We start from the raw sequence: 72,089 nt of genomic DNA on the forward strand, positions 1-72,089 counted from the left end.
ACACTCTGCCCATCTGCCTTTGCCTTGCCTCCCAGCACTCCCAACACACAATCTCATTTTCAATCTCACTCTCACTCCCGGCACAGACCACCTCCCAAAAGTGCAAACGTCCAAGCCATTTCTCCCATGCGATAGGCCTAAGGGCTTAGAGCTGTTGCTGGTCCTCACCTTCCCTTGACACCGCTTTCACAGACAAACACACTCTGCCCATCTGCCTTTGCCTCAACTCCCAGCACTCCCAACACACTCTCACTCTCGGCACAGACCACCTCCCAAAGTGCCAACATCCAAGCGATTTCTGACGCACGCTACATCTAAGGGCTTAGAGCTGCTGCTGGTCCTCACCTTCCCTTGACACCGCTTTCACAGCCAAACACACTCTGCCCATCTACCCGGCTTTGCCTCCCAGCACTCACAACACACATTCTCACTCTCGGCACAAACCACCTCCCAAACTGCAAACACCCAACCGATTTCTGCCGCATGATACATCTAAGGGCTTAGAGCTGTTGCTGGTCCTCACCTTCCCTTGACACCGCTTTCACTGCGAAACTCACTCTGCCCATCTGCCTTTGCCTTGCCTCCCAGCACTCCCAACACACATTCTCACTCTCGGCACAGACCACATCCCAAAGTGCCAACTCCCAAGCGATATCTGACGCACGCTACATGTAAGGGCTTAGAGATGTTGCTGGTCCTCACCTTCCCTTCACACCGCTTTCACAGCCAAATTCACTCTGGCCATCTGCGCTGCCCTTGCCTCCCAGCACTCCCAACACACATTCTCAGGCTCGCTCTCACTCTCACTCCCGGCAGAAACCACCTCCCAAAGTGCAAATGTCCAAGCCATTTCTCCCATACGATAAGCCTAAGGGCTTAGAACTGTTGCTGGTCCTCACCTTCCCTTGACACCGCTTTCACAGCCAAACTCACTCTGGCCATCTGCGCTGCCCTTGCCTCCCAGCACTCCCAACACACATTCTCAGGCTCAATCTCACTCTCACTCCCGACACAGACCAGCAACCAAAGTGCCAACACCCAAGCCATTTCTTCCATACGATAGGCCTAAGGGTTTAGAGCTGTTGCTGGTCCTCACCTTCCCTTGACACCGCTTTCACAGCCAAACACACTCTGGCCATCTGCCTTTGCCCTGCCTCCCAGCACTCTCAAAACACACTCTCAGGCGCAATCTCACTTTCACTCTCGTCACAGACCACCTCCCAAAGTGCAAACGTCCAAGCGATTTCTGCCGCATGCTACATCTCAGGGCTTAGAGCTCTTGCTGGTCCTCACCTTCCCTTGACACCGCTTTCACAGCCAAACACACTCTGACCATCTACCCTGGCTTTGCCTCCCAGCACTCCCAACAAACATACTCAGGTTCAGTCTCACTCTCACTCCCGGCAGAAACCACCTCCCAAAGTGCAAACGTCCAAGCCATTTCTCCCATACGATAGGCCTAAGGGCTTAGCGCTCTTGCTGGTCCTCACCTTCCCTTCATAGCGCTTTCACAGCCAAACACACTCGGGCCATCTGCCTTTGCCTTGCCTCCCAGCACTCCCAACACACATTCTCAGGCTCACTGTCACTCTCACTCCCGGCACAAACCACCTCCCAATGTGCAAACATTAAAGCCATTTCTCCCATACGATAGGCCTAAGGGCTTCGAGCTGTTGCTGGTCCTCACCTTCCCTTGACACCGCTTTCACAGCCAAACTCACTCTGCCCATCTGCCTTTGCCTTGCCTCCCAGCACTCCCAACACACACTCTCAGGCTCAATCTCACTCTCACTCCAGACACAGACCAGCAACCAAAGTGCCAACACCCAAGCCATTTCTTCCATACGATAGGCCTAAGGGCTTCGAGCTGTTGCTGGTCCTCACCTTCCCTTGACACCGCTTTCACAGCCAAACACACTCTGGCCATCTGCCTTTGCCCTGCCTCCCAGCACTCTCAAAACACACTCTCAGGCGCAATCTCACTTTCACTCTCGTCACAGACCACCTCCCAAAGTGCAAACGTCCAAGCGATTTCTGCCGCATGCTACATCTCAGGGCTTAGAGCTCTTGCTGGTCCTCACCTTCCCTTGACACCGCTTTCACAGCCAAACACACTCTGACCATCTACCCTGGCTTTGCCTCCCAGCACTCCCAACAAACATACTCAGGTTCAGTCTCACTCTCACTCCCGGCAGAAACCACCTCCCAAAGTGCAAACGTCCAAGCCATTTCTCCCATACGATAGGCCTAAGGGCTTAGCGCTCTTGCTGGTCCTCACCTTCCCTTCATAGCGCTTTCACAGCCAAACTCACTCTGCCCATCTGCCTTTGCCTTGCCTCCCAGCACTCCCAACACACATTCTCAGGCTCACTGTCACTCTCACTCCCGGCACAAACCACCTCCCAATGTGCAAACATTAAAGCCATTTCTCCCATACGATAGGCCTAAGGGCTTCGAGCTGTTGCTGGTCCTCACCTTCCCTTGACACCGCTTTCACAGCCAAACTCACTCTGCCCATCTGCCTTTGCCTTGCCTCCCAGCACTCCCAAAACACACTCTCAGGCTCAATCTCACTCTCACTCCCGGCACAGACCACCTCCCAAAGTGAAAACGTCCAAGCCATTTCTCCCATACGATAGGCCTAAGGGCTTAGAGATGTTGCTGGTCTTCACCTTCCCTTGACACCGCTTTCACAGACAAACACACTCTGGCCATCTGCCTTTGCCTTGCCTCCCCGCACTCCCAACACACTCTCACTCTCGGCACAGACCACCTCCCAAAGTGCCAAACTCCAAGCCATTTCTGACGCACGCTACATCTATGGGCTTAGAGCTGCTGCTGGTCCTCACCTTCCCTTGACACCGCTTTCACAGCCAAACACACTCTGCCCATCTACCCGGCTTTGCCTCCCAGCACTCACAACACACATTCTCACTCTCGGCACAAACCACCTCCCAAACTGCAAACACCCAACCGATTTCTGCCGCATGATACATCTAAGGGCTTAGAGCTGTTGCTGGTCCTCACCTTCCCTTGACACCGCTTTCACTGCGAAACTCACTCTGCCCATCTGCCTTTGCCTTGCCTCCCAGCACTCCCAACACACATTCTCAGGCTCACTCTCACTCTCACTCCCGGCAGAAACCACCTCCCAAAGTGCAAATATCCAAGCCATTTCTCCCATACAATAGGCCTAAGGGCTTAGAGATGTTGCTGGTCTTCACCTTCCCTTGACACCGCTTTCACAGACAAACACACTCTGGCCATCTGCTTTTGCCTTGCCTCCCAGCACTCCCAACACACATTCTCACTCTCGGCACAGACCACATCCCAAAGTGCCAACTCCCAAGCGATAGCTGACGCACGCTACATGTAAGGGCTTAGAGATGTTGCTGGTCCTCACCTTCCCTTCACACCGCTTTCACAGCCAAATTCACTCTGGCCATCTGCGCTGCCCTTGCCTCCCAGCACTCCCAACACACATTCTCAGGCTCGCTCTCACTCTCACTCCCGGCAGAAACCACCTCCCAAAGTGCAAATGTCCAAGCCATTTCTCCCATACGATAAGCCTAAGGGCTTAGAACTGTTGCTGGTCCTCACCTTCCCTTGACACCGCTTTCACAGCCAAACTCACTCTGGCCATCTGCGCTGCCCTTGCCTCCCAGCACTCCCAACACACATTATCAGGCTCAATCTCACTCTCACTCCCGACACAGACCAGCAACCAAAGTGCCAACACCCAAGCCATTTCTTCCATACGATAGGCCTAAGGGCTTCGAGCTGTTGCTGGTCCTCACCTTCCCTTGACACCGCTTTCACAGCCAAACACACTCTGGCCATCTGCCTTTGCCCTGCCTCCCAGCACTCTCAAAACACACTCTCAGGCGCAATCTCACTTTCACTCTCGTCACAGACCACCTCCCAAAGTGCAAACGTCCAAGCGATTTCTGCCGCATGCTACATCTCAGGGCTTAGAGCTCTTGCTGGTCCTCACCTTCCCTTGACACCGCTTTCACAGCCAAACACACTCTGACCATCTACCCTGGCTTTGCCTCCCAGCACTCCCAACAAACATACTCAGGTTCAGTCTCACTCTCACTCCCGGCAGAAACCACCTCCCAAAGTGCAAACGTCCAAGCCATTTCTCCCATACGATAGGTCTAAGGTCTTAGCGCTCTTGCTGGTCCTCACCTTCCCTTGACACCGCTTTCACAGCCAAACACACTCTGGCCATCTGCTTTTGCCTTGCCTCCCACCACTCTCAAAACACATTCTCAGGCGCACTTTCACTCCCGGCACAGACCACATCCCAAAGTGCCAACACCCAAGCGATTTCTGCCGCATGCTACCTCTAAGGGATTAGAGCTCTTGCTGGTCCTCACCTTCCCTTGACACCGCTTTCACACACAAACACACTCTGCCCATCTGCCTTTGCCTTGCCTCCCAGCACTCCCAACACACAATCTCATTTTCAATCTCACTCTCACTCCCGGCACAGACCACCTCCCAAAAGTGCAAACGTCCAAGCCATTTCTCCCATGCGATAGGCCTAAGGGCTTAGAGCTGTTGCTGGTCCTCACCTTCCCTTGACACCGCTTTCACAGACAAACACACTCTGCCCATCTGCCTTTGCCTCAACTCCCAGCACTCCCAACACACTCTCACTCTCGGCACAGACCACCTCCCAAAGTGCCAACATCCAAGCGATTTCTGACGCACGCTACATCTAAGGGCTTAGAGCTGCTGCTGGTCCTCACCTTCCCTTGACACCGCTTTCACAGCCAAACACACTCTGCCCATCTACCCGGCTTTGCCTCCCAGCACTCACAACACACATTCTCACTCTCGGCACAAACCACCTCCCAAACTGCAAACACCCAACCGATTTCTGCCGCATGATACATCTAAGGGCTTAGAGCTGTTGCTGGTCCTCACCTTCCCTTGACACCGCTTTCACTGCGAAACTCACTCTGCCCATCTGCCTTTGCCTTGCCTCCCAGCACTCCCAACACACATTCTCACTCTCGGCACAGACCACATCCCAAAGTGCCAACTCCCAAGCGATATCTGACGCACGCTACATGTAAGGGCTTAGAGATGTTGCTGGTCCTCACCTTCCCTTCACACCGCTTTCACAGCCAAATTCACTCTGGCCATCTGCGCTGCCCTTGCCTCCCAGCACTCCCAACACACATTCTCAGGCTCGCTCTCACTCTCACTCCCGGCAGAAACCACCTCCCAAAGTGCAAATGTCCAAGCCATTTCTCCCATACGATAAGCCTAAGGGCTTAGAACTGTTGCTGGTCCTCACCTTCCCTTGACACCGCTTTCACAGCCAAACTCACTCTGGCCATCTGCGCTGCCCTTGCCTCCCAGCACTCCCAACACACATTCTCAGGCTCAATCTCACTCTCACTCCCGACACAGACCAGCAACCAAAGTGCCAACACCCAAGCCATTTCTTCCATACGATAGGCCTAAGGGTTTAGAGCTGTTGCTGGTCCTCACCTTCCCTTGACACCGCTTTCACAGCCAAACACACTCTGGCCATCTGCCTTTGCCCTGCCTCCCAGCACTCTCAAAACACACTCTCAGGCGCAATCTCACTTTCACTCTCGTCACAGACCACCTCCCAAAGTGCAAACGTCCAAGCGATTTCTGCCGCATGCTACATCTCAGGGCTTAGAGCTCTTGCTGGTCCTCACCTTCCCTTGACACCGCTTTCACAGCCAAACACACTCTGACCATCTACCCTGGCTTTGCCTCCCAGCACTCCCAACAAACATACTCAGGTTCAGTCTCACTCTCACTCCCGGCAGAAACCACCTCCCAAAGTGCAAACGTCCAAGCCATTTCTCCCATACGATAGGCCTAAGGGCTTAGCGCTCTTGCTGGTCCTCACCTTCCCTTCATAGCGCTTTCACAGCCAAACACACTCGGGCCATCTGCCTTTGCCTTGCCTCCCAGCACTCCCAACACACATTCTCAGGCTCACTGTCACTCTCACTCCCGGCACAAACCACCTCCCAATGTGCAAACATTAAAGCCATTTCTCCCATACGATAGGCCTAAGGGCTTCGAGCTGTTGCTGGTCCTCACCTTCCCTTGACACCGCTTTCACAGCCAAACTCACTCTGCCCATCTGCCTTTGCCTTGCCTCCCAGCACTCCCAACACACACTCTCAGGCTCAATCTCACTCTCACTCCAGACACAGACCAGCAACCAAAGTGCCAACACCCAAGCCATTTCTTCCATACGATAGGCCTAAGGGCTTCGAGCTGTTGCTGGTCCTCACCTTCCCTTGACACCGCTTTCACAGCCAAACACACTCTGGCCATCTGCCTTTGCCCTGCCTCCCAGCACTCTCAAAACACACTCTCAGGCGCAATCTCACTTTCACTCTCGTCACAGACCACCTCCCAAAGTGCAAACGTCCAAGCGATTTCTGCCGCATGCTACATCTCAGGGCTTAGAGCTCTTGCTGGTCCTCACCTTCCCTTGACACCGCTTTCACAGCCAAACACACTCTGACCATCTACCCTGGCTTTGCCTCCCAGCACTCCCAACAAACATACTCAGGTTCAGTCTCACTCTCACTCCCGGCAGAAACCACCTCCCAAAGTGCAAACGTCCAAGCCATTTCTCCCATACGATAGGCCTAAGGGCTTAGCGCTCTTGCTGGTCCTCACCTTCCCTTCATAGCGCTTTCACAGCCAAACTCACTCTGCCCATCTGCCTTTGCCTTGCCTCCCAGCACTCCCAACACACATTCTCAGGCTCACTGTCACTCTCACTCCCGGCACAAACCACCTCCCAATGTGCAAACATTAAAGCCATTTCTCCCATACGATAGGCCTAAGGGCTTCGAGCTGTTGCTGGTCCTCACCTTCCCTTGACACCGCTTTCACAGCCAAACTCACTCTGCCCATCTGCCTTTGCCTTGCCTCCCAGCACTCCCAAAACACACTCTCAGGCTCAATCTCACTCTCACTCCCGGCACAGACCACCTCCCAAAGTGAAAACGTCCAAGCCATTTCTCCCATACGATAGGCCTAAGGGCTTAGAGATGTTGCTGGTCTTCACCTTCCCTTGACACCGCTTTCACAGACAAACACACTCTGGCCATCTGCCTTTGCCTTGCCTCCCCGCACTCCCAACACACTCTCACTCTCGGCACAGACCACCTCCCAAAGTGCCAAACTCCAAGCCATTTCTGACGCACGCTACATCTATGGGCTTAGAGCTGCTGCTGGTCCTCACCTTCCCTTGACACCGCTTTCACAGCCAAACACACTCTGCCCATCTACCCGGCTTTGCCTCCCAGCACTCACAACACACATTCTCACTCTCGGCACAAACCACCTCCCAAACTGCAAACACCCAACCGATTTCTGCCGCATGATACATCTAAGGGCTTAGAGCTGTTGCTGGTCCTCACCTTCCCTTGACACCGCTTTCACTGCGAAACTCACTCTGCCCATCTGCCTTTGCCTTGCCTCCCAGCACTCCCAACACACATTCTCACTCTCGGCACAGACCACATCCCAAAGTGCCAACTCCCAAGCGATATCTGACGCACGCTACATGTAAGGGCTTAGAGATGTTGCTGGTCCTCACCTTCCCTTCACACCGCTTTCACAGCCAAATTCACTCTGGCCATCTGCGCTGCCCTTGCCTCCCAGCACTCCCAACACACATTCTCAGGCTCGCTCTCACTCTCACTCCCGGCAGAAACCACCTCCCAAAGTGCAAATGTCCAAGCCATTTCTCCCATACGATAAGCCTAAGGGCTTAGAACTGTTGCTGGTCCTCACCTTCCCTTGACACCGCTTTCACAGCCAAACTCACTCTGGCCATCTGCGCTGCCCTTGCCTCCCAGCACTCCCAACACACATTATCAGGCTCAATCTCACTCTCACTCCCGACACAGACCAGCAACCAAAGTGCCAACACCCAAGCCATTTCTTCCATACGATAGGCCTAAGGGCTTCGAGCTGTTGCTGGTCCTCACCTTCCCTTGACACCGCTTTCACAGCCAAACACACTCTGGCCATCTGCCTTTGCCCTGCCTCCCAGCACTCTCAAAACACACTCTCAGGCGCAATCTCACTTTCACTCTCGTCACAGACCACCTCCCAAAGTGCAAACGTCCAAGCGATTTCTGCCGCATGCTACATCTCAGGGCTTAGAGCTCTTGCTGGTCCTCACCTTCCCTTGACACCGCTTTCACAGCCAAACACACTCTGACCATCTACCCTGGCTTTGCCTCCCAGCACTCCCAACAAACATACTCAGGTTCAGTCTCACTCTCACTCCCGGCAGAAACCACCTCCCAAAGTGCAAACGTCCAAGCCATTTCTCCCATACGATAGGTCTAAGGTCTTAGCGCTCTTGCTGGTCCTCACCTTCCCTTGACACCGCTTTCACAGCCAAACACACTCTGGCCATCTGCTTTTGCCTTGCCTCCCACCACTCTCAAAACACATTCTCAGGCGCACTTTCACTCCCGGCACAGACCACATCCCAAAGTGCCAACACCCAAGCGATTTCTGCCGCATGCTACCTCTAAGGGATTAGAGCTCTTGCTGGTCCTCACCTTCCCTTGACACCGCTTTCACACACAAACACACTCTGCCCATCTGCCTTTGCCTTGCCTCCCAGCACTCCCAACACACAATCTCATTTTCAATCTCACTCTCACTCCCGGCACAGACCACCTCCCAAAAGTGCAAACGTCCAAGCCATTTCTCCCATGCGATAGGCCTAAGGGCTTAGAGCTGTTGCTGGTCCTCACCTTCCCTTGACACCGCTTTCACAGACAAACACACTCTGCCCATCTGCCTTTGCCTCAACTCCCAGCACTCCCAACACACTCTCACTCTCGGCACAGACCACCTCCCAAAGTGCCAACATCCAAGCGATTTCTGACGCACGCTACATCTAAGGGCTTAGAGCTGCTGCTGGTCCTCACCTTCCCTTGACACCGCTTTCACAGCCAAACACACTCTGCCCATCTACCCGGCTTTGCCTCCCAGCACTCACAACACACATTCTCACTCTCGGCACAAACCACCTCCCAAACTGCAAACACCCAACCGATTTCTGCCGCATGATACATCTAAGGGCTTAGAGCTGTTGCTGGTCCTCACCTTCCCTTGACACCGCTTTCACTGCGAAACTCACTCTGCCCATCTGCCTTTGCCTTGCCTCCCAGCACTCCCAACACACATTCTCACTCTCGGCACAGACCACATCCCAAAGTGCCAACTCCCAAGCGATATCTGACGCACGCTACATGTAAGGGCTTAGAGATGTTGCTGGTCCTCACCTTCCCTTCACACCGCTTTCACAGCCAAATTCACTCTGGCCATCTGCGCTGCCCTTGCCTCCCAGCACTCCCAACACACATTCTCAGGCTCGCTCTCACTCTCACTCCCGGCAGAAACCACCTCCCAAAGTGCAAATGTCCAAGCCATTTCTCCCATACGATAAGCCTAAGGGCTTAGAACTGTTGCTGGTCCTCACCTTCCCTTGACACCGCTTTCACAGCCAAACTCACTCTGGCCATCTGCGCTGCCCTTGCCTCCCAGCACTCCCAACACACATTATCAGGCTCAATCTCACTCTCACTCCCGACACAGACCAGCAACCAAAGTGCCAACACCCAAGCCATTTCTTCCATACGATAGGCCTAAGGGCTTCGAGCTGTTGCTGGTCCTCACCTTCCCTTGACACCGCTTTCACAGCCAAACACACTCTGGCCATCTGCCTTTGCCCTGCCTCCCAGCACTCTCAAAACACACTCTCAGGCGCAATCTCACTTTCACTCTCGTCACAGACCACCTCCCAAAGTGCAAACGTCCAAGCGATTTCTGCCGCATGCTACATCTCAGGGCTTAGAGCTCTTGCTGGTCCTCACCTTCCCTTGACACCGCTTTCACAGCCAAACACACTCTGACCATCTACCCTGGCTTTGCCTCCCAGCACTCCCAACAAACATACTCAGGTTCAGTCTCACTCTCACTCCCGGCAGAAACCACCTCCCAAAGTGCAAACGTCCAAGCCATTTCTCCCATACGATAGGTCTAAGGTCTTAGCGCTCTTGCTGGTCCTCACCTTCCCTTGACACCGCTTTCACAGCCAAACACACTCTGGCCATCTGCTTTTGCCTTGCCTCCCACCACTCTCAAAACACATTCTCAGGCGCACTTTCACTCCCGGCACAGACCACATCCCAAAGTGCCAACACCCAAGCGATTTCTGCCGCATGCTACCTCTAAGGGATTAGAGCTCTTGCTGGTCCTCACCTTCCCTTGACACCGCTTTCACACACAAACACACTCTGCCCATCTGCCTTTGCCTTGCCTCCCAGCACTCCCAACACACAATCTCATTTTCAATCTCACTCTCACTCCCGGCACAGACCACCTCCCAAAAGTGCAAACGTCCAAGCCATTTCTCCCATGCGATAGGCCTAAGGGCTTAGAGCTGTTGCTGGTCCTCACCTTCCCTTGACACCGCTTTCACAGACAAACACACTCTGCCCATCTGCCTTTGCCTCAACTCCCAGCACTCCCAACACACTCTCACTCTCGGCACAGACCACCTCCCAAAGTGCCAACATCCAAGCGATTTCTGACGCACGCTACATCTAAGGGCTTAGAGCTGCTGCTGGTCCTCACCTTCCCTTGACACCGCTTTCACAGCCAAACACACTCTGCCCATCTACCCGGCTTTGCCTCCCAGCACTCACAACACACATTCTCACTCTCGGCACAAACCACCTCCCAAACTGCAAACACCCAACCGATTTCTGCCGCATGATACATCTAAGGGCTTAGAGCTGTTGCTGGTCCTCACCTTCCCTTGACACCGCTTTCACTGCGAAACTCACTCTGCCCATCTGCCTTTGCCTTGCCTCCCAGCACTCCCAACACACATTCTCACTCTCGGCACAGACCACATCCCAAAGTGCCAACTCCCAAGCGATATCTGACGCACGCTACATGTAAGGGCTTAGAGATGTTGCTGGTCCTCACCTTCCCTTCACACCGCTTTCACAGCCAAATTCACTCTGGCCATCTGCGCTGCCCTTGCCTCCCAGCACTCCCAACACACATTCTCAGGCTCGCTCTCACTCTCACTCCCGGCAGAAACCACCTCCCAAAGTGCAAATGTCCAAGCCATTTCTCCCATACGATAAGCCTAAGGGCTTAGAACTGTTGCTGGTCCTCACCTTCCCTTGACACCGCTTTCACAGCCAAACTCACTCTGGCCATCTGCGCTGCCCTTGCCTCCCAGCACTCCCAACACACATTCTCAGGCTCAATCTCACTCTCACTCCCGACACAGACCAGCAACCAAAGTGCCAACACCCAAGCCATTTCTTCCATACGATAGGCCTAAGGGTTTAGAGCTGTTGCTGGTCCTCACCTTCCCTTGACACCGCTTTCACAGCCAAACACACTCTGGCCATCTGCCTTTGCCCTGCCTCCCAGCACTCTCAAAACACACTCTCAGGCGCAATCTCACTTTCACTCTCGTCACAGACCACCTCCCAAAGTGCAAACGTCCAAGCGATTTCTGCCGCATGCTACATCTCAGGGCTTAGAGCTCTTGCTGGTCCTCACCTTCCCTTGACACCGCTTTCACAGCCAAACACACTCTGACCATCTACCCTGGCTTTGCCTCCCAGCACTCCCAACAAACATACTCAGGTTCAGTCTCACTCTCACTCCCGGCAGAAACCACCTCCCAAAGTGCAAACGTCCAAGCCATTTCTCCCATACGATAGGCCTAAGGGCTTAGCGCTCTTGCTGGTCCTCACCTTCCCTTCATAGCGCTTTCACAGCCAAACACACTCGGGCCATCTGCCTTTGCCTTGCCTCCCAGCACTCCCAACACACATTCTCAGGCTCACTGTCACTCTCACTCCCGGCACAAACCACCTCCCAATGTGCAAACATTAAAGCCATTTCTCCCATACGATAGGCCTAAGGGCTTCGAGCTGTTGCTGGTCCTCACCTTCCCTTGACACCGCTTTCACAGCCAAACTCACTCTGCCCATCTGCCTTTGCCTTGCCTCCCAGCACTCCCAACACACACTCTCAGGCTCAATCTCACTCTCACTCCAGACACAGACCAGCAACCAAAGTGCCAACACCCAAGCCATTTCTTCCATACGATAGGCCTAAGGGCTTCGAGCTGTTGCTGGTCCTCACCTTCCCTTGACACCGCTTTCACAGCCAAACACACTCTGGCCATCTGCCTTTGCCCTGCCTCCCAGCACTCTCAAAACACACTCTCAGGCGCAATCTCACTTTCACTCTCGTCACAGACCACCTCCCAAAGTGCAAACGTCCAAGCGATTTCTGCCGCATGCTACATCTCAGGGCTTAGAGCTCTTGCTGGTCCTCACCTTCCCTTGACACCGCTTTCACAGCCAAACACACTCTGACCATCTACCCTGGCTTTGCCTCCCAGCACTCCCAACAAACATACTCAGGTTCAGTCTCACTCTCACTCCCGGCAGAAACCACCTCCCAAAGTGCAAACGTCCAAGCCATTTCTCCCATACGATAGGCCTAAGGGCTTAGCGCTCTTGCTGGTCCTCACCTTCCCTTCATAGCGCTTTCACAGCCAAACTCACTCTGCCCATCTGCCTTTGCCTTGCCTCCCAGCACTCCCAACACACATTCTCAGGCTCACTGTCACTCTCACTCCCGGCACAAACCACCTCCCAATGTGCAAACATTAAAGCCATTTCTCCCATACGATAGGCCTAAGGGCTTCGAGCTGTTGCTGGTCCTCACCTTCCCTTGACACCGCTTTCACAGCCAAACTCACTCTGCCCATCTGCCTTTGCCTTGCCTCCCAGCACTCCCAAAACACACTCTCAGGCTCAATCTCACTCTCACTCCCGGCACAGACCACCTCCCAAAGTGAAAACGTCCAAGCCATTTCTCCCATACGATAGGCCTAAGGGCTTAGAGATGTTGCTGGTCTTCACCTTCCCTTGACACCGCTTTCACAGACAAACACACTCTGGCCATCTGCCTTTGCCTTGCCTCCCCGCACTCCCAACACACTCTCACTCTCGGCACAGACCACCTCCCAAAGTGCCAAACTCCAAGCCATTTCTGACGCACGCTACATCTATGGGCTTAGAGCTGCTGCTGGTCCTCACCTTCCCTTGACACCGCTTTCACAGCCAAACACACTCTGCCCATCTACCCGGCTTTGCCTCCCAGCACTCACAACACACATTCTCACTCTCGGCACAAACCACCTCCCAAACTGCAAACACCCAACCGATTTCTGCCGCATGATACATCTAAGGGCTTAGAGCTGTTGCTGGTCCTCACCTTCCCTTGACACCGCTTTCACTGCGAAACTCACTCTGCCCATCTGCCTTTGCCTTGCCTCCCAGCACTCCCAACACACATTCTCACTCTCGGCACAGACCACATCCCAAAGTGCCAACTCCCAAGCGATATCTGACGCACGCTACATGTAAGGGCTTAGAGATGTTGCTGGTCCTCACCTTCCCTTCACACCGCTTTCACAGCCAAATTCACTCTGGCCATCTGCGCTGCCCTTGCCTCCCAGCACTCCCAACACACATTCTCAGGCTCGCTCTCACTCTCACTCCCGGCAGAAACCACCTCCCAAAGTGCAAATGTCCAAGCCATTTCTCCCATACGATAAGCCTAAGGGCTTAGAACTGTTGCTGGTCCTCACCTTCCCTTGACACCGCTTTCACAGCCAAACTCACTCTGGCCATCTGCGCTGCCCTTGCCTCCCAGCACTCCCAACACACATTATCAGGCTCAATCTCACTCTCACTCCCGACACAGACCAGCAACCAAAGTGCCAACACCCAAGCCATTTCTTCCATACGATAGGCCTAAGGGCTTCGAGCTGTTGCTGGTCCTCACCTTCCCTTGACACCGCTTTCACAGCCAAACACACTCTGGCCATCTGCCTTTGCCCTGCCTCCCAGCACTCTCAAAACACACTCTCAGGCGCAATCTCACTTTCACTCTCGTCACAGACCACCTCCCAAAGTGCAAACGTCCAAGCGATTTCTGCCGCATGCTACATCTCAGGGCTTAGAGCTCTTGCTGGTCCTCACCTTCCCTTGACACCGCTTTCACAGCCAAACACACTCTGACCATCTACCCTGGCTTTGCCTCCCAGCACTCCCAACAAACATACTCAGGTTCAGTCTCACTCTCACTCCCGGCAGAAACCACCTCCCAAAGTGCAAACGTCCAAGCCATTTCTCCCATACGATAGGTCTAAGGTCTTAGCGCTCTTGCTGGTCCTCACCTTCCCTTGACACCGCTTTCACAGCCAAACACACTCTGGCCATCTGCTTTTGCCTTGCCTCCCACCACTCTCAAAACACATTCTCAGGCGCACTTTCACTCCCGGCACAGACCACATCCCAAAGTGCCAACACCCAAGCGATTTCTGCCGCATGCTACCTCTAAGGGATTAGAGCTCTTGCTGGTCCTCACCTTCCCTTGACACCGCTTTCACACACAAACACACTCTGCCCATCTGCCTTTGCCTTGCCTCCCAGCACTCCCAACACACAATCTCATTTTCAATCTCACTCTCACTCCCGGCACAGACCACCTCCCAAAAGTGCAAACGTCCAAGCCATTTCTCCCATGCGATAGGCCTAAGGGCTTAGAGCTGTTGCTGGTCCTCACCTTCCCTTGACACCGCTTTCACAGACAAACACACTCTGCCCATCTGCCTTTGCCTCAACTCCCAGCACTCCCAACACACTCTCACTCTCGGCACAGACCACCTCCCAAAGTGCCAACATCCAAGCGATTTCTGACGCACGCTACATCTAAGGGCTTAGAGCTGCTGCTGGTCCTCACCTTCCCTTGACACCGCTTTCACAGCCAAACACACTCTGCCCATCTACCCGGCTTTGCCTCCCAGCACTCACAACACACATTCTCACTCTCGGCACAAACCACCTCCCAAACTGCAAACACCCAACCGATTTCTGCCGCATGATACATCTAAGGGCTTAGAGCTGTTGCTGGTCCTCACCTTCCCTTGACACCGCTTTCACTGCGAAACTCACTCTGCCCATCTGCCTTTGCCTTGCCTCCCAGCACTCCCAACACACATTCTCACTCTCGGCACAGACCACATCCCAAAGTGCCAACTCCCAAGCGATATCTGACGCACGCTACATGTAAGGGCTTAGAGATGTTGCTGGTCCTCACCTTCCCTTCACACCGCTTTCACAGCCAAATTCACTCTGGCCATCTGCGCTGCCCTTGCCTCCCAGCACTCCCAACACACATTCTCAGGCTCGCTCTCACTCTCACTCCCGGCAGAAACCACCTCCCAAAGTGCAAATGTCCAAGCCATTTCTCCCATACGATAAGCCTAAGGGCTTAGAACTGTTGCTGGTCCTCACCTTCCCTTGACACCGCTTTCACAGCCAAACTCACTCTGGCCATCTGCGCTGCCCTTGCCTCCCAGCACTCCCAACACACATTCTCAGGCTCAATCTCACTCTCACTCCCGACACAGACCAGCAACCAAAGTGCCAACACCCAAGCCATTTCTTCCATACGATAGGCCTAAGGGTTTAGAGCTGTTGCTGGTCCTCACCTTCCCTTGACACCGCTTTCACAGCCAAACACACTCTGGCCATCTGCCTTTGCCCTGCCTCCCAGCACTCTCAAAACACACTCTCAGGCGCAATCTCACTTTCACTCTCGTCACAGACCACCTCCCAAAGTGCAAACGTCCAAGCGATTTCTGCCGCATGCTACATCTCAGGGCTTAGAGCTCTTGCTGGTCCTCACCTTCCCTTGACACCGCTTTCACAGCCAAACACACTCTGACCATCTACCCTGGCTTTGCCTCCCAGCACTCCCAACAAACATACTCAGGTTCAGTCTCACTCTCACTCCCGGCAGAAACCACCTCCCAAAGTGCAAACGTCCAAGCCATTTCTCCCATACGATAGGCCTAAGGGCTTAGCGCTCTTGCTGGTCCTCACCTTCCCTTCATAGCGCTTTCACAGCCAAACACACTCGGGCCATCTGCCTTTGCCTTGCCTCCCAGCACTCCCAACACACATTCTCAGGCTCACTGTCACTCTCACTCCCGGCACAAACCACCTCCCAATGTGCAAACATTAAAGCCATTTCTCCCATACGATAGGCCTAAGGGCTTCGAGCTGTTGCTGGTCCTCACCTTCCCTTGACACCGCTTTCACAGCCAAACTCACTCTGCCCATCTGCCTTTGCCTTGCCTCCCAGCACTCCCAACACACACTCTCAGGCTCAATCTCACTCTCACTCCAGACACAGACCAGCAACCAAAGTGCCAACACCCAAGCCATTTCTTCCATACGATAGGCCTAAGGGCTTCGAGCTGTTGCTGGTCCTCACCTTCCCTTGACACCGCTTTCACAGCCAAACACACTCTGGCCATCTGCCTTTGCCCTGCCTCCCAGCACTCTCAAAACACACTCTCAGGCGCAATCTCACTTTCACTCTCGTCACAGACCACCTCCCAAAGTGCAAACGTCCAAGCGATTTCTGCCGCATGCTACATCTCAGGGCTTAGAGCTCTTGCTGGTCCTCACCTTCCCTTGACACCGCTTTCACAGCCAAACACACTCTGACCATCTACCCTGGCTTTGCCTCCCAGCACTCCCAACAAACATACTCAGGTTCAGTCTCACTCTCACTCCCGGCAGAAACCACCTCCCAAAGTGCAAACGTCCAAGCCATTTCTCCCATACGATAGGCCTAAGGGCTTAGCGCTCTTGCTGGTCCTCACCTTCCCTTCATAGCGCTTTCACAGCCAAACTCACTCTGCCCATCTGCCTTTGCCTTGCCTCCCAGCACTCCCAACACACATTCTCAGGCTCACTGTCACTCTCACTCCCGGCACAAACCACCTCCCAATGTGCAAACATTAAAGCCATTTCTCCCATACGATAGGCCTAAGGGCTTCGAGCTGTTGCTGGTCCTCACCTTCCCTTGACACCGCTTTCACAGCCAAACTCACTCTGCCCATCTGCCTTTGCCTTGCCTCCCAGCACTCCCAAAACACACTCTCAGGCTCAATCTCACTCTCACTCCCGGCACAGACCACCTCCCAAAGTGAAAACGTCCAAGCCATTTCTCCCATACGATAGGCCTAAGGGCTTAGAGATGTTGCTGGTCTTCACCTTCCCTTGACACCGCTTTCACAGACAAACACACTCTGGCCATCTGCCTTTGCCTTGCCTCCCCGCACTCCCAACACACTCTCACTCTCGGCACAGACCACCTCCCAAAGTGCCAAACTCCAAGCCATTTCTGACGCACGCTACATCTATGGGCTTAGAGCTGCTGCTGGTCCTCACCTTCCCTTGACACCGCTTTCACAGCCAAACACACTCTGCCCATCTACCCGGCTTTGCCTCCCAGCACTCACAACACACATTCTCACTCTCGGCACAAACCACCTCCCAAACTGCAAACACCCAACCGATTTCTGCCGCATGATACATCTAAGGGCTTAGAGCTGTTGCTGGTCCTCACCTTCCCTTGACACCGCTTTCACTGCGAAACTCACTCTGCCCATCTGCCTTTGCCTTGCCTCCCAGCACTCCCAACACACATTCTCAGGCTCACTCTCACTCTCACTCCCGGCAGAAACCACCTCCCAAAGTGCAAATATCCAAGCCATTTCTCCCATACAATAGGCCTAAGGGCTTAGAGATGTTGCTGGTCTTCACCTTCCCTTGACACCGCTTTCACAGACAAACACACTCTGGCCATCTGCTTTTGCCTTGCCTCCCAGCACTCCCAACACACATTCTCACTCTCGGCACAGACCACATCCCAAAGTGCCAACTCCCAAGCGATAGCTGACGCACGCTACATGTAAGGGCTTAGAGATGTTGCTGGTCCTCACCTTCCCTTCACACCGCTTTCACAGCCAAATTCACTCTGGCCATCTGCGCTGCCCTTGCCTCCCAGCACTCCCAACACACATTCTCAGGCTCGCTCTCACCCTCACTCCCGGCAGAAACCACCTCCCAAAGTGCAAATGTCCAAGCCATTTCTCCCATACGATAAGCCTAAGGGCTTAGAACTGTTGCTGGTCCTCACCTTCCCTTGACACCGCTTTCACAGCCAAACTCACTCTGGCCATCTGCGCTGCCCTTGCCTCCCAGCACTCCCAACACACATTCTCAGGCTCAATCTCACTCTCACTCCCGACACAGACCAGCAACCAAAGTGCCAACACCCAAGCCATTTCTTCCATACGATAGGCCTAAGGGCTTCGAGCTGTTGCTGGTCCTCACCTTCCCTTGACACCGCTTTCACAGCCAAACACACTCTGGCCATCTGCCTTTGCCCTGCCTCCCAGCACTCTCAAAACACACTCTCAGGCGCAATCTCACTTTCACTCTCGTCACAGACCACCTCCCAAAGTGCAAACGTCCAAGCGATTTCTGCCGCATGCTACATCTCAGGGCTTAGAGCTCTTGCTGGTCCTCACCTTCCCTTGACACCGCTTTCACAGCCAAACACACTCTGACCATCTACCCTGGCTTTGCCTCCCAGCACTCCCAACAAACATACTCAGGTTCAGTCTCACTCTCACTCCCGGCAGAAACCACCTCCCAAAGTGAAAACGTCCAAGCCATTTCTCCCATACGATAGGTCTAAGGTCTTAGCGCTCTTCCTGGTCCTCACCTTCCCTTGACACCGCTTTCACAGCCAAACACACTCTGGCCATCTGCTTTTGCCTTGCCTCCCACCACTCTCAAAACACATTCTCAGGCGCACTTTCACTCCCGGCACAGACCACATCCCAAAGTGCCAACACCCAAGCGATTTCTGCCGCATGCTACCTCTAAGGGCTTAGAGCTCTTGCTGGTCCTCACCTTCCCTTGACACCGCTTTCACAGCCAAACTCACTCTGCCCATCTGCCTTTGCCTTGCCTCCCAGCACTCCCAACACACAATCTCATTTTCAATCTCACTCTCACTCCCGGCACAGACCACCTCCCAAAAGTGCAAACGTCCAAGCCATTTCTCCCATGCGATAGGCCTAAGGGCTTAGAGCTGTTGCTGGTCCTCACCTTCCCTTGACACCGCTTTCACAGACAAACACACTCTGCCCATCTGCCTTTGCCTCAACTCCCAGCACTCCCAACACACTCTCACTCTCGGCACAGACCACCTCCCAAAGTGAAAACGTCCAAGCGATTTCTGACGCACGCTACATCTAAGGGCTTAGAGCTGTTGCTGGTCCTCACCTTCCCTTGACACCGCTTTCACAGCCAAACACACTCTGCCCATCTGCCTTTGCCTTGCCTCCCAGCACTCCCAACACACATTCTCAGGCTCAATCTCACTCTCACTCCTGGCACAGACCACCTCCCAAAGTGAAAACGTCCAAGCAATTTCTCCCATGCGATAGGCCTAAGGGCTTAGAGCTGTTGCTGGTCCTCACCTTCCCTTGACACCGCTTTCACAGACAAACACACTCTGCCCATCTGCCTTTGCCTCAACTCCCAGCACTCCCAACACACTCTCACTCTCGGCACAGACCACCTCCCAAAGTGCCAACATCCAAGCGATTTCTGACGCACGCTACATCTAAGGGCTTAGAGCTGCTGCTGGTCCTCACCTTCCCTTGACACCGCTTTCACAGCCAAACACACTCTGCCCATCTACCCGGCTTTGCCTCCCAGCACTCACAACACACATTCTCACTCTCGGCACAAACCACCTCCCAAACTGCAAACACCCAACCGATTTCTGCCGCATGATACATCTAAGGGCTTAGAGCTGTTGCTGGTCCTCACCTTCCCTTGACACCGCTTTCACTGCGAAACTCACTCTGCCCATCTGCCTTTGCCTTGCCTCCCAGCACTCCAAACACACATTCTCAGGCTCACTCTCACTCTCAATCCCGGCAGAAACCACCTCCCAAAGTGCAAATATCCAAGCCATTTCTCCCATACAATAGGCCTAAGGGCTTAGAGATGTTGCTGGTCTTCACCTTCCCTTGACACCGCTTTCACAGACAAACACACTCTGGCCATCTGCTTTTGCCTTGCCTCCCAGCACTCCCAACACACATTCTCACTCTCGGCACAGACCACATCCCAAAGTGCCAACTCCCAAGCGATAGCTGACGCACGCTACATGTAAGGGCTTAGAGATGTTGCTGGTCCTCACCTTCCCTTCACACCGCTTTCACAGCCAAATTCACTCTGGCCATCTGCGCTGCCCTTGCCTCCCAGCACTCCCAACACACATTCTCAGGCTCGCTCTCACTCTCACTCCCGGCAGAAACCACCTCCCAAAGTGCAAATGTCCAAGCCATTTCTCCCATGCGATAGGCCTAAGGGCTTAGAGCTGTTGCTGGTCCTCACCTTCCCTTGACACCGCTTTCACAGACAAACACACTCTGCCCATCTGCCTTTGCCTCAACTCCCAGCACTCCCAACACACTCTCACTCTCGGCACAGACCACCTCCCAAAGTGGCAACATCCAAGCGATTTCTGACGCACGCTACATCTAAGGGCTTAGAGCTGCTGGTCCTCACCTTCCCTTGACACCGCTTTCACAGCCAAACACACTCTGCCCATCTGCCTTTGCCTTGCCTCCCAGCACTCCCAACACACATTCTCAGGCTCAATCTCACTCTCACTCCTGGCACAGACCACCTCCCAAAGTGAAAACGTCCAAGCCATTTCTCCCATGCGATAGGCCTAAGGGCTTAGAGCTGTTGCTGGTCCTCACCTTCCCTTGACACCGCTTTCACAGACAAACACACTCTGCCCATCTGCCTTTGCCTCAACTCCCAGCACTCCCAACACACTCTCACTCTCGGCACAGACCACCTCCCAAAGTGCCAACATCCAAGCGATTTCTGACGCACGCTACATCTAAGGGCTTAGAGCTGCTGCTGGTCCTCACCTTCCCTTGACACCGCTTTCACAGCCAAACACACTCTGCCCATCTACCCGGCTTTGCCTCCCAGCACTCACAACACACATTCTCACTCTCGGCACAAACCACCTCCCAAACTGCAAACACCCAACCGATTTCTGCCGCATGATACATCTAAGGGCTTAGAGCTGTTGCTGGTCCTCACCTTCCCTTGACACCGCTTTCACTGCGAAACTCACTCTGCCCATCTGCCTTTGCCTTGCCTCCCAGCACTCCCAACACACATTCTCACTCTCGGCACAGACCACATCCCAAAGTGCCAACTCCCAAGCGATATCTGACGCACGCTACATGTAAGGGCTTAGAGATGTTGCTGGTCCTCACCTTCCCTTCACACCGCTTTCACAGCCAAATTCACTCTGGCCATCTGCGCTGCCCTTGCCTCCCAGCACTCCCAACACACATTCTCAGGCTCGCTCTCACTCTCACTCCCGGCAGAAACCACCTCCCAAAGTGCAAATGTCCAAGCCATTTCTCCCATACGATAAGCCTAAGGGCTTAGAACTGTTGCTGGTCCTCACCTTCCCTTGACACCGCTTTCACAGCCAAACTCACTCTGGCCATCTGCGCTGCCCTTGCCTCCCAGCACTCCCAACACACATTATCAGGCTCAATCTCACTCTCACTCCCGACACAGACCAGCAACCAAAGTGCCAACACCCAAGCCATTTCTTCCATACGATAGGCCTAAGGGCTTCGAGCTGTTGCTGGTCCTCACCTTCCCTTGACACCGCTTTCACAGCCAAACACACTCTGGCCATCTGCCTTTGCCCTGCCTCCCAGCACTCTCAAAACACACTCTCAGGCGCAATCTCACTTTCACTCTCGTCACAGACCACCTCCCAAAGTGCAAACGTCCAAGCGATTTCTGCCGCATGCTACATCTCAGGGCTTAGAGCTCTTGCTGGTCCTCACCTTCCCTTGACACCGCTTTCACAGCCAAACACACTCTGACCATCTACCCTGGCTTTGCCTCCCAGCACTCCCAACAAACATACTCAGGTTCAGTCTCACTCTCACTCCCGGCAGAAACCACCTCCCAAAGTGCAAACATCCAAGCCATTTCTCCCATACGATAGGTCTAAGGTCTTAGCGCTCTTGCTGGTCCTCACCTTCCCTTGACACCGCTTTCACAGCCAAACACACTCTGGCCATCTGCTTTTGCCTTGCCTCCCACCACTCTCAAAACACATTCTCAGGCGCACTTTCACTCCCGGCACAGACCACATCCCAAAGTGCCAACACCCAAGCGATTTCTGCCGCATGCTACCTCTAAGGGATTAGAGCTCTTGCTGGTCCTCACCTTCCCTTGACACCGCTTTCACACACAAACACACTCTGCCCATCTGCCTTTGCCTTGCCTCCCAGCACTCCCAACACACAATCTCATTTTCAATCTCACTCTCACTCCCGGCACAGACCACCTCCCAAAAGTGCAAACGTCCAAGCCATTTCTCCCATGCGATAGGCCTAAGGGCTTAGAGCTGTTGCTGGTCCTCACCTTCCCTTGACACCGCTTTCACAGACAAACACACTCTGCCCATCTGCCTTTGCCTCAACTCCCAGCACTCCCAACACACTCTCACTCTCGGCACAGACCACCTCCCAAAGTGCCAACATCCAAGCGATTTCTGACGCACGCTACATCTAAGGGCTTAGAGCTGCTGCTGGTCCTCACCTTCCCTTGACACCGCTTTCACAGCCAAACACACTCTGCCCATCTACCCGGCTTTGCCTCCCAGCACTCACAACACACATTCTCACTCTCGGCACAAACCACCTCCCAAACTGCAAACACCCAACCGATTTCTGCCGCATGATACATCTAAGGGCTTAGAGCTGTTGCTGGTCCTCACCTTCCCTTGACACCGCTTTCACTGCGAAACTCACTCTGCCCATCTGCCTTTGCCTTGCCTCCCAGCACTCCCAACACACATTCTCACTCTCGGCACAGACCACATCCCAAAGTGCCAACTCCCAAGCGATATCTGACGCACGCTACATGTAAGGGCTTAGAGATGTTGCTGGTCCTCACCTTCCCTTCACACCGCTTTCACAGCCAAATTCACTCTGGCCATCTGCGCTGCCCTTGCCTCCCAGCACTCCCAACACACATTCTCAGGCTCGCTCTCACTCTCACTCCCGGCAGAAACCACCTCCCAAAGTGCAAATGTCCAAGCCATTTCTCCCATACGATAAGCCTAAGGGCTTAGAACTGTTGCTGGTCCTCACCTTCCCTTGACACCGCTTTCACAGCCAAACTCACTCTGGCCATCTGCGCTGCCCTTGCCTCCCAGCACTCCCAACACACATTCTCAGGCTCAATCTCACTCTCACTCCCGACACAGACCAGCAACCAAAGTGCCAACACCCAAGCCATTTCTTCCATACGATAGGCCTAAGGGTTTAGAGCTGTTGCTGGTCCTCACCTTCCCTTGACACCGCTTTCACAGCCAAACACACTCTGGCCATCTGCCTTTGCCCTGCCTCCCAGCACTCTCAAAACACACTCTCAGGCGCAATCTCACTTTCACTCTCGTCACAGACCACCTCCCAAAGTGCAAACGTCCAAGCGATTTCTGCCGCATGCTACATCTCAGGGCTTAGAGCTCTTGCTGGTCCTCACCTTCCCTTGACACCGCTTTCACAGCCAAACACACTCTGACCATCTACCCTGGCTTTGCCTCCCAGCACTCCCAACAAACATACTCAGGTTCAGTCTCACTCTCACTCCCGGCAGAAACCACCTCCCAAAGTGCAAACGTCCAAGCCATTTCTCCCATACGATAGGCCTAAGGGCTTAGCGCTCTTGCTGGTCCTCACCTTCCCTTCATAGCGCTTTCACAGCCAAACACACTCGGGCCATCTGCCTTTGCCTTGCCTCCCAGCACTCCCAACACACATTCTCAGGCTCACTGTCACTCTCACTCCCGGCACAAACCACCTCCCAATGTGCAAACATTAAAGCCATTTCTCCCATACGATAGGCCTAAGGGCTTCGAGCTGTTGCTGGTCCTCACCTTCCCTTGACACCGCTTTCACAGCCAAACTCACTCTGCCCATCTGCCTTTGCCTTGCCTCCCAGCACTCCCAACACACACTCTCAGGCTCAATCTCACTCTCACTCCAGACACAGACCAGCAACCAAAGTGCCAACACCCAAGCCATTTCTTCCATACGATAGGCCTAAGGGCTTCGAGCTGTTGCTGGTCCTCACCTTCCCTTGACACCGCTTTCACAGCCAAACACACTCTGGCCATCTGCCTTTGCCCTGCCTCCCAGCACTCTCAAAACACACTCTCAGGCGCAATCTCACTTTCACTCTCGTCACAGACCACCTCCCAAAGTGCAAACGTCCAAGCGATTTCTGCCGCATGCTACATCTCAGGGCTTAGAGCTCTTGCTGGTCCTCACCTTCCCTTGACACCGCTTTCACAGCCAAACACACTCTGACCATCTACCCTGGCTTTGCCTCCCAGCACTCCCAACAAACATACTCAGGTTCAGTCTCACTCTCACTCCCGGCAGAAACCACCTCCCAAAGTGCAAACGTCCAAGCCATTTCTCCCATACGATAGGCCTAAGGGCTTAGCGCTCTTGCTGGTCCTCACCTTCCCTTCATAGCGCTTTCACAGCCAAACTCACTCTGCCCATCTGCCTTTGCCTTGCCTCCCAGCACTCCCAACACACATTCTCAGGCTCACTGTCACTCTCACTCCCGGCACAAACCACCTCCCAATGTGCAAACATTAAAGCCATTTCTCCCATACGATAGGCCTAAGGGCTTCGAGCTGTTGCTGGTCCTCACCTTCCCTTGACACCGCTTTCACAGCCAAACTCACTCTGCCCATCTGCCTTTGCCTTGCCTCCCAGCACTCCCAAAACACACTCTCAGGCTCAATCTCACTCTCACTCCCGGCACAGACCACCTCCCAAAGTGAAAACGTCCAAGCCATTTCTCCCATACGATAGGCCTAAGGGCTTAGAGATGTTGCTGGTCTTCACCTTCCCTTGACACCGCTTTCACAGACAAACACACTCTGGCCATCTGCCTTTGCCTTGCCTCCCCGCACTCCCAACACACTCTCACTCTCGGCACAGACCACCTCCCAAAGTGCCAAACTCCAAGCCATTTCTGACGCACGCTACATCTATGGGCTTAGAGCTGCTGCTGGTCCTCACCTTCCCTTGACACCGCTTTCACAGCCAAACACACTCTGCCCATCTACCCGGCTTTGCCTCCCAGCACTCACAACACACATTCTCACTCTCGGCACAAACCACCTCCCAAACTGCAAACACCCAACCGATTTCTGCCGCATGATACATCTAAGGGCTTAGAGCTGTTGCTGGTCCTCACCTTCCCTTGACACCGCTTTCACTGCGAAACTCACTCTGCCCATCTGCCTTTGCCTTGCCTCCCAGCACTCCCAACACACATTCTCAGGCTCACTCTCACTCTCACTCCCGGCAGAAACCACCTCCCAAAGTGCAAATATCCAAGCCATTTCTCCCATACAATAGGCCTAAGGGCTTAGAGATGTTGCTGGTCTTCACCTTCCCTTGACACCGCTTTCACAGACAAACACACTCTGGCCATCTGCTTTTGCCTTGCCTCCCAGCACTCCCAACACACATTCTCACTCTCGGCACAGACCACATCCCAAAGTGCCAACTCCCAAGCGATAGCTGACGCACGCTACATGTAAGGGCTTAGAGATGTTGCTGGTCCTCACCTTCCCTTCACACCGCTTTCACAGCCAAATTCACTCTGGCCATCTGCGCTGCCCTTGCCTCCCAGCACTCCCAACACACATTCTCAGGCTCGCTCTCACCCTCACTCCCGGCAGAAACCACCTCCCAAAGTGCAAATGTCCAAGCCATTTCTCCCATACGATAAGCCTAAGGGCTTAGAACTGTTGCTGGTCCTCACCTTCCCTTGACACCGCTTTCACAGCCAAACTCACTCTGGCCATCTGCGCTGCCCTTGCCTCCCAGCACTCCCAACACACATTCTCAGGCTCAATCTCACTCTCACTCCCGACACAGACCAGCAACCAAAGTGCCAACACCCAAGCCATTTCTTCCATACGATAGGCCTAAGGGCTTCGAGCTGTTGCTGGTCCTCACCTTCCCTTGACACCGCTTTCACAGCCAAACACACTCTGGCCATCTGCCTTTGCCCTGCCTCCCAGCACTCTCAAAACACACTCTCAGGCGCAATCTCACTTTCACTCTCGTCACAGACCACCTCCCAAAGTGCAAACGTCCAAGCGATTTCTGCCGCATGCTACATCTCAGGGCTTAGAGCTCTTGCTGGTCCTCACCTTCCCTTGACACCGCTTTCACAGCCAAACACACTCTGACCATCTACCCTGGCTTTGCCTCCCAGCACTCCCAACAAACATACTCAGGTTCAGTCTCACTCTCACTCCCGGCAGAAACCACCTCCCAAAGTGAAAACGTCCAAGCCATTTCTCCCATACGATAGGTCTAAGGTCTTAGCGCTCTTCCTGGTCCTCACCTTCCCTTGACACCGCTTTCACAGCCAAACACACTCTGGCCATCTGCTTTTGCCTTGCCTCCCACCACTCTCAAAACACATTCTCAGGCGCACTTTCACTCCCGGCACAGACCACATCCCAAAGTGCCAACACCCAAGCGATTTCTGCCGCATGCTACCTCTAAGGGCTTAGAGCTCTTGCTGGTCCTCACCTTCCCTTGACACCGCTTTCACAGCCAAACTCACTCTGCCCATCTGCCTTTGCCTTGCCTCCCAGCACTCCCAACACACAATCTCATTTTCAATCTCACTCTCACTCCCGGCACAGACCACCTCCCAAAAGTGCAAACGTCCAAGCCATTTCTCCCATGCGATAGGCCTAAGGGCTTAGAGCTGTTGCTGGTCCTCACCTTCCCTTGACACCGCTTTCACAGACAAACACACTCTGCCCATCTGCCTTTGCCTCAACTCCCAGCACTCCCAACACACTCTCACTCTCGGCACAGACCACCTCCCAAAGTGAAAACGTCCAAGCGATTTCTGACGCACGCTACATCTAAGGGCTTAGAGCTGTTGCTGGTCCTCACCTTCCCTTGACACCGCTTTCACAGCCAAACACACTCTGCCCATCTGCCTTTGCCTTGCCTCCCAGCACTCCCAACACACATTCTCAGGCTCAATCTCACTCTCACTCCTGGCACAGACCACCTCCCAAAGTGAAAACGTCCAAGCAATTTCTCCCATGCGATAGGCCTAAGGGCTTAGAGCTGTTGCTGGTCCTCACCTTCCCTTGACACCGCTTTCACAGACAAACACACTCTGCCCATCTGCCTTTGCCTCAACTCCCAGCACTCCCAACACACTCTCACTCTCGGCACAGACCACCTCCCAAAGTGCCAACATCCAAGCGATTTCTGACGCACGCTACATCTAAGGGCTTAGAGCTGCTGCTGGTCCTCACCTTCCCTTGACACCGCTTTCACAGCCAAACACACTCTGCCCATCTACCCGGCTTTGCCTCCCAGCACTCACAACACACATTCTCACTCTCGGCACAAACCACCTCCCAAACTGCAAACACCCAACCGATTTCTGCCGCATGATACATCTAAGGGCTTAGAGCTGTTGCTGGTCCTCACCTTCCCTTGACACCGCTTTCACTGCGAAACTCACTCTGCCCATCTGCCTTTGCCTTGCCTCCCAGCACTCCAAACACACATTCTCAGGCTCACTCTCACTCTCAATCCCGGCAGAAACCACCTCCCAAAGTGCAAATATCCAAGCCATTTCTCCCATACAATAGGCCTAAGGGCTTAGAGATGTTGCTGGTCTTCACCTTCCCTTGACACCGCTTTCACAGACAAACACACTCTGGCCATCTGCTTTTGCCTTGCCTCCCAGCACTCCCAACACACATTCTCACTCTCGGCACAGACCACATCCCAAAGTGCCAACTCCCAAGCGATAGCTGACGCACGCTACATCTAAGGGCTTAGAGATGTTGCTGGTCCTCACCTTCCCTTCACACCGCTTTCACAGCCAAATTCACTCTGGCCATCTGCGCTGCCCTTGCCTCCCAGCACTCCCAACACACATTCTCAGGCTCGCTCTCACTCTCACTCCCGGCAGAAACCACCTCCCAAAGTGCAAATGTCCAAGCCATTTCTCCCATGCGATAGGCCTAAGGGCTTAGAGCTGTTGCTGGTCCTCACCTTCCCTTGACACCGCTTTCACAGACAAACACACTCTGCCCATCTGCCTTTGCCTCAACTCCCAGCACTCCCAACACACTCTCACTCTCGGCACAGACCACCTCCCAAAGTGGCAACATCCAAGCGATTTCTGACGCACGCTACATCTAAGGGCTTAGAGCTGCTGGTCCTCACCTTCCCTTGACACCGCTTTCACAGCCAAACACACTCTGCCCATCTGCCTTTGCCTTGCCTCCCAGCACTCCCAACACACATTCTCAGGCTCAATCTCACTCTCACTCCTGGCACAGACCACCTCCCAAAGTGAAAACGTCCAAGCCATTTCTCCCATGCGATAGGCCTAAGGGCTTAGAGCTGTTGCTGGTCCTCACCTTCCCTTGACACCGCTTTCACAGACAAACACACTCTGCCCATCTGCCTTTGCCTCAACTCCCAGCACTCCCAACACACTCTCACTCTCGGCACAGACCACCTCCCAAAGTGCCAACATCCAAGCGATTTCTGACGCACGCTACATCTAAGGGCTTAGAGCTGCTGCTGGTCCTCACCTTCCCTTGACACCGCTTTCACAGCCAAACACACTCTGCCCATCTACCCGGCTTTGCCTCCCAGCACTCACAACACACATTCTCACTCTCGGCACAAACCACCTCCCAAACTGCAAACACCCAACCGATTTCTGCCGCATGATACATCTAAGGGCTTAGAGCTGTTGCTGGTCCTCACCTTCCCTTGACACCGCTTTCACTGCGAAACTCACTCTGCCCATCTGCCTTTGCCTTGCCTCCCAGCACTCCAAACACACATTCTCAGGCTCACTCTCACTCTCAATCCCGGCAGAAACCACCTCCCAAAGTGCAAATATCCAAGCCATTTCTCCCATACAATAGGCCTAAGGGCTTAGAGATGTTGCTGGTCTTCACCTTCCCTTGACACCGCTTTCACAGACAAACACACTCTGCCCATCTGCTTTTGCCTTGCCTCCCAGCACTCCCAACACACATTCTCACTCTCGGCACAGACCACATCCCAAAGTGCCAACTCCCAAGCGATATCTGACGCACGCTACATGTAAGGGCTTAGAGATGTTGCTGGTCCTCACCTTCCCTTGACACCGCTTTCACAGCCAAATTCACTCTGGCCATCTGCGCTGCCCTTGCCTCCCAGCACTCCCAACACACATTCTCAGGCTCGCTCTCACTCTCACTCCCGGCAGAAACCACCTCCCAAAGTGCAAATGTCCAAGCCATTTCTCCCGTACGATAAGCCTAAGGGCTTAGAACTGTTGCTGGTCCTCACCTTCCCTTGACACCGCTTTCACAGCCAAACTCACTCTGGCCATCTGCGCTGCCCTTGCCTCCCAGCACTCCCAACACACATTATCAGGCTCAATCTCACTCTCACTCCCGACACAGACCAGCAACCAAAGTGCCAACACCCAAGCCATTTCTTCCATACGATAGGCCTAAGGGCTTCGAGCTGTTGCTGGTCCTCACCTTCCCTTGACACCGCTTTCACAGCCAAACACACTCTGGCCATCTGCCTTTGCCCTGCCTCCCAGCACTCTCAAAACACACTCTCAGGCGCAATCTCACTTTCACTCTCGTCACAGACCACCTCCCAAAGTGCAAACGTCCAAGCGATTTCTGCCGCATGCTACATCTCAGGGCTTAGAGCTCTTGCTGGTCCTCACCTTCCCTTGACACCGCTTTCACAGCCAAACACACTCTGACCATCTACCCTGGCTTTGCCTCCCAGCACTCCCAACAAACATACTCAGGTTCAGTCTCACTCTCACTCCCGGCAGAAACCACCTCCCAAAGTGCAAACGTCCAAGCCATTTCTCCCATACGATAGGTCTAAGGTCTTAGCGCTCTTCCTGGTCCTCACCTTCCCTTGACACCGCTTTCACAGCCAAACACACTCTGGCCATCTGCTTTTGCCTTGCCTCCCACCACTCTCAAAACACATTCTCAGGCGCACTTTCACTCCCGGCACAGACCACATCCCAAAGTGCCAACACCCAAGCGATTTCTGCCGCATGCTACCTCTAAGGGCTTAGAGCTCTTGCTGGTCCTCACCTTCCCTTGACACCGCTTTCACAGCCAAACACACTCTGACCATCTACCCTGGCTTTGCCTCCCAGCACTCCCAACAAACATACTCAGGTTCAGTCTCACTCTCACTCCCGGCAGAAACCACCTCCCAAAGTGCAAACGTCCAAGCCATTTCTCCCATACGATAGGTCTAAGGTCTTAGCGCTCTTCCTGGTCCTCACCTTCCCTTGACACCGCTTTCACAGCCAAACTCACTCTGCCCAACTGCCTTTGCCTTGCCTCCCAGCACTCCCAACACACAATCTCATTTTCAATCTCACTCTCACTCCCGGCACAGACCACCTCCCAAAAGTGCAAACGTCCAAGCCATTTCTCCCATGCGATAGGCCTAAGGGCTTCGAGCTGTTGCTGGTCCTCAGCTTCCCTTGACACCGCTTTCACAGACAAACACACTCTGCCCATCTGCCTTTGCCTCAACTCCCAGCACTCCCAACACACTCTCACTCTCGGCACAGACCACCTCCCAAAGTGCCAACATCCAAGCGATTTCTGACGCACGCTACATCTAAGGGCTTAGAGCTGTTGCTGGTCCTCACCTTCCCTTGACACCGCTTTCACAGCCAAACACACTCTGCCCATCTGCCTTTGCCCTGCCTCCCAGCACTCCCAACACACATTCTCAGGCTCAATCTCACTCTCACTCCCGGCACAGACCACCTCCCAAAGTGAAAACGTCCAAGCCATTTCTCCCATACGATAGGCCTAAGGGCTTCGAGCTGTTGCTGGTCCTCACCTTCCCTTGACACCGCTTTCAAATACAAACACACTCTGGCCATATACCCTGACATTGCCTCCCAGCACTCCCAACACACATTCTCAGGCTCAATCTCACTCTCACTCCCGGCACAGACCACCTCCCAAAAGTGCAAACGTCCAAGCCATTTCTCCCATGCGATAGGCCTAAGGGCTTCGAGCTGTTGCTGGTCCTCACCTTCCCTTGACACCGCTTTCACAGACAAACACACTCTGCCCATCTGCCTTTGCCTCAACTCCCAGCACTCCCAACACACTCTCACTCTCGGCACAGACCACCTCCCAAAGTGCCAACATCCAAGCGATTTCTGACGCACGCTACATCTAAGGGCTTAGAGCTGTGGCTGGTCCTCACCTTCCCTTGACACCGCTTTCACAGCCAAACACACTCTGCCCATCTGCCTTTGCCCTGCCTCCCAGCACTCCCAACACACATTCTCAGGCTCAATCTCACTCTCACTCCCGGCACAGACCACCTCCCAAAGTGAAAACGTCCAAGCCATTTCTCCCATACGATAGGCCTAAGGGCTTCGAGCTGTTGCTGGTCCTCACCTTCCCTTGACACCTCTTTCACATACAAACACACTCTGGCCATATACCCTGACATTGCCTCCCAGCACTCCCAACACACATTCTCAGGCTCAATCTCACTCTCACTCCCGGCACAGGCCACCTCCCAAAAGTGCAAACGTCCAAGCCATTTCTCCCATGCGATAGGCCTAAGGGCTTAGAGCTGTTGCTGGTCCTCACCTTCCCTTGACACCGCTTTCACAGACAAACACACTCTGCCCATCTGCCTTTGCCTCAACTCCCAGCACTCCCAACACACTCTCACTCTCGGCACAGACCACCTCCCAAAGTGCCAACATCCAAGCGATTTCTGACGCACGCTACATCTAAGGGCTTAGAGCTGCTGCTGGTCCTCACCTTCCCTTGACACCGCTTTCACAGCCAAACACACTCTGCCCATCTACCCGGCTTTGCCTCCCAGCACTCACAACACACATTCTCACTCTCGGCACAAACCACCTCCCAAACTGCAAACACCCAACCGATTTCTGCCGCATGATACATCTAAGGGCTTAGAGCTGTTGCTGGTCCTCACCTTCCCTTGACACCGCTTTCACTGCGAAACTCACTCTGCCCATCTGCCTTTGCCTTGCCTCCCAGCACTCCAAACACACATTCTCAGGCTCACTCTCACTCTCACTCCCGGCAGAAACCACCTCCCAAAGTGCAAATGTCCAAGCCATTTCTCCCATACAATAGGCCTAAGGGCTTAGAGATGTTGCTGGTCTTCACCTTCCCTTGACACCGCTTTCACAGACAAACACACTCTGGCCATCTGCTTTTGCCTTGCCTCCCAGCACTCCCAACACACATTCTCACTCTCGGCACAGACCACATCCCAAAGTGCCAACTCCCAAGCGATTTCTGCCGCATGCTACCTCTAAGGGCTTAGAGATGTTGCTGGTCCTCACCTTCCCTTCACACCGCTTTCACAGCCAAATTCACTCTGGCCATCTGCGCTGCCCTTGCCTCCCAGCACTCCCAACACACATTCTCAGGCTCAATCTCACTCTCACTCCCGACACAGACCAGCAACCAAAGTGCCAACACCCAAGCCATTTCTTCCATACGATAGGCCTAAGGGCTTAGAGCTGTTGCTGGTCCTCACCTTCCCTTGACACCGCTTTCACAGCCAAACACACTCTGGCCATCTGCCTTTGCCCTGCCTCCCAGCACTCTCAAAACACACTCTCAGGCGCAATCTCACTTTCACTCTCGTCACAGACCACCTCCCAAAGTGCAAACGTCCAAGCGATTTCTGCCGCATGCTACATCTCAGGGCTTAGAGCTCTTGCTGGTCCTCACCTTCCCTTGACACCGCTTTCACAGCCAAACACACTCTGACCATCTACCCTGGCTTTGCCTCCCAGCACTCCCAACAAACATACTCAGGTTCAGTCTCACTCTCACTCCCGGCAGAAACCACCTCCCAAAGTGAAAACGTCCAAGCCATTTCTCCCATACGATAGGTCTAAGGTCTTAGCGCTCTTCCTGGTCCTCACCTTCCCTTGACACCGCTTTCACAGCCAAACACACTCTGGCCATCTGCTTTTGCCTTGCCTCCCACCACTCTCAAAACACATTCTCAGGCGCACTTTCACTCCCGGCACAGACCACATCCCAAAGTGCCAACACCCAAGCGATTTCTGCCGCATGCTACCTCTAAGGGCTTAGAGCTCTTGCTGGTCCTCACCTTCCCTTGACACCGCTTTCACAGCCAAACTCACTCTGCCCATCTGCCTTTGCCTTGCCTCCCAGCACTCCCAACACACAATCTCATTTTCAATCTCACTCTCACTCCCGGCACAGACCACCTCCCAAAAGTGCAAACGTCCAAGCCATTTCTCCCATGCGATAGGCCTAAGGGCTTAGAGCTGTTGCTGGTCCTCACCTTCCCTTGACACCGCTTTCACAGACAAACACACTCTGCCCATCTGCCTTTGCCTCAACTCCCAGCACTCCCAACACACTCTCACTCTCGGCACAGACCACCTCCCAAAGTGAAAACGTCCAAGCGATTTCTGACGCACGCTACATCTAAGGGCTTAGAGCTGTTGCTGGTCCTCACCTTCCCTTGACACCGCTTTCACAGCCAAACACACTCTGCCCATCTGCCTTTGCCTTGCCTCCCAGCACTCCCAACACACATTCTCAGGCTCAATCTCACTCTCACTCCTGGCACAGACCACCTCCCAAAGTGAAAACGTCCAAGCCATTTCTCCATGCGATAGGCCTAAGGGCTTAGAGCTGTTGCTGGTCCTCACCTTCCCTTGACACCGCTTTCACAGACAAACACACTCTGCCCATCTGCCTTTGCCTCAACTCCCAGCACTCCCAACACACTCTCACTCTCGGCACAGACCACCTCCCAAAGTGCCAACATCCAAGCGATTTCTGACGCACGCTACATCTAAGGGCTTAGAGCTGCTGCTGGTCCTCACCTTCCCTTGACACCGCTTTCACAGCCAAACACACTCTGCCCATCTACCCGGCTTTGCCTCCCAGCACTCACAACACACATTCTCACTCTCGGCACAAACCACCTCCCAAACTGCAAACACCCAACCGATTTCTGCCGCATGATACATCTAAGGGCTTAGAGCTGTTGCTGGTCCTCACCTTCCCTTGACACCGCTTTCACTGCGAAACTCACTCTGCCCATCTGCCTTTGCCTTGCCTCCCAGCACTCCAAACACACATTCTCAGGCTCACTCTCACTCTCAATCCCGGCAGAAACCACCTCCCAAAGTGCAAATATCCAAGCCATTTCTCCCATACAATAGGCCTAAGGGCTTAGAGATGTTGCTGGTCTTCACCTTCCCTTGACACCGCTTTCACAGACAAACACACTCTGGCCATCTGCTTTTGCCTTGCCTCCCAGCACTCCCAACACACATTCTCACTCTCGGCACAGACCACATCCCAAAGTGCCAACTCCCAAGCGATATCTGACGCACGCTACATGTAAGGGCTTAGAGATGTTGCTGGTCCTCACCTTCCCTTCACACCGCTTTCACAGCCAAATTCACTCTGGCCATCTGCGCTGCCCTTGCCTCCCAGCACTCCCAACACACATTCTCAGGCTCGCTCTCACTCTCACTCCCGGCAGAAACCACCTCCCAAAGTGCAAATGTCCAAGCCATTTCTCCCATGCGATAGGCCTAAGGGCTTAGAGCTGTTGCTGGTCCTCACCTTCCCTTGACACCGCTTTCACAGACAAACACACTCTGCCCATCTGCCTTTGCCTCAACTCCCAGCACTCCCAACACACTCTCACTCTCGGCACAGACCACCTCCCAAAGTGGCAACATCCAAGCGATTTCTGACGCACGCTACATCTAAGGGCTTAGAGCTGCTGCTGGTCCTCACCTTCCCTTGACACCGCTTTCACAGCCAAACACACTCTGCCCATCTGCCTTTGCCTTGCCTCCCAGCACTCCCAACACACATTCTCAGGCTCAATCTCACTCTCACTCCTGGCACAGACCACCTCCCAAAGTGAAAACGTCCAAGCCATTTCTCCCATGCGATAGGCCTAAGGGCTTAGAGCTGTTGCTGGTCCTCACCTTCCCTTGACACCGCTTTCACAGACAAACACACTCTGCCCATCTGCCTTTGCCTCAACTCCCAGCACTCCCAACACACTCTCACTCTCGGCACAGACCACCTCCCAAAGTGCCAACATCCAAGCGATTTCTGACGCACGCTACATCTAAGGCCTTAGAGCTCCTGCTGGTCCTCACCTTCCCTTGACACCGCTTTCACAGCCAAACACACTCTGCCCATCTACCCGGCTTTGCCTCCCAGCACTCACAACACACATTCTCACTCTCGGCACAAACCACCTCCCAAACTGCAAACACCCAACCGATTTCTGCCGCATGATACATCTAAGGGCTTAGAGCTGTTGCTGGTCCTCACCTTCCCTTGACACCGCTTTCACTGCGAAACTCACTCTGCCCATCTGCCTTTGCCTTGCCTCCCAGCACTCCCAACACACATTCTCAGGCTCACTCTCACTCTCACTCCCGGCAGAAACCACCTCCCAAAGTGCAAATATCCAAGCCATTTCTCCCATACAATAGGCCTAAGGGCTTAGAGATGTTGCTGGTCTTCACCTTCCCTTGACACCGCTTTCACAGACAAACACACTCTGGCCATCTGCTTTTGCCTTGCCTCCCAGCACTCCCAACACACATTCTCACTCTCGGCACAGACCACATCCCAAAGTGCCAACTCCCAAGCGATAGCTGACGCACGCTACATGTAAGGGCTTAGAGATGTTGCTGGTCCTCACCTTCCCTTCACACCGCTTTCACAGCCAAATTCACTCTGGCCATCTGCGCTGCCCTTGCCTCCCAGCACTCCCAACACACATTCTCAGGCTCGCTCTCACCCTCACTCCCGGCAGAAACCACCTCCCAAAGTGCAAATGTCCAAGCCATTTCTCCCATACGATAAGCCTAAGGGCTTAGAACTGTTGCTGGTCCTCACCTTCCCTTGACACCGCTTTCACAGCCAAACTCACTCTGGCCATCTGCGCTGCCCTTGCCTCCCAGCACTCCCAACACACATTCTCAGGCTCAATCTCACTCTCACTCCCGACACAGACCAGCAACCAAAGTGCCAACACCCAAGCCATTTCTTCCATACGATAGGCCTAAGGGCTTCGAGCTGTTGCTGGTCCTCACCTTCCCTTGACACCGCTTTCACAGCCAAACACACTCTGGCCATCTGCCTTTGCCCTGCCTCCCAGCACTCTCAAAACACACTCTCAGGCGCAATCTCACTTTCACTCTCGTCACAGACCACCTCCCAAAGTGCAAACGTCCAAGCGATTTCTGCCGCATGCTACATCTCAGGGCTTAGAGCTCTTGCTGGTCCTCACCTTCCCTTGACACCGCTTTCACAGCCAAACACACTCTGACCATCTACCCTGGCTTTGCCTCCCAGCACTCCCAACAAACATACTCAGGTTCAGTCTCACTCTCACTCCCGCAGAAACCACCTCCCAAAGTGAAAACGTCCAAGCCATTTCTCCCATACGATAGGTCTAAGGTCTTAGCGCTCTTCCTGGTCCTCACCTTCCCTTGACACCGCTTTCACAGCCAAACACACTCTGGCCATCTGCTTTTGCCTTGCCTCCCACCACTCTCAAAACACATTCTCAGGCGCACTTTCACTCCCGGCACAGACCACATCCCAAAGTGCCAACACCCAAGCGATTTCTGCCGCATGCTACCTCTAAGGGCTTAGAGCTCTTGCTGGTCCTCACCTTCCCTTGACACCGCTTTCACAGCCAAACTCACTCTGCCCATCTGCCTTTGCCTTGCCTCCCAGCACTCCCAACACACAATCTCATTTTCAATCTCACTCTCACTCCCGGCACAGACCACCTCCCAAAAGTGCAAACGTCCAAGCCATTTCTCCCATGCGATAGGCCTAAGGGCTTAGAGCTGTTGCTGGTCCTCACCTTCCCTTGACACCGCTTTCACAGACAAACACACTCTGCCCATCTGCCTTTGCCTCAACTCCCAGCACTCCCAACACACTCTCACTCTCGGCACAGACCACCTCCCAAAGTGAAAACGTCCAAGCGATTTCTGACGCACGCTACATCTAAGGGCTTAGAGCTGTTGCTGGTCCTCACCTTCCCTTGACACCGCTTTCACAGCCAAACACACTCTGCCCATCTGCCTTTGCCTTGCCTCCCAGCACTCCCAACACACATTCTCAGGCTCAATCTCACTCTCACTCCTGGCACAGACCACCTCCCAAAGTGAAAACGTCCAAGCAATTTCTCCCATGCGATAGGCCTAAGGGCTTAGAGCTGTTGCTGGTCCTCACCTTCCCTTGACACCGCTTTCACAGACAAACACACTCTGCCCATCTGCCTTTGCCTCAACTCCCAGCACTCCCAACACACTCTCACTCTCGGCACAGACCACCTCCCAAAGTGCCAACATCCAAGCGATTTCTGACGCACGCTACATCTAAGGCCTTAGAGCTCCTGCTGGTCCTCACCTTCCCTTGACACCGCTTTCACAGCCAAACACACTCTGCCCATCTACCCGGCTTTGCCTCCCAGCACTCACAACACACATTCTCACTCTCGGCACAAACCACCTCCCAAACTGCAAACACCCAACCGATTTCTGCCGCATGATACATCTAAGGGCTTAGAGCTGTTGCTGGTCCTCACCTTCCCTTGACACCGCTTTCACTGCGAAACTCACTCTGCCCATCTGCCTTTGCCTTGCCTCCCAGCACTCCAAACACACATTCTCAGGCTCACTCTCACTCTCAATCCCGGCAGAAACCACCTCCCAAAGTGCAAATATCCAAGCCATTTCTCCCATACAATAGGCCTAAGGGCTTAGAGATGTTGCTGGTCTTCACCTTCCCTTGACACCGCTTTCACAGACAAACACACTCTGGCCATCTGCTTTTGCCTTGCCTCCCAGCACTCCCAACACACATTCTCACTCTCGGCACAGACCACATCCCAAAGTGCCAACTCCCAAGCGATAGCTGACGCACGCTACATGTAAGGGCTTAGAGATGTTGCTGGTCCTCACCTTCCCTTCACACCGCTTTCACAGCCAAATTCACTCTGGCCATCTGCGCTGCCCTTGCCTCCCAGCACTCCCAACACACATTCTCAGGCTCGCTCTCACTCTCACTCCCGGCAGAAACCACCTCCCAAAGTGCAAATGTCCAAGCCATTTCTCCCATGCGATAGGCCTAAGGGCTTAGAGCTGTTGCTGGTCCTCACCTTCCCTTGACACCGCTTTCACAGACAAACACACTCTGCCCATCTGCCTTTGCCTCAACTCCCAGCACTCCCAACACACTCTCACTCTCGGCACAGACCACCTCCCAAAGTGGCAACATCCAAGCGATTTCTGACGCACGCTACATCTAAGGGCTTAGAGCTGCTGGTCCTCACCTTCCCTTGACACCGCTTTCACAGCCAAACACACTCTGCCCATCTGCCTTTGCCTTGCCTCCCAGCACTCCCAACACACATTCTCAGGCTCAATCTCACTCTCACTCCTGGCACAGACCACCTCCCAAAGTGAAAACGTCCAAGCCATTTCTCCCATGCGATAGGCCTAAGGGCTTAGAGCTGTTGCTGGTCCTCACCTTCCCTTGACACCGCTTTCACAGACAAACACACTCTGCCCATCTGCCTTTGCCTCAACTCCCAGCACTCCCAACACACTCTCACTCTCGGCACAGACCACCTCCCAAAGTGCCAACATCCAAGCGATTTCTGACGCACGCTACATCTAAGGGCTTAGAGCTGCTGCTGGTCCTCACCTTCCCTTGACACCGCTTTCACAGCCAAACACACTCTGCCCATCTACCCGGCTTTGCCTCCCAGCACTCACAACACACATTCTCACTCTCGGCACAAACCACCTCCCAAACTGCAAACACCCAACCGATTTCTGCCGCATGATACATCTAAGGGCTTAGAGCTGTTGCTGGTCCTCACCTTCCCTTGACACCGCTTTCACTGCGAAACTCACTCTGCCCATCTGCCTTTGCCTTGCCTCCCAGCACTCCAAACACACATTCTCAGGCTCACTCTCACTCTCAATCCCGGCAGAAACCACCTCCCAAAGTGCAAATATCCAAGCCATTTCTCCCATACAATAGGCCTAAGGGCTTAGAGATGTTGCTGGTCTTCACCTTCCCTTGACACCGCTTTCACAGACAAACACACTCTGCCCATCTGCTTTTGCCTTGCCTCCCAGCACTCCCAACACACATTCTCACTCTCGGCACAGACCACATCCCAAAGTGCCAACTCCCAAGCGATATCTGACGCACGCTACATGTAAGGGCTTAGAGATGTTGCTGGTCCTCACCTTCCCTTCACACCGCTTTCACAGCCAAATTCACTCTGGCCATCTGCGCTGCCCTTGCCTCCCAGCACTCCCAACACACATTCTCAGGCTCGCTCTCACTCTCACTCCCGGCAGAAACCACCTCCCAAAGTGCAAATGTCCAAGCCATTTCTCCCGTACGATAAGCCTAAGGGCTTAGAACTGTTGCTGGTCCTCACCTTCCCTTGACACCGCTTTCACAGCCAAACTCACTCTGGCCATCTGCGCTGCCCTTGCCTCCCAGCACTCCCAACACACATTATCAGGCTCAATCTCACTCTCACTCCCGACACAGACCAGCAACCAAAGTGCCAACACCCAAGCCATTTCTTCCATACGATAGGCCTAAGGGCTTCGAGCTGTTGCTGGTCCTCACCTTCCCTTGACACCGCTTTCACAGCCAAACACACTCTGGCCATCTGCCTTTGCCCTGCCTCCCAGCACTCTCAAAACACACTCTCAGGCGCAATCTCACTTTCACTCTCGTCACAGACCACCTCCCAAAGTGCAAACGTCCAAGCGATTTCTGCCGCATGCTACATCTCAGGGCTTAGAGCTCTTGCTGGTCCTCACCTTCCCTTGACACCGCTTTCACAGCCAAACACACTCTGACCATCTACCCTGGCTTTGCCTCCCAGCACTCCCAACAAACATACTCAGGTTCAGTCTCACTCTCACTCCCGGCAGAAACCACCTCCCAAAGTGCAAACGTCCAAGCCATTTCTCCCATACGATAGGTCTAAGGTCTTAGCGCTCTTCCTGGTCCTCACCTTCCCTTGACACCGCTTTCACAGCCAAACACACTCTGGCCATCTGCTTTTGCCTTGCCTCCCACCACTCTCAAAACACATTCTCAGGCGCACTTTCACTCCCGGCACAGACCACATCCCAAAGTGCCAACACCCAAGCGATTTCTGCCGCATGCTACCTCTAAGGGCTTAGAGCTCTTGCTGGTCCTCACCTTCCCTTGACACCGCTTTCACAGCCAAACACACTCTGACCATCTACCCTGGCTTTGCCTCCCAGCACTCCCAACAAACATACTCAGGTTCAGTCTCACTCTCACTCCCGGCAGAAACCACCTCCCAAAGTGCAAACGTCCAAGCCATTTCTCCCATACGATAGGTCTAAGGTCTTAGCGCTCTTCCTGGTCCTCACCTTCCCTTGACACCGCTTTCACAGCCAAACTCACTCTGCCCAACTGCCTTTGCCTTGCCTCCCAGCACTCCCAACACACAATCTCATTTTCAATCTCACTCTCACTCCCGGCACAGACCACCTCCCAAAAGTGCAAACGTCCAAGCCATTTCTCCCATGCGATAGGCCTAAGGGCTTCGAGCTGTTGCTGGTCCTCAGCTTCCCTTGACACCGCTTTCACAGACAAACACACTCTGCCCATCTGCCTTTGCCTCAACTCCCAGCACTCCCAACACACTCTCACTCTCGGCACAGACCACCTCCCAAAGTGCCAACATCCAAGCGATTTCTGACGCACGCTACATCTAAGGGCTTAGAGCTGTTGCTGGTCCTCACCTTCCCTTGACACCGCTTTCACAGCCAAACACACTCTGCCCATCTGCCTTTGCCCTGCCTCCCAGCACTCCCAACACACATTCTCAGGCTCAATCTCACTCTCACTCCCGGCACAGACCACCTCCCAAAGTGAAAACGTCCAAGCCATTTCTCCCATACGATAGGCCTAAGGGCTTCGAGCTGTTGCTGGTCCTCACCTTCCCTTGACACCGCTTTCAAATACAAACACACTCTGGCCATATACCCTGACATTGCCTCCCAGCACTCCCAACACACATTCTCAGGCTCAATCTCACTCTCACTCCCGGCACAGACCACCTCCCAAAAGTGCAAACGTCCAAGCCATTTCTCCCATGCGATAGGCCTAAGGGCTTCGAGCTGTTGCTGGTCCTCACCTTCCCTTGACACCGCTTTCACAGACAAACACACTCTGCCCATCTGCCTTTGCCTCAACTCCCAGCACTCCCAACACACTCTCACTCTCGGCACAGACCACCTCCCAAAGTGCCAACATCCAAGCGATTTCTGACGCACGCTACATCTAAGGGCTTAGAGCTGTGGCTGGTCCTCACCTTCCCTTGACACCGCTTTCACAGCCAAACACACTCTGCCCATCTGCCTTTGCCCTGCCTCCCAGCACTCCCAACACACATTCTCAGGCTCAATCTCACTCTCACTCCCGGCACAGACCACCTCCCAAAGTGAAAACGTCCAAGCCATTTCTCCCATACGATAGGCCTAAGGGCTTCGAGCTGTTGCTGGTCCTCACCTTCCCTTGACACCTCTTTCACATACAAACACACTCTGGCCATATACCCTGACATTGCCTCCCAGCACTCCCAACACACATTCTCAGGCTCAATCTCACTCTCACTCCCGGCACAGGCCACCTCCCAAAAGTGCAAACGTCCAAGCCATTTCTCCCATGCGATAGGCCTAAGGGCTTAGAGCTGTTGCTGGTCCTCACCTTCCCTTGACACCGCTTTCACAGACAAACACACTCTGCCCATCTGCCTTTGCCTCAACTCCCAGCACTCCCAACACACTCTCACTCTCGGCACAGACCACCTCCCAAAGTGCCAACATCCAAGCGATTTCTGACGCACGCTACATCTAAGGGCTTAGAGCTGCTGCTGGTCCTCACCTTCCCTTGACACCGCTTTCACAGCCAAACACACTCTGCCCATCTACCCGGCTTTGCCTCCCAGCACTCACAACACACATTCTCACTCTCGGCACAAACCACCTCCCAAACTGCAAACACCCAACCGATTTCTGCCGCATGATACATCTAAGGGCTTAGAGCTGTTGCTGGTCCTCACCTTCCCTTGACACCGCTTTCACTGCGAAACTCACTCTGCCCATCTGCCTTTGCCTTGCCTCCCAGCACTCCAAACACACATTCTCAGGCTCACTCTCACTCTCACTCCCGGCAGAAACCACCTCCCAAAGTGCAAATGTCCAAGCCATTTCTCCCATACAATAGGCCTAAGGGCTTAGAGATGTTGCTGGTCTTCACCTTCCCTTGACACCGCTTTCACAGACAAACACACTCTGGCCATCTGCTTTTGCCTTGCCTCCCAGCACTCCCAACACACATTCTCACTCTCGGCACAGACCACATCCCAAAGTGCCAACTCCCAAGCGATTTCTGCCGCATGCTACCTCTAAGGGCTTAGAGATGTTGCTGGTCCTCACCTTCCCTTCACACCGCTTTCACAGCCAAATTCACTCTGGCCATCTGCGCTGCCCTTGCCTCCCAGCACTCCCAACACACATTCTCAGGCTCAATCTCACTCTCACTCCCGACACAGACCAGCAACCAAAGTGCCAACACCCAAGCCATTTCTTCCATACGATAGGCCTAAGGGCTTAGAGCTGTTGCTGGTCCTCACCTTCCCTTGACACCGCTTTCACAGCCAAACACACTCTGGCCATCTGCCTTTGCCCTGCCTCCCAGCACTCTCAAAACACACTCTCAGGCGCAATCTCACTTTCACTCTCGTCACAGACCACCTCCCAAAGTGCAAACGTCCAAGCGATTTCTGCCGCATGCTACATCTCAGGGCTTAGAGCTCTTGCTGGTCCTCACCTTCCCTTGACACCGCTTTCACAGCCAAACACACTCTGACCATCTACCCTGGCTTTGCCTCCCAGCACTCCCAACAAACATACTCAGGTTCAGTCTCACTCTCACTCCCGGCAGAAACCACCTCCCAAAGTGAAAACGTCCAAGCCATTTCTCCCATACGATAGGTCTAAGGTCTTAGCGCTCTTCCTGGTCCTCACCTTCCCTTGACACCGCTTTCACAGCCAAACACACTCTGGCCATCTGCTTTTGCCTTGCCTCCCACCACTCTCAAAACACATTCTCAGGCGCACTTTCACTCCCGGCACAGACCACATCCCAAAGTGCCAACACCCAAGCGATTTCTGCCGCATGCTACCTCTAAGGGCTTAGAGCTCTTGCTGGTCCTCACCTTCCCTTGACACCGCTTTCACAGCCAAACTCACTCTGCCCATCTGCCTTTGCCTTGCCTCCCAGCACTCCCAACACACAATCTCATTTTCAATCTCACTCTCACTCCCGGCACAGACCACCTCCCAAAAGTGCAAACGTCCAAGCCATTTCTCCCATGCGATAGGCCTAAGGGCTTAGAGCTGTTGCTGGTCCTCACCTTCCCTTGACACCGCTTTCACAGACAAACACACTCTGCCCATCTGCCTTTGCCTCAACTCCCAGCACTCCCAACACACTCTCACTCTCGGCACAGACCACCTCCCAAAGTGAAAACGTCCAAGCGATTTCTGACGCACGCTACATCTAAGGGCTTAGAGCTGTTGCTGGTCCTCACCTTCCCTTGACACCGCTTTCACAGCCAAACACACTCTGCCCATCTGCCTTTGCCTTGCCTCCCAGCACTCCCAACACACATTCTCAGGCTCAATCTCACTCTCACTCCTGGCACAGACCACCTCCCAAAGTGAAAACGTCCAAGCCATTTCTCCATGCGATAGGCCTAAGGGCTTAGAGCTGTTGCTGGTCCTCACCTTCCCTTGACACCGCTTTCACAGACAAACACACTCTGCCCATCTGCCTTTGCCTCAACTCCCAGCACTCCCAACACACTCTCACTCTCGGCACAGACCACCTCCCAAAGTGCCAACATCCAAGCGATTTCTGACGCACGCTACATCTAAGGGCTTAGAGCTGCTGCTGGTCCTCACCTTCCCTTGACACCGCTTTCACAGCCAAACACACTCTGCCCATCTACCCGGCTTTGCCTCCCAGCACTCACAACACACATTCTCACTCTCGGCACAAACCACCTCCCAAACTGCAAACACCCAACCGATTTCTGCCGCATGATACATCTAAGGGCTTAGAGCTGTTGCTGGTCCTCACCTTCCCTTGACACCGCTTTCACTGCGAAACTCACTCTGCCCATCTGCCTTTGCCTTGCCTCCCAGCACTCCAAACACACATTCTCAGGCTCACTCTCACTCTCAATCCCGGCAGAAACCACCTCCCAAAGTGCAAATATCCAAGCCATTTCTCCCATACAATAGGCCTAAGGGCTTAGAGATGTTGCTGGTCTTCACCTTCCCTTGACACCGCTTTCACAGACAAACACACTCTGGCCATCTGCTTTTGCCTTGCCTCCCAGCACTCCCAACACACATTCTCACTCTCGGCACAGACCACATCCCAAAGTGCCAACTCCCAAGCGATATCTGACGCACGCTACATGTAAGGGCTTAGAGATGTTGCTGGTCCTCACCTTCCCTTCACACCGCTTTCACAGCCAAATTCACTCTGGCCATCTGCGCTGCCCTTGCCTCCCAGCACTCCCAACACACATTCTCAGGCTCGCTCTCACTCTCACTCCCGGCAGAAACCACCTCCCAAAGTGCAAATGTCCAAGCCATTTCTCCCATGCGATAGGCCTAAGGGCTTAGAGCTGTTGCTGGTCCTCACCTTCCCTTGACACCGCTTTCACAGACAAACACACTCTGCCCATCTGCCTTTGCCTCAACTCCCAGCACTCCCAACACACTCTCACTCTCGGCACAGACCACCTCCCAAAGTGGCAACATCCAAGCGATTTCTGACGCACGCTACATCTAAGGGCTTAGAGCTGCTGCTGGTCCTCACCTTCCCTTGACACCGCTTTCACAGCCAAACACACTCTGCCCATCTGCCTTTGCCTTGCCTCCCAGCACTCCCAACACACATTCTCAGGCTCAATCTCACTCTCACTCCTGGCACAGACCACCTCCCAAAGTGAAAACGTCCAAGCCATTTCTCCCATGCGATAGGCCTAAGGGCTTAGAGCTGTTGCTGGTCCTCACCTTCCCTTGACACCGCTTTCACAGACAAACACACTCTGCCCATCTGCCTTTGCCTCAACTCCCAGCACTCCCAACACACTCTCACTCTCGGCACAGACCACCTCCCAAAGTGCCAACATCCAAGCGATTTCTGACGCACGCTACATCTAAGGCCTTAGAGCTCCTGCTGGTCCTCACCTTCCCTTGACACCGCTTTCACAGCCAAACACACTCTGCCCATCTACCCGGCTTTGCCTCCCAGCACTCACAACACACATTCTCACTCTCGGCACAAACCACCTCCCAAACTGCAAACACCCAACCGATTTCTGCCGCATGATACATCTAAGGGCTTAGAGCTGTTGCTGGTCCTCACCTTCCCTTGACACCGCTTTCACTGCGAAACTCACTCTGCCCATCTGCCTTTGCCTTGCCTCCCAGCACTCCAAACACACATTCTCAGGCTCACTCTCACTCTCAATCCCGGCAGAAACCACCTCCCAAAGTGCAAATATCCAAGCCATTTCTCCCATACAATAGGCCTAAGGGCTTAGAGATGTTGCTGGTCTTCACCTTCCCTTGACACCGCTTTCACAGACAAACACACTCTGCCCATCTGCTTTTGCCTTGCCTCCCAGCACTCCCAACACACATTCTCACTCTCGGCACAGACCACATCCCAAAGTGCCAACTCCCAAGCGATAGCTGACGCACGCTACATGTAAGGGCTTAGAGATGTTGCTGGTCCTCACCTTCCCTTCACACCGCTTTCACAGCCAAATTCACTCTGGCCATCTGCGCTGCCCTTGCCTCCCAGCACTCCCAACACACATTCTCAGGCTCGCTCTCACTCTCACTCCCGGCAGAAACCACATCCCAAAGTGCAAATGTCCAAGCCATTTCTCCCGTACGATAAGCCTAAGGGCTTAGAACTGTTGCTGGTCCTCACCTTCCCTTGACACCGCTTTCACAGCCAAACTCACTCTGGCCATCTGCGCTGCCCTTGCCTCCCAGCACTCCCAACACACATTATCAGGCTCAATCTCACTCTCACTCCCGACACAGACCAGCAACCAAAGTGCCAACACCCAAGCCATTTCTTCCATACGATAGGCCTAAGGGCTTCGAGCTGTTGCTGGTCCTCACCTTCCCTTGACACCGCTTTCACAGCCAAACACACTCTGGCCATCTGCCTTTGCCCTGCCTCCCAGCACTCTCAAAACACACTCTCAGGCGCAATCTCACTTTCACTCTCGTCACAGACCACCTCCCAAAGTGCAAACGTCCAAGCGATTTCTGCCGCATGCTACATCTCAGGGCTTAGAGCTCTTGCTGGTCCTCACCTTCCCTTGACACCGCTTTCACAGCCAAACACACTCTGACCATCTACCCTGGCTTTGCCTCCCAGCACTCCCAACAAACATACTCAGGTTCAGTCTCACTCTCACTCCCGGCAGAAACCACCTCCCAAAGTGCAAACGTCCAAGCCATTTCTCCCATACGATAGGTCTAAGGTCTTAGCGCTCTTCCTGGTCCTCACCTTCCCTTGACACCGCTTTCACAGCCAAACACACTCTGGCCATCTGCTTTTGCCTTGCCTCCCACCACTCTCAAAACACATTCTCAGGCGCACTTTCACTCCCGGCACAGACCACATCCCAAAGTGCCAACACCCAAGCGATTTCTGCCGCATGCTACCTCTAAGGGCTTAGAGCTCTTGCTGGTCCTCACCTTCCCTTGACACCGCTTTCACAGCCAAACACACTCTGACCATCTACCCTGGCTTTGCCTCCCAGCACTCCCAACAAACATACTCAGGTTCAGTCTCACTCTCACTCCCGGCAGAAACCACCTCCCAAAGTGCAAACGTCCAAGCCATTTCTCCCATACGATAGGTCTAAGGTCTTAGCGCTCTTCCTGGTCCTCACCTTCCCTTGACACCGCTTTCACAGCCAAACTCACTCTGCCCAACTGCCTTTGCCTTGCCTCCCAGCACTCCCAACACACAATCTCATTTTCAATCTCACTCTCACTCCCGGCACAGACCACCTCCCAAAAGTGCAAACGTCCAAGCCATTTCTCCCATGCGATAGGCCTAAGGGCTTCGAGCTGTTGCTGGTCCTCACCTTCCCTTGACACCGCTTTCACAGACAAACACACTCTGCCCATCTGCCTTTGCCTCAACTCCCAGCACTCCCAACACACTCTCACTCTCGGCACAGACCACCTCCCAAAGTGCCAACATCCAAGCGATTTCTGACGCACGCTACATCTAAGGGCTTAGAGCTGTTGCTGGTCCTCACCTTCCCTTGACACCGCTTTCACAGCCAAACACACTCTGCCCATCTGCCTTTGCCCTGCCTCCCAGCACTCCCAACACACATTCTCAGGCTCAATCTCACTCTCACTCCCGGCACAGACCACCTCCCAAAGTGAAAACGTCCAAGCCATTTCTCCCATACGATAGGCCTAAGGGCTTCGAGCTGTTGCTGGTCCTCACCTTCCCTTGACACCGCTTTCAAATACAAACACACTCTGGCCATATACCCTGACATTGCCTCCCAGCACTCCCAACACACATTCTCAGGCTCAATCTCACTCTCACTCCCGGCACAGACCACCTCCCAAAAGTGCAAACGTCCAAGCCATTTCTCCCATGCGATAGGCCTAAGGGCTTCGAGCTGTTGCTGGTCCTCACCTTCCCTTGACACCGCTTTCACAGACAAACACACTCTGCCCATCTGCCTTTGCCTCAACTCCCAGCACTCCCAACACACTCTCACTCTCGGCACAGACCACCTCCCAAAGTGCCAACATCCAAGCGATTTCTGACGCACGCTACATCTAAGGGCTTAGAGCTGTGGCTGGTCCTCACCTTCCCTTGACACCGCTTTCACAGCCAAACACACTCTGCCCAACTGCCTTTGCCCTGCCTCCCAGCACTCCCAACACACATTCTCAGGCTCAATCTCACTCTCACTCCCGGCACAGACCACCTCCCAAAGTGAAAACGTCCAAGCCATTTCTCCCATACGATAGGCCTAAGGGCTTCGAGCTGTTGCTGGTCCTCACCTTCCCTTGACACCTCTTTCACATACAAACACACTCTGGCCATATACCCTGACATTGCCTCCCAGCACTCCCAACACACATTCTCAGGCTCAATCTCACTCTCACTCCCGGCACAGGCCACCTCCCAAAAGTGCAAACGTCCAAGCCATTTCTCCCATGCGATAGGCCTAAGGGCTTAGAGCTGTTGCTGGTCCTCACCTTCCCTTGACACCGCTTTCACAGACAAACACACTCTGCCCATCTGCCTTTGCCTCAACTCCCAGCACTCCCAACACACTCTCACTCTCGGCACAGACCACCTCCCAAAGTGCCAACATCCAAGCGATTTCTGACGCACGCTACATCTAAGGGCTTAGAGCTGCTGCTGGTCCTCACCTTCCCTTGACACCGCTTTCACAGCCAAACACACTCTGCCCATCTACCCGGCTTTGCCTCCCAGCACTCACAACACACATTCTCACTCTCGGCACAAACCACCTCCCAAACTGCAAACACCCAACCGATTTCTGCCGCATGATACATCTAAGGGCTTAGAGCTGTTGCTGGTCCTCACCTTCCCTTGACACCGCTTTCACTGCGAAACTCACTCTGCCCATCTGCCTTTGCCTTGCCTCCCAGCACTCCAAACACACATTCTCAGGCTCACTCTCACTCTCACTCCCGGCAGAAACCACCTCCCAAAGTGCAAATGTCCAAGCCATTTCTCCCATACAATAGGCCTAAGGGCTTAGAGATGTTGCTGGTCTTCACCTTCCCTTGACACCGCTTTCACAGACAAACACACTCTGGCCATCTGCTTTTGCCTTGCCTCCCAGCACTCCCAACACACATTCTCACTCTCGGCACAGACCACATCCCAAAGTGCCAACTCCCAAGCGATTTCTGCCGCATGCTACCTCTAAGGGCTTAGAGATGTTGCTGGTCCTCACCTTCCCTTCACACCGCTTTCACAGCCAAATTCACTCTGGCCATCTGCGCTGCCCTTGCCTCCCAGCACTCCCAACACACATTCTCAGGCTCAATCTCACTCTCACTCCCGACACAGACCAGCAACCAAAGTGCCAACACCCAAGCCATTTCTTCCATACGATAGGCCTAAGGGCTTCGAGCTGTTGCTGGTCCTCACCTTCCCTTGACACCGCTTTCACATCCAAACACACTCTGGCCATCTGCCTTTGCCCTGCCTCCCAGCACTCTCAAAACACACTCTCAGGCGCAATCTCACTTTCACTCTCGTCACAGACCACCTCCCAAAGTGCAAACGTCCAAGCGATTTCTGCCGCATGCTACATCTCAGGGCTTAGAGCTCTTGCTGGTCCTCACCTTCCCTTGACACCGCTTTCACAGGCAAACACACTCTGACCATCTACCCTGGCTTTGCCTCCCAGCACTCCCAACAAACATACTCAGGTTCAGTCTCACTCTCACTCCCGGCAGAAACCACCTCCCAAAGTGAAAACGTCCAAGCCATTTCTCCCATACGATAGGTCTAAGGTCTTAGCGTTCTTCCTGGTCCTCACCTTCCCTTGACACCGCTTTCACAGCCAAACACACTCTGGCCATCTGCTTTTGCCTTGCCTCCCACCACTCCCAAAACACATTCTCAGGCGCACTTTCACTCCCGGCACAGACCACATCCCAAAGTGCCAACACCCAAGCGATTTCTGCCGCATGCTACCACTAAGGGCTTAGAGCTCTTGCTGGTCCTCACCTTCCCTTGACACCGCTTTAACAGCCAAACTCACTCTGCCCATCTGCCTTTGCCTTGCCTCCCAGCACTCCCAACACACAATCTCATTTTCAATCTCACTCTCACTCCCGGCACAGACCACCTCCCAAAAGTGCAAACGTCCAAGCCATTTCTCCCATGCGATAGGCCTAAGGGCTTAGAGCTGTTGCTGGTCCTCACCTTCCCTTGACACCGCTTTCACAGACAAACACACTCTGCCCATCTGCCTTTGCCTCAACTCCCAGCACTCCCAACACACTCTCACTCTCGGCACAGACCACCTCCCAAAGTGAAAACGTCCAAGCGATTTCTGACGCACGCTACATCTAAGGGCTTAGAGCTGTTGCTGGTCCTCACCTTCCCTTGACACCGCTTTCACAGCCAAACACACTCTGCCCATCTGCCTTTGCCTTGCCTCCCAGCACTCCCAACACACATTCTCAGGCTCAATCTCACTCTCACTCCTGGCACAGACCACCTCCCAAAGTGAAAACGTCCAAGCCATTTCCTCCCATGCGATAGGCCTAAGGGCTTAGAGCTGTTGCTGGTCCTCACCTTCCCTTGACACCGCTTTCACAGCCAAACACACTCTGCCCATCTGCCTTTGCCTCAACTCCCAGCACTCCCAACACACTCTCACTCTCGGCACAGACCACCTCCCAAAGTGCCAACATCCAAGCGATTTCTGACGCACGCTACATCTAAGGGCTTAGAGCTGCTGCTGGTCCTCACCTTCCCTTGACACCGCTTTCACAGCCAAACACACTCTGCCCATCTACCCGGCTTTGCCTCCCAGCACTCACAACACACATTCTCACTCTCGGCACAAACCACCTCCCAAACTGCAAACACCCAACCGATTTCTGCCGCATGATACATCTAAGGGCTTAGAGCTGTTGCTGGTCCTCACCTTCCCTTGACACCGCTTTCACTGCGAAACTCACTCTGCCCATCTGCCTTTGCCTTGCCTCCCAGCACTCCAAACACACATTCTCAGGCTCACTCTCACTCTCACTCCCGGCAGAAACCACCTCCCAAAGTGCAAATGTCCAAGCCATTTCTCCCATACAATAGGCCTAAGGGCTTAGAGATGTTGCTGGTCTTCACCTTCCCTTGACACCGCTTTCACAGACAAACACACTCTGGCCATCTGCTTTTGCCTTGCCTCCCAGCACTCCCAACACACATTCTCACTCTCGGCACAGACCACATCCCAAAGTGCCAACTCCCAAGCGATAGCTGACGCACGCTACATGTAAGGGCTTAGAGATGTTGCTGGTCCTCACCTTCCCTTCACACCGCTTTCACAGCCAAATTCACTCTGGCCATCTGCGCTGCCCTTGCCTCCCAGCACTCCCAACACACATTCTCAGGCTCGCTCTCACCCTCACTCCCGGCAGAAACCACCTCCCAAAGTGCAAATGTCCAAGCCATTTCTCCCATACGATAAGCCTAAGGGCTTAGAACTGTTGCTGGTCCTCACCTTCCCTTGACACCGCTTTCACAGCCAAACTCACTCTGGCCATCTGCGCTGCCCTTGCCTCCCAGCACTCCCAACACACATTCTCAGGCTCAATCTCACTCTCACTCCCGACACAGACCAGCAACCAAAGTGCCAACACCCAAGCCATTTCTTCCATACGATAGGCCTAAGGGCTTAGAGCTGTTGCTGGTCCTCACCTTCCCTTGACACCGCTTTCACAGCCAAACACACTCTGGCCATCTGCCTTTGCCCTGCCTCCCAGCACTCTCAAAACACACTCTCAGGCGCAATCTCACTTTCACTCTCGTCACAGACCACCTCCCAAAGTGCAAACGTCCAAGCGATTTCTGCCGCATGCTACATCTCAGGGCTTAGAGCTCTTGCTGGTCCTCACCTTCCCTTGACACCGCTTTCACAGCCAAACACACTCTGACCATCTACCCTGGCTTTGCCTCCCAGCACTCCCAACAAACATACTCAGGTTCAGTCTCACTCTCACTCCCGGCAGAAACCACCTCCCAAAGTGAAAACGTCCAAGCCATTTCTCCCATACGATAGGTCTAAGGTCTTAGCGCTCTTCCTGGTCCTCACCTTCCCTTGACACCGCTTTCACAGCCAAACACACTCTGGCCATCTGCTTTTGCCTTGCCTCCCACCACTCTCAAAACACATTCTCAGGCGCACTTTCACTCCCGGCACAGACCACATCCCAAAGTGCCAACACCCAAGCGATTTCTGCCGCATGCTACCTCTAAGGGCTTAGAGCTCTTGCTGGTCCTCACCTTCCCTTGACACCGCTTTCACAGCCAAACTCACTCTGCCCATCTGCCTTTGCCTTGCCTCCCAGCACTCCCAACACACAATCTCATTTTCAATCTCACTCTCACTCCCGGCACAGACCACCTCCCAAAAGTGCAAACGTCCAAGCCATTTCTCCCATGCGATAGGCCTAAGGGCTTAGAGCTGTTGCTGGTCCTCACCTTCCCTTGACACCGCTTTCACAGACAAACACACTCTGCCCATCTGCCTTTGCCTCAACTCCCAGCACTCCCAACACACTCTCACTCTCGGCACAGACCACCTCCCAAAGTGAAAACGTCCAAGCGATTTCTGACGCACGCTACATCTAAGGGCTTAGAGCTGTTGCTGGTCCTCACCTTCCCTTGACACCGCTTTCACAGCCAAACACACTCTGCCCATCTGCCTTTGCCTTGCCTCCCAGCACTCCCAACACACATTCTCAGGCTCAATCTCACTCTCACTCCTGGCACAGACCACCTCCCAAAGTGAAAACGTCCAAGCCATTTCTCCCATGCGATAGGCCTAAGGGCTTAGAGCTGTTGCTGGTCCTCACCTTCCCTTGACACCGCTTTCACAGACAAACACACTCTGCCCATCTGCCTTTGCCTCAACTCCCAGCACTCCCAACACACTCTCACTCTCGGCACAGACCACCTCCCAAAGTGCCAACATCCAAGCGATTTCTGACGCACGCTACATCTAAGGGCTTAGAGCTGCTGCTGGTCCTCACCTTCCCTTGACACCGCTTTCACAGCCAAACACACTCTGCCCATCTACCCGGCTTTGCCTCCCAGCACTCACAACACACATTCTCACTCTCGGCACAAACCACCTCCCAAACTGCAAACACCCAACCGATTTCTGCCGCATGATACATCTAAGGGCTTAGAGCTGTTGCTGGTCCTCACCTTCCCTTGACACCGCTTTCACTGCGAAACTCACTCTGCCCATCTGCCTTTGCCTTGCCTCCCAGCACTCCAAACACACATTCTCAGGCTCACTCTCACTCTCACTCCCGGCAGAAACCACCTCCCAAAGTGCAAATATCCAAGCCATTTCTCCCATACAATAGGCCTAAGGGCTTAGAGATGTTGCTGGTCTTCACCTTCCCTTGACACCGCTTTCACAGACAAACACACTCTGGCCATCTGCTTTTGCCTTGCCTCCCAGCACTCCCAACACACATTCTCACTCTCGGCACAGACCACATCCCAAAGTGCCAACTCCCAAGCGATAGCTGACGCACGCTACATGTAAGGGCTTAGAGATGTTGCTGGTCCTCACCTTCCCTTCACACCGCTTTCACAGCCAAATTCACTCTGGCCATCTGCGCTGCCCTTGCCTCCCAGCACTCCCAACACACATTCTCAGGCTCGCTCTCACTCTCACTCCCGGCAGAAACCACCTCCCAAAGTGCAAATGTCCAAGCCATTTCTCCCATGCGATAGGCCTAAGGGCTTAGAGCTGTTGCTGGTCCTCACCTTCCCTTGACACCGCTTTCACAGACAAACACACTCTGCCCATCTGCCTTTGCCTCAACTCCCAGCACTCCCAACACACTCTCACTCTCGGCACAGACCACCTCCCAAAGTGGCAACATCCAAGCGATTTCTGACGCACGCTACATCTAAGGGCTTAGAGCTGCTGCTGGTCCTCACCTTCCCTTGACACCGCTTTCACAGCCAAACACACTCTGCCCATCTGCCTTTGCCTTGCCTCCCAGCACTCCCAACACACATTCTCAGGCTCAATCTCACTCTCACTCCTGGCACAGACCACCTCCCAAAGTGAAAACGTCCAAGCCATTTCTCCCATGCGATAGGCCTAAGGGCTTAGAGCTGTTGCTGGTCCTCACCTTCCCTTGACACCGCTTTCACAGCCAAACACACTCTGCCCATCTGCCTTTGCCTCAACTCCCAGCACTCCCAACACACTCTCACTCTCGGCACAGACCACCTCCCAAAGTGCCAACATCCAAGCGATTTCTGACGCACGCTACATCTAAGGGCTTAGAGCTGCTGCTGGTCCTCACCTTCCCTTGACACCGCTTTCACAGCCAAACACACTCTGCCCATCTACCCGGCTTTGCCTCCCAGCACTCACAACACACATTCTCACTCTCGGCACAAACCACCTCCCAAACTGCAAACACCCAACCGATTTCTGCCGCATGATACATCTAAGGGCTTAGAGCTGTTGCTGGTCCTCACCTTCCCTTGACACCGCTTTCACTGCGAAACTCACTCTGCCCATCTGCCTTTGCCTTGCCTCCCAGCACTCCAAACACACATTCTCAGGCTCACTCTCACTCTCAATCCCGGCAGAAACCACCTCCCAAAGTGCAAATATCCAAGCCATTTCTCCCATACAATAGGCCTAAGGGCTTAGAGATGTTGCTGGTCTTCACCTTCCCTTGACACCGCTTTCACAGACAAACACACTCTGCCCATCTGCTTTTGCCTTGCCTCCCAGCACTCCCAACACACATTCTCACTCTCGGCACAGACCACATCCCAAAGTGCCAACTCCCAAGCGATAGCTGACGCACGCTACATGTAAGGGCTTAGAGATGTTGCTGGTCCTCACCTTCCCTTCACACCGCTTTCACAGCCAAATTCACTCTGGCCATCTGCGCTGCCCTTGCCTCCCAGCACTCCCAACACACATTCTCAGGCTCGCTCTCACTCTCACTCCCGGCAGAAACCACCTCCCAAAGTGCAAATGTCCAAGCCATTTCTCCCATACGATAAGCCTAAGGGCTTAGAACTGTTGCTGGTCCTCACCTTCCCTTGACACCGCTTTCACAGCCAAACTCACTCTGGCCATCTGCGCTGCCCTTGCCTCCCAGCACTCCCAACACACATTCTCAGGCTCAATCTCACTCTCACTCCCGACACAGACCAGCAACCAAAGTGCCAACACCCAAGCCATTTCTTCCATACGATAGGCCTAAGGGCTTCGAGCTGTTGCTGGTCCTCACCTTCCCTTGACACCCGCTTTCACAGCCAAACACACTCTGGCCATCTGCCTTTGCCCTGCCTCCCAGCACTCTCAAAACACACTCTCAGGCGCAATCTCACTTTCACTCTCGTCACAGACCACCTCCCAAAGTGCAAACGTCCAAGCGATTTCTGCCGCATGCTACATCTCAGGGCTTAGAGCTCTTGCTGGTCCTCACCTTCCCTTGACACCGCTTTCACAGCCAAACACACTCTGACCATCTACCCTGGCTTTGCCTCCCAGCACTCCCAACAAACATACTCAGGTTCAGTCTCACTCTCACTCCCGGCAGAAACCACCTCCCAAAGTGCAAACGTCCAAGCCATTTCTCCCATACGATAGGTCTAAGGTCTTAGCGCTCTTCCTGGTCCTCACCTTCCCTTGACACCGCTTTCACAGCCAAACACACTCTGGCCATCTGCTTTTGCCTTGCCTCCCACCACTCTCAAAACACATTCTCAGGCGCACTTTCACTCCCGGCACAGACCACATCCCAAAGTGCCAACACCCAAGCGATTTCTGCCGCATGCTACCTCTAAGGGCTTAGAGCTCTTGCTGGTCCTCACCTTCCCTTGACACCGCTTTCACAGCCAAACACACTCTGACCATCTACCCTGGCTTTGCCTCCCAGCACTCCCAACAAACATACTCAGGTTCAGTCTCACTCTCACTCCCGGCAGAAACCACCTCCCAAAGTGCAAACGTCCAAGCCATTTCTCCCATACGATAGGTCTAAGGTCTTAGCGCTCTTCCTGGTCCTCACCTTCCCTTGACACCGCTTTCACAGCCAAACTCACTCTGCCCAACTGCCTTTGCCTTGCCTCCCAGCACTCCCAACACACAATCTCATTTTCAATCTCACTCTCACTCCCGGCACAGACCACCTCCCAAAAGTGCAAACGTCCAAGCCATTTCTCCCATACGATAGGTCTAAGGTCTTAGCGCTCTTCCTGGTCCTCACCTTCCCTTGACACCGCTTTCACAGCCAAACTCACTCTGCCCAACTGCCTTTGCCTTGCCTCCCAGCACTCCCAACACACAATCTCATTTTCAATCTCACTCTCACTCCCGGCACAGACCACCTCCCAAAGTGAAAACGTCCAAGCCATTTCTCCCATACGATAGGCCTAAGGGCTTCGAGCTGTTGCTGGTCCTCACCTTCCCTTGACACCTCTTTCACATACAAACACACTCTGGCCATAAACCCTGACATTGCCTCCCAGCACTCCCAACACACATTCTCAGGCTCAATCTCACTCTCACTCCCGGCACAGGCCACCTCCCAAAAGTGCAAACGTCCAAGCCATTTCTCCCATGCGATAGGCCTAAGGGCTTAGAGCTGTTGCTGGTCCTCACCTTCCCTTGACACCGCTTTCACAGACAAACACACTCTGCCCATCTGCCTTTGCCTCAACTCCCAGCACTCCCAACACACTCTCACTCTCGGCACAGACCACCTCCCAAAGTGCCAACATCCAAGCGATTTCTGACGCACGCTACATCTAAGGGCTTAGAGCTGCTGCTGGTCCTCACCTTCCCTTGACACCGCTTTCACAGCCAAACACACTCTGCCCATCTACCCGGCTTTGCCTCCCAGCACTCACAACACACATTCTCACTCTCGGCACAAACCACCTCCCAAACTGCAAACACCCAACCGATTTCTGCCGCATGATACATCTAAGGGCTTAGAGCTGTTGCTGGTCCTCACCTTCCCTTGACACCGCTTTCACTGCGAAACTCACTCTGCCCATCTGCCTTTGCCTTGCCTCCCAGCACTCCAAACACACATTCTCAGGCTCACTCTCACTCTCACTCCCGGCAGAAACCACCTCCCAAAGTGCAAATGTCCAAGCCATTTCTCCCATACAATAGGCCTAAGGGCTTAGAGATGTTGCTGGTCTTCACCTTCCCTTGACACCGCTTTCACAGACAAACACACTCTGGCCATCTGCTTTTGCCTTGCCTCCCAGCACTCCCAACACACATTCTCACTCTCGGCACAGACCACATCCCAAAGTGCCAACTCCCAAGCGATTTCTGCCGCATGCTACCTCTAAGGGCTTAGAGATGTTGCTGGTCCTCACCTTCCCTTCACACCGCTTTCACAGCCAAATTCACTCTGGCCATCTGCGCTGCCCTTGCCTCCCAGCACTCCCAACACACATTCTCAGGCTCAATCTCACTCTCACTCCCGACACAGACCAGCAACCAAAGTGCCAACACCCAAGCCATTTCTTCCATACGATAGGCCTAAGGGCTTCGAGCTGTTGCTGGTCCTCACCTTCCCTTGACACCGCTTTCACATCCAAACACACTCTGGCCATCTGCCTTTGCCCTGCCTCCCAGCACTCTCAAAACACACTCTCAGGCGCAATCTCACTTTCACTCTCGTCACAGACCACCTCCCAAAGTGCAAACGTCCAAGCGATTTCTGCCGCATGCTACATCTCAGGGCTTAGAGCTCTTGCTGGTCCTCACCTTCCCTTGACACCGCTTTCACAGCCAAACACACTCTGACCATCTACCCTGGCTTTGCCTCCCAGCACTCCCAACAAACATACTCAGGTTCAGTCTCACTCTCACTCCCGGCAGAAACCACCTCCCAAAGTGAAAACGTCCAAGCCATTTCTCCCATACGATAGGTCTAAGGTCTTAGCGTTCTTCCTGGTCCTCACCTTCCCTTGACACCGCTTTCACAGCCAAACACACTCTGGCCATCTGCTTTTGCCTTGCCTCCCACCACTCCCAAAACACATTCTCAGGCGCACTTTCACTCCCGGCACAGACCACATCCCAAAGTGCCAACACCCAAGCGATTTCTGCCGCATGCTACCTCTAAGGGCTTAGAGCTCTTGCTGGTCCTCACCTTCCCTTGACACCGCTTTCACAGACAAACTCACTCTGCCCATCTGCCTTTGCCTTGCCTCCCAGCACTCCCAACACACAATCTCATTTTCAATCTCACTCTCACTCCCGGCACAGACCACCTCCCAAAAGTGCAAACGTCCAAGCCATTTCTCCCATGCGATAGGCCTAAGGGCTTAGAGCTGTTGCTGGTCCTCACCTTCCCTTGACACCGCTTTCACAGACAAACACACTCTGCCCATCTGCCTTTGCCTCAACTCCCAGCACTCCCAACACACTCTCACTCTCGGCACAGACCACCTCCCAAAGTGCCAACATCCAAGCGATTTCTGATGCACGCTACATCTAAGGGCTTAGAGCTGTTGCTGGTCCTCACCTTCCCTTGACACCTCTTTCACATACAAACACACTCTGGCCATATACCCTGACATTGCCTCCCAGCACTCCCAACACACATTCTCAGGCTCAATCTCACTCTCACTCCCGGCACAGGCCACCTCCCAAAAGTGCAAACGTCCAAGCCATTTCTCCCATGCGATAGGCCTAAGGGCTTAGAGCTGTTGCTGGTCCTCACCTTCCCTTCACACCGCTTTCACAGCCAAACACACTCTGCCCATCTGCCTTTGCCTCAACTCCCAGCACTCCCAACACACTCTCACTCTCGGCACAGACCACCTCCCAAAGTGCCAACATCCAAGCGATTTCTGACGCACGCTACATCTAAGGGCTTAGAGCTGCTGCTGGTCCTCACCTTCCCTTGACACCGCTTTCACAGCCAAACACACTCTGCCCATCTACCCGGCTTTGCCTCCCAGCACTCACAACACACATTCTCACTCTCGGCACAAACCACCTCCCAAACTGCAAACACCCAACCGATTTCTGCCGCATGATACATCTAAGGGCTTAGAGCTGTTGCTGGTCCTCACCTTCCCTTGACACCGCTTTCACTGCGAAACTCACTCTGCCCATCTGCCTTTGCCTTGCCTCCCAGCACTCCAAACACACATTCTCAGGCTCACTCTCACTCTCACTCCCGGCAGAAACCACCTCCCAAAGTGCAAATGTCCAAGCCATTTCTCCCATACAATAGGCCTAAGGGCTTAGAGATGTTGCTGGTCTTCACCTTCCCTTGACACCGCTTTCACAGACAAACACACTCTGGCCATCTGCTTTTGCCTTGCCTCCCAGCACTCCCAACACACATTCTCACTCTCGGCACAGACCACATCCCAAAGTGCCAACTCCCAAGCGATTTCTGCCGCACGCTACATGTAAGGGCTTAGAGATGTTGCTGGTCCTCACCTTCCCTTCACACCGCTTTCACAGCCAAATTCACTCTGGCCATCTGCGCTGCCCTTGCCTCCCAGCACTCCCAACACACATTCTCAGGCTCGCTCTCACTCTCACTCCCGGCAGAAACCACCTCCCAAAGTGCAAATGTCCATGCCATTTCTCCCATACGATAAGCCTAAGGGCTTAGAACTGTTGCTGGTCCTCACCTTCCCTTGACACCGCTTTCACAGCCAAACTCACTCTGGCCATCTGCGCTGCCCTTGCCTCCCAGCACTCCCAACACACATTATCAGGCTCAATCTCACTCTCACTCCCGACACAGACCAGCAACCAAAGTGCCAACACCCAAGCCATTTCTTCCATACGATAGGCCTAAGGGCTTCGAGCTGTTGCTGGTCCTCACCTTCCCTTGACACCGCTTTCACAGCCAAACACACTCTGGCCATCTGCCTTTGCCCTGCCTCCCAGCACTCTCAAAACACACTCTCAGGCGCAATCTCACTTTCACTCTCGTCACAGACCACCTCCCAAAGTGCAAACGTCCAAGCGATTTCTGCCGCATGCTACATCTCAGGGCTTAGAGCTCTTGCTGGTCCTCACCTTCCCTTGACACCGCTTTCACAGCCAAACACACTCTGACCATCTACCCTGGCTTTGCCTCCCAGCACTCCCAACAAACATACTCAGGTTCAGTCTCACTCTCACTCCCGGCAGAAACCACCTCCCAAAGTGCAAACGTCCAAGCCATTTCTCCCATACGATAGGTCTAAGGTCTTAGCGCTCTTGCTGGTCCTCACCTTCCCTTGACACCGCTTTCACAGCCAAACACACTCTGGCCATCTGCTTTTGCCTTGCCTCCCACCACTCTCAAAACACATTCTCAGGCGCACTTTCACTCCCGGCACAGACCACATCCCAAAGTGCCAACACCCAAGCGATTTCTGCCGCATGCTACCTCTAAGGGCTTAGAGCTCTTGCTGGTCCTCACCTTCCCTTGACACCGCTTTCACAGCCAAACTCACTCTGCCCATCTGCCTTTGCCTTGCCTCCCAGCACTCCCAACACACAATCTCATTTTCAATCTCACTCTCACTCCCGGCACAGACCACCTCCCAAAAGTGCAAACGTCCAAGCCATTTCTCCCATGCGATAGGCCTAAGGGCTTAGAGCTGTTGCTGGTCCGCACCTTCCCTTGACACCGCTTTCACAGACAAACACACTCTGCCCATCTGCCTTTGCCTCAACTCCCAGCACTCCCAACACACTCTCACTCTCGGCACAGACCACCTCCCAAAGTGCCAACATCCAAGCGATTTCTGACGCACGCTACATCTAAGGCCTTAGAGCTGCTGCTGGTCCTCACCTTCCCTTGACACCGCTTTCACAGCCAAACACACTCTGCCCATCTACCCGGCTTTGCCTCCCAGCACTCACAACACACATTCTCACTCTCGGCACAAACCACCTCCCAAACTGCAAACACCCAAACGATTTCTGCCGCATGATACATCTAAGGGCTTAGAGCTGTTGCTGGTCCTCACCTTCCCTTGACACCGCTTTCACTGCGAAACTCACTCTGCCCATCTGCCTTTGCCTTGCCTCCCAGCACTCCAAACACACATTCTCAGGCTCACTCTCACTCTCACTCCCGGCAGAAACCACCTCCCAAAGTGCAAATGTCCAAGCCATTTCTCCCATACAATAGGCCTAAGGGCTTAGAGATGTTGCTGGTCTTCACCTTCCCTTGACACCGCTTTCACAGACAAACACACTCTGCCCATCTGCCTTTGCCTTGCCTCCCAGCACTCCCAACACACAATCTCATTTTCAATCTCACTCTCACTCCCGGCACAGACCACCTCCCAAAAGTGCAAACGTCCAAGCCATTTCTCCCATGCGATAGGCCTAAGGGCTTAGAGCTGTTGCTGGTCCTCACCTTCCCTTGACACCGCTTTCACAGACAAACACACTCTGCCCATCTGCCTTTGCCTCAACTCCCAGCACTCCCAACACACTCTCACTCTCGGCACAGACCACCTCCCAAAGTGCCAACATCCAAGCGATTTCTGACGCACGCTACATCTAAGGGCTTAGAGCTGTTGCTGGTCCTCACCTTCCCTTGACACCTCTTTCACATACAAACACACTCTGGCCATATACCCTGACATTGCCTCCCAGCACTCCCAACACACATTCTCAGGCTCAATCTCACTCTCACTCCCGGCACAGGCCACCTCCCAAAAGTGCAAACGTCCAAGCCATTTCTCCCATGCGATAGGCCTAAGGGCTTAGAGCTGTTGCTGGTCCTCACCTTCCCTTGACACCGCTTTCACAGACAAACACACTCTGCCCATCTGCCTTTGCCTCAACTCCCAGCACTCCCAACACACTCTCACTCTCGGCACAGACCACCTCCCAAAGTGCCAACATCCAAGCGATTTCTGACGCACGCTACATCTAAGGGCTTAGAGCTGTTGCTGGTCCTCACCTTCCCTTGACACCGCTTTCACAGCCAAACACACTCTGCCCATCTGCCTTTGACTTGCCTCCCAGCACTCCCAACACACATTCGCAGGCTCACTCTCACTCTCACTCCTGGCACAGACCACCTCCCAAAGTGAAAACGTCCAAGCCATTTCTCCCATGCGATAGGCCTAAGGGCTTAGAGCTGTTGCTGGTCCTCACCTTCCCTTGACACCGCTTTCACAGACAAACACACTCTGCCCATCTGCCTTTGCCTCAACTCCCAGCACTCCCAACACACTCTCACTCTCGGCACAGACCACCTCCCAAAGTGCCAACATCCAAGCGATTTCTGACGCACGCTACATCTAAGGGCTTAGAGCTGCTGCTGGTCCTCACCTTCCCTTGACACCGCTTTCACAGCCAAACACACTCTGCCCATCTACCCGGCTTTGCCTCCCAGCACTCACAACACACATTCTCACTCTCGGCACAAACCACCTCCCAAACTGCAAACACCCAACCGATTTCTGCCGCATGATAGATCTAAGGGCTTAGAGCTGTTGCTGGTCCTCACCTTCCCTTGACACCGCTTTCACTGCGAAACTCACTCTGCCCATCTGCCTTTGCCTTGCCTCCCAGCACTCCAAACACACATTCTCAGGCTCACTCTCACTCTCAATCCCGGCAGAAACCACCTCCCAAAGTGCAAATATCCAAGCCATTTCTCCCATACAATAGGCCTAAGGGCTTAGAGCTGTTGCTGGTCTTCACTTTCCCTTGACACCGCTTTCACAGACAAACACACTCTGGCCATCTGCTTTTGCCTTGCCTCCCAGCACTCCCAACACACATTCTCACTCTCGGCACAGACCACATCCCAAAGTGCCAACTCCCAAGCGATATCTGACGCACGCTACATGTAAGGGCTTAGAGATGTTGCTGGTCCTCACCTTCCCTTCACACCGCTTTCACAGCCAAATTCACTCTGGCCATCTGCGCTGCCCTTGCCTCCCAGCACTCCCAACACACATTCTCAGGCTCGCTCTCACTCTCACTCCCGGCAGAAACCACCTCCCAAAGTGCAAATGTCCAAGCCATTTCTCCCGTACGATAAGCCTAAGGGCTTAGAACTGTTGCTGGTCCTCACCTTCCCTTGACACCGCTTTCACAGCCAAACTCACTCTGGCCATCTGCACTGCCCTTGCCTCCCAGCACTCCCAACACACATTATCAGGCTCAATCTCACTCTCACTCCCGACACAGACCAGCAACCAAAGTGCCAACACCCAAGCCATTTCTTCCATACGATAGGCCTAAGGGCTTCGAGCTGTTGCTGGTCCTCACCTTCCCTTGACACCGCTTTCACAGCCAAACACACTCTGGCCATCTGCCTTTGCCCTGCCTCCCAGCACTCTCAAAACACACTCTCAGGCGCAATCTCACTTTCACTCTCGTCACAGACCACCTCCCAAAGTGCAAACGTCCAAGCGATTTCTGCCGCATGCTACATCTCAGGGCTTAGAGCTCTTGCTGGTCCTCACCTTCCCTTGACACCGCTTTCACAGCCAAACACACTCTGACCATCTACCCTGGCTTTGCCTCCCAGCACTCCCAACAAACATACTCAGGTTCAGTCTCACTCTCACTCCCGGCAGAAACCACCTCCCAAAGTGCAAACGTCCAAGCCATTTCTCCCATACGATAGGTCTAAGGTCTTAGCGCTCTTCCTGGTCCTCACCTTCCCTTGACACCGCTTTCACACACAAACACACTCTGCCCAACTGCCTTTGCCTTGCCTCCCAGCACTCCCAACACACAATCTCATTTTCAATCTCACTCTCACTCCCGGCACAGGCCACCTCCCAAAAGTGCAAACGTCCAAGCCATTTCTCCCATGCGATAGGCCTAAGGGCTTAGAGCTGTTGCTGGTCCTCACCTTCCCTTGACACCGCTTTCACAGACAAACACACTCTGCCCATCTGCCTTTGCCTCAACTCCCAGCACTCCCAACACACTCTCACTCTCGGCACAGACCACCTCCCAAAGTGCCAACATCCAAGCGATTTCTGACGCACGCTACATCTAAGGGCTTAGAGCTGTGGCTGGTCCTCACCTTCCCTTGACACCGCTTTCACAGCCAAACACACTCTGCCCATCTGCCTTTGCCCTGCCTCCCAGCACTCCCAACACACATTCTCAGGCTCAATCTCACTCTCACTCCCGGCACAGACCACCTCCCAAAGTGAAAACGTCCAAGCCATTTCTCCCATACGATAGGCCTAAGGGCTTCGAGCTGTTGCTGGTCCTCACCTTCCCTTGACACCTCTTTCACATACAAACACACTCTGGCCATATACCCTGACATTGCCTCCCAGCACTCCCAACACACATTCTCAGGCTCAATCTCACTCTCACTCCTGGCACAGACCACCTCCCAAAGTGAAAACGTCCAAGCCATTTCTCCCATGCGATAGGCCTAAGGGCTTAGAGCTGTTGCTGGTCCTCACCTTCCCTTGACACCGCTTTCACAGACAAACACACTCTGCCCATCTGCCTTTGCCTCAACTCCCAGCACTCCCAACACACTCTCACTCTCGGCACAGACCACCTCCCAAAGTGCCAACATCCAAGCGATTTCTGACGCACGCTACATCTAAGGGCTTAGAGCTGCTGCTGGTCCTCACCTTCCCTTGACACCGCTTTCACAGCCAAACACACTCTGCCCATCTACCCGGCTTTGCCTCCCAGCACTCACAACACACATTCTCACTCTCGGCACAAACCACCTCCCAAACTGCAAACACCCAACCGATTTCTGCCGCATGATACATCTAAGGGCTTAGAGCTGTTGCTGGTCCTCACCTTCCCTTGACACCGCTTTCACTGCGAAACTCACTCTGCCCATCTGCCTTTGCCTTGCCTCCCAGCACTCCAAACACACATTCTCAGGCTCACTCTCACTCTCAATCCCGGCAGAAACCACCTCCCAAAGTGCAAATATCCAAGCCATTTCTCCCATACAATAGGCCTAAGGGCTTAGAGATGTTGCTGGTCTTCACCTTCCCTTGACACCGCTTTCACAGACAAACACACTCTGCCCATCTGCTTTTGCCTTGCCTCCCAGCACTCCCAACACACATTCTCACTCTCGGCACAGACCACATCCCAAAGTGCCAACTCCCAAGCGATAGCTGACGCACGCTACATGTAAGGGCTTAGAGATGTTGCTGGTCCTCACCTTCCCTTCACACCGCTTTCACAGCCAAATTCACTCTGGCCATCTGCGCTGCCCTTGCCTCCCAGCACTCCCAACACACATTCTCAGGCTCGCTCTCACTCTCACTCCCGGCAGAAACCACCTCCCAAAGTGCAAATGTCCAAGCCATTTCTCCCATACGATAAGCCTAAGGGCTTAGAACTGTTGCTGGTCCTCACCTTCCCTTGACACCGCTTTCACAGCCAAACTCACTCTGGCCATCTGCGCTGCCCTTGCCTCCCAGCACTCCCAACACACATTATCAGGCTCAATCTCACTCTCACTCCCGACACAGACCAGCAACCAAAGTGCCAACACCCAAGCCATTTCTTCCATACGATAGGCCTAAGGGCTTCGAGCTGTTGCTGGTCCTCACCTTCCCTTGACACCGCTTTCACAGCCAAACACACTCTGGCCATCTGCCTTTGCCCTGCCTCCCAGCACTCTCAAAACACACTCTCAGGCGCAATCTCACTTTCACTCTCGTCACAGACCACCTCCCAAAGTGCAAACGTCCAAGCGATTTCTGCCGCATGCTACATCTCAGGGCTTAGAGCTCTTGCTGGTCCTCACCTTCCCTTGACACCGCTTTCACAGCCAAACACACTCTGACCATCTACCCTGGCTTTGCCTCCCAGCACTCCCAACAAACATACTCAGGTTCAGTCTCACTCTCACTCCCGGCAGAAACCACCTCCCAAAGTGCAAACGTCCAAGCCATTTCTCCCATACGATAGGTCTAAGGTCTTAGCGCTCTTCCTGGTCCTCACCTTCCCTTGACACCGCTTTCACAGCCAAACACACTCTGGCCATCTGCTTTTGCCTTGCCTCCCACCACTCTCAAAACACATTCTCAGGCGCACTTTCACTCCCGGCACAGACCACATCCCAAAGTGCCAACACCCAAGCGATTTCTGCCGCATGCTACCTCTAAGGGCTTAGAGCTCTTGCTGGTCCTCACCTTCCCTTGACACCGCTTTCACAGCCAAACACACTCTGACCATCTACCCTGGCTTTGCCTCCCAGCACTCCCAACAAACATACTCAGGTTCAGTCTCACTCTCACTCCCGGCAGAAACCACCTCCCAAAGTGCAAACGTCCAAGCCATTTCTCCCATACGATAGGTCTAAGGTCTTAGCGCTCTTCCTGGTCCTCACCTTCCCTTGACACCGCTTTCACAGCCAAACTCACTCTGCCCAACTGCCTTTGCCTTGCCTCCCAGCACTCCCAACACACAATCTCATTTTCAATCTCACTCTCACTCCCGGCACAGACCACCTCCCAAAAGTGCAAACGTCCAAGCCATTTCTCCCATACGATAGGTCTAAGGTCTTAGCGCTCTTCCTGGTCCTCACCTTCCCTTGACACCGCTTTCACAGCCAAACTCACTCTGCCCAACTGCCTTTGCCTTGCCTCCCAGCACTCCCAACACACAATCTCATTTTCAATCTCACTCTCACTCCCGGCACAGACCACCTCCCAAAGTGAAAACGTCCAAGCCATTTCTCCCATACGATAGGCCTAAGGGCTTCGAGCTGTTGCTGGTCCTCACCTTCCCTTGACACCTCTTTCACATACAAACACACTCTGGCCATATACCCTGACATTGCCTCCCAGCACTCCCAACACACATTCTCAGGCTCAATCTCACTCTCACTCCCGGCACAGGCCACCTCCCAAAAGTGCAAACGTCCAAGCCATTTCTCCCATGCGATAGGCCTAAGGGCTTAGAGCTGTTGCTGGTCCTCACCTTCCCTTGACACCGCTTTCACAGACAAACACACTCTGCCCATCTGCCTTTGCCTCAACTCCCAGCACTCCCAACACACTCTCACTCTCGGCACAGACCACCTCCCAAAGTGCCAACATCCAAGCGATTTCTGACGCACGCTACATCTAAGGGCTTAGAGCTGCTGCTGGTCCTCACCTTCCCTTGACACCGCTTTCACAGCCAAACACACTCTGCCCATCTACCCGGCTTTGCCTCCCAGCACTCACAACACACATTCTCACTCTCGGCACAAACCACCTCCCAAACTGCAAACACCCAACCGATTTCTGCCGCATGATACATCTAAGGGCTTAGAGCTGTTGCTGGTCCTCACCTTCCCTTGACACCGCTTTCACTGCGAAACTCACTCTGCCCATCTGCCTTTGCCTTGCCTCCCAGCACTCCAAACACACATTCTCAGGCTCACTCTCACTCTCACTCCCGGCAGAAACCACCTCCCAAAGTGCAAATGTCCAAGCCATTTCTCCCATACAATAGGCCTAAGGGCTTAGAGATGTTGCTGGTCTTCACCTTCCCTTGACACCGCTTTCACAGACAAACACACTCTGGCCATCTGCTTTTGCCTTGCCTCCCAGCACTCCCAACACACATTCTCACTCTCGGCACAGACCACATCCCAAAGTGCCAACTCCCAAGCGATTTCTGCCGCATGCTACCTCTAAGGGCTTAGAGATGTTGCTGGTCCTCACCTTCCCTTCACACCGCTTTCACAGCCAAATTCACTCTGGCCATCTGCGCTGCCCTTGCCTCCCAGCACTCCCAACATACATTCTCAGGCTCAATCTCACTCTCACTCCCGACACAGACCAGCAACCAAAGTGCCAACACCCAAGCCATTTCTTCCATACGATAGGCCTAAGGGCTTCGAGCTGTTGCTGGTCCTCACCTTCCCTTGACACCGCTTTCACATCCAAACACACTCTGGCCATCTGCCTTTGCCCTGCCTCCCAGCACTCTCAAAACACACTCTCAGGCGCAATCTCACTTTCACTCTCGTCACAGACCACCTCCCAAAGTGCAAACGTCCAAGCGATTTCTGCCGCATGCTACATCTCAGGGCTTAGAGCTCTTGCTGGTCCTCACCTTCCCTTGACACCGCTTTCACAGCCAAACACACTCTGACCATCTACCCTGGCTTTGCCTCCCAGCACTCCCAACAAACATACTCAGGTTCAGTCTCACTCTCACTCCCGGCAGAAACCACCTCCCAAAGTGAAAACGTCCAAGCCATTTCTCCCATACGATAGGTCTAAGGTCTTAGCGTTCTTCCTGGTCCTCACCTTCCCTTGACACCGCTTTCACAGCCAAACACACTCTGGCCATCTGCTTTTGCCTTGCCTCCCACCACTCCCAAAACACATTCTCAGGCGCACTTTCACTCCCGGCACAGACCACATCCCAAAGTGCCAACACCCAAGCGATTTCTGCCGCATGCTACCTCTAAGGGCTTAGAGCTCTTGCTGGTCCTCACCTTCCCTTGACACCGCTTTAACAGCCAAACTCACTCTGCCCATCTGCCTTTGCCTTGCCTCCCAGCACTCCCAACACACAATCTCATTTTCAATCTCACTCTCACTCCCGGCACAGACCACCTCCCAAAAGTGCAAACGTCCAAGCCATTTCTCCCATGCGATAGGCCTAAGGGCTTAGAGCTGTTGCTGGTCCTCACCTTCCCTTGACACCGCTTTCACAGACAAACACACTCTGCCCATCTGCCTTTGCCTCAACTCCCAGCACTCCCAACACACTCTCACTCTCGGCACAGACCACCTCCCAAAGTGCCAACATCCAAGCGATTTCTGATGCACGCTACATCTAAGGGCTTAGAGCTGTTGCTGGTCCTCACCTTCCCTTGACACCTCTTTCACATACAAACACACTCTGGCCATATACCCTGACATTGCCTCCCAGCACTCCCAACACACATTCTCAGGCTCAATCTCACTCTCACTCCCGGCACAGGCCACCTCCCAAAAGTGCAAACGTCCAAGCCATTTCTCCCATGCGATAGGCCTAAGGGCTTAGAGCTGTTGCTGGTCCTCACCTTCCCTTGACACCGCTTTCACAGCCAAACACACTCTGCCCATCTGCCTTTGCCTCAACTCCCAGCACTCCCAACACACTCTCACTCTCGGCACAGACCACCTCCCAAAGTGCCAACATCCAAGCGATTTCTGACGCACGCTACATCTAAGGGCTTAGAGCTGCTGCTGGTCCTCACCTTCCCTTGACACCGCTTTCACAGCCAAACACACTCTGCCCATCTACCCGGCTTTGCCTCCCAGCACTCACAACACACATTCTCACTCTCGGCACAAACCACCTCCCAAACTGCAAACACCCAACCGATTTCTGCCGCATGATACATCTAAGGGCTTAGAGCTGTTGCTGGTCCTCACCTTCCCTTGACACCGCTTTCACTGCGAAACTCACTCTGCCCATCTGCCTTTGCCTTGCCTCCCAGCACTCCAAACACACATTCTCAGGCTCACTCTCACTCTCACTCCCGGCAGAAACCACCTCCCAAAGTGCAAATGTCCAAGCCATTTCTCCCATACAATAGGCCTAAGGGCTTAGAGATGTTGCTGGTCTTCACCTTCCCTTGACACCGCTTTCACAGACAAACACACTCTGGCCATCTGCTTTTGCCTTGCCTCCCAGCACTCCCAACACACATTCTCACTCTCGGCACAGACCACATCCCAAAGTGCCAACTCCCAAGCGATTTCTGCCGCATGCTACCTCTAAGGGCTTAGAGATGTTGCTGGTCCTCACCTTCCCTTCACACCGCTTTCACAGCCAAATTCACTCTGGCCATCTGCGCTGCCCTTGCCTCCCAGCACTCCCAACACACATTCTCAGGCTCGCTCTCACTCTCACTCCCGGCAGAAACCACCTCCCAAAGTGCAAATGTCCATGCCATTTCTCCCATACGATAAGCCTAAGGGCTTAGAACTGTTGCTGGTCCTCACCTTCCCTTGACACCGCTTTCACAGCCAAACTCACTCTGGCCATCTGCGCTGCCCTTGCCTCCCAGCACTCCCAACACACATTATCAGGCTCAATCTCACTCTCACTCCCGACACAGACCAGCAACCAAAGTGCCAACACCCAAGCCATTTCTTCCATACGATAGGCCTAAGGGCTTCCAGCTGTTGCTGGTCCTCACCTTCCCTTGACACCGCTTTCACAGCCAAACACACTCTGGCCATCTGCCTTTGCCCTGCCTCCCAGCACTCTCAAAACACACTCTCAGGCGCAATCTCACTTTCACTCTCGTCACAGACCACCTCCCAAAGTGCAAACGTCCAAGCGATTTCTGCCGCATGCTACATCTCAGGGCTTAGAGCTCTTGCTGGTCCTCACCTTCCCTTGACACCGCTTTCACAGCCAAACACACTCTGACCATCTACCCTGGCTTTGCCTCCCAGCACTCCCAACAAACATACTCAGGTTCAGTCTCACTCTCACTCCCGGCAGAAACCACCTCCCAAAGTGCAAACGTCCAAGCCATTTCTCCCATACGATAGGTCTAAGGTCTTAGCGCTCTTGCTGGTCCTCACCTTCCCTTGACACCGCTTTCACAGCCAAACACACTCTGGCCATCTGCTTTTGCCTTGCCTCCCACCACTCTCAAAACACATTCTCAGGCGCACTTTCACTCCCGGCACAGACCACATCCCAAAGTGCCAACACCCAAGCGATTTCTGCCGCATGCTACCTCTAAGGGCTTAGAGCTCTTGCTGGTCCTCACCTTCCCTTGACACCGCTTTCACAGCCAAACTCACTCTGCCCATCTGCCTTTGCCTTGCCTCCCAGCACTCCCAACACACAATCTCATTTTCAATCTCACTCTCACTCCCGGCACAGACCACCTCCCAAAAGTGCAAACGTCCAAGCCATTTCTCCCATGCGATAGGCCTAAGGGCTTAGAGCTGTTGCTGGTCCGCACCTTCCCTTGACACCGCTTTCACAGACAAACACACTCTGCCCATCTGCCTTTGCCTCAACTCCCAGCACTCCCAACACACTCTCACTCTCGGCACAGACCACCTCCCAAAGTGCCAACATCCAAGCGATTTCTGACGCACGCTACATCTAAGGCCTTAGAGCTGCTGCTGGTCCTCACCTTCCCTTGACACCGCTTTCACAGCCAAACACACTCTGCCCATCTACCCGGCTTTGCCTCCCAGCACTCACAACACACATTCTCACTCTCGGCACAAACCACCTCCCAAACTGCAAACACCCAAACGATTTCTGCCGCATGATACATCTAAGGGCTTAGAGCTGTTGCTGGTCCTCACCTTCCCTTGACACCGCTTTCACTGCGAAACTCACTCTGCCCATCTGCCTTTGCCTTGCCTCCCAGCACTCCAAACACACATTCTCAGGCTCACTCTCACTCTCACTCCCGGCAGAAACCACCTCCCAAAGTGCAAATGTCCAAGCCATTTCTCCCATACAATAGGCCTAAGGGCTTAGAGATGTTGCTGGTCTTCACCTTCCCTTGACACCGCTTTCACAGACAAACACACTCTGCCCATCTGCCTTTGCCTTGCCTCCCAGCACTCCCAACACACAATCTCATTTTCAATCTCACTCTCACTCCCGGCACAGACCACCTCCCAAAAGTGCAAACGTCCAAGCCATTTCTCCCATGCGATAGGCCTAAGGGCTTAGAGCTGTTGCTGGTCCTCACCTTCCCTTGACACCGCTTTCACAGACAAACACACTCTGCCCATCTGCCTTTGCCTCAACTCCCAGCACTCCCAACACACTCTCACTCTCGGCACAGACCACCTCCCAAAGTGCCAACATCCAAGCGATTTCTGACGCACGCTACATCTAAGGGCTTAGAGCTGTTGCTGGTCCTCACCTTCCCTTGACACCT

This window comes from Pelecanus crispus, chromosome 15 (assembly GCF_030463565.1).
Source record: "Pelecanus crispus isolate bPelCri1 chromosome 15, bPelCri1.pri, whole genome shotgun sequence".
Taxonomy (NCBI): domain Eukaryota; kingdom Metazoa; phylum Chordata; class Aves; order Pelecaniformes; family Pelecanidae; genus Pelecanus; species Pelecanus crispus.